Genomic DNA, 60,508 nt, shown 5'->3' with positions numbered 1-60,508 from the left:
TAAAAGCCCAAGGCTGTCACTGATATTCCGTGGGCCTCCCCAGAGCTCCTCCCCAGGGACAGGGTGCTCTAGCCCTTATTCAAAGTCCTCACCAGAAGCTGATGAAGTTTGCATGGCGGGCAAACACATCCAAGTTCTCACCAAGGACCAAGCTGCCCAGCTTTCTTTGAAGTTCATGGTTTGCAGGCAACAGGATTTGAATCTCTCATTTTCTCACCACAGGCTGTGGAGACCGAACCACAGGCAGATGTGCTCAGCGGCCGCCTCTGAAGGGAGAGAGGGGGAAAGGAGCTATTTGGGGACCTGGGACCTATCATTTCTTTGCAGAGACCCCCTGGGGAGAGAATAGAGGGACAGATTTGGCATCCCTCATCAAATCTCAGTTTAGGGATCTGGTTACCGGGTGAGTAATTCCGGCCCCGTGGGAGTGTGGTGCAGGGTCAGCCTGGGCTCTCCTGGAAGGCACAATATATCTAGGGATGACCGTGAACTCTAGACGTTCACACTTCAGCCTTCCAAGGGCTGGGAGGACAGTGAGGAACACACTGCCATGCTGGGTGTCGTGGATATTTCAGTTAGGGATGGTTGATCCCTCAGAGGTGGGATACAGGGTGGGGGGTGGGTGCCCACAAGCGAGCCCTTCTATTTGCATTGTTCAGCCAGTATTCTAGGACACGGAATAGTGACCAATGATGAGATTCAAAAGCTGCGGTGGTGCAAGCCTGTAATCCCAGCACTCTGAGAGGCAGAGGCAGGCGGATCACCATGAGTTCGAGGCCAGCCTGGACTACAAAGCGAGTCCAGGACAGCCAGGGCTACACAGAGAAACCCTGTCTCAAAAACAATAACAACAAACAAAAAAAGCAAAAAATAAAACAAAAGTTGTATTGAAATGTAAAGATTGTTTATCTCTGCAGTTTTTTTTTGGTTTGGTTGTTTTTGTTTGTTTGTCTGTTTGTTTTTTTAGTTTATTTTTGTGTCTGGACAGAGACACCCAGCGGATGTGAGCTCTCCTCTCCCAGCTGGGTCCCAGGGATTGAAGTCAGGTCATCAGGCTCCGTAGCAAGAACCGTTACCCACAGATCCATTGCCTGGCCCATCTGGAATGGCCACACATTTTTGGAATGTTATGGACCTCAGGTATCTGAAACAAAAAATTCTTTGTCTGGGAGACATCATTTTGTCCCTGTCAGCAGTCTCCCCCAGCCTTGCCCCAGCCCCCTGGCAGCTCCAGAGCATCTCCTGTCCCTGTGACTGACTAGGCAGCGGGCCTTTTATGCTTGGCTCCTGTCACTCAGTGGTGGGTGTGTGTGTGAGTGCATGTATGCATGTTTGCACACATGCCCACACGGAGGCCTGTAGTGCCTCTTCCACCACTGGGCTTTCCTTTTCTTTTACTGTTATTTTTATTTTGTGTGTGTGTGCATGAGGAGACCAGCAGAGGGCGTAAGATCCTCTGGAGCGGTTCAGGTGGTTATGAATCGGCTGACATGGGTGCTGGGAACTGAACTCAGGTCTTGTGGAAGAGCAGCGAGTGCTCCTAGCTGAGGGGCTTTCTCTCCAGCCCCTGCAGTTCATTTTCTCACGCAGGGTCTCGCTCCAATGCCAGAACTTACCCGTTCTAGCTGGCCAGCTTGTCCTGGACAGTCGCTGTCCCGTGTCACCGCCTCCTCTGTTCTGTGATTATGGACAGGAGTTTACAAGCAGTCTTGACATCTGCCTTTTACGTGGGTTTGGGGAATCCAAATACTGGTCCTCATATTTGCATAAAAGATCCTACTTTAATAACTGAGACAGACAGACAGACACACTGACACACAGACACAGAGACAGAGAAAAGAGTTCTTTACTCCTACCTTTGTGATAGGGCACACCAGTCATTGCAGCACTAGGAAGGCAGAAGCAGGAAGAGCTCTGTGAGTTCAAGGCCAACCTGGTCTACTGAGTGAACTTAGGGCAGGCAGCGAGACCAGTCTCAAAAAAAAAAAAAAAAAAAAAAAAAAGAAAAAAGAAAAAAGAAAAGAAAAGAAAAAGAGGAGGAGGCCCTTAGCTACATCCCTTCTTGGGTCTGACCAAGCACACAGTTCTGGGAGTCAGAGCTCTGAAACATGCATGTACTCTGCTGAATTTGGAAAACATCAAAGGGGTGCTTTCTTTTTCCCTTTAGACCTTCCAGAAATAGCCTACTGTTGGCTCAAAGGACCGAACATCACACACACTGCCATGCCTCGCCACAGCCCGGGGCCCTCTCGTGAAGGGGTTGGAATTTGGGCAGCCTGGACTGGGCACATTTTGTTTAATTACAAAATCAGAGATGGCTCAGCAGTTAAGAATGCTTATGCTTGCTGAGGACCTAGCTTCAACTCCCAGCATCCACCTGGTGGCTCACAAATATCTAGAACGCCAGTTGCAGGAAATCTGACGCCCTCTTCTGGCCTCTGCAGGCACCAGGCACGCATGTGGTGCACAGAAACATTTGCAGGCAAAACACCTACACACATAAATAAATCTAAAAAATAGTCCAAGCAGGGCGTGGTGGCACACACCTTTAATCCCAGCACTCGGGAGGCAGAGGCAGGTGGATTGCTGTGAGTTCCAGGCCAGCCTGGTCTACAGAGAGAGTCCGGAACAGCCAAGGCTACACAGAGAAAACCTGTCTCAAAAAAACAAAAAAATAAAAAATAGTCCAAAAAAAAAAAAAAATCCAGTGGCAAAGCCAGATGGTGTGGGTGTGAGTTGGGTATGTGGTCCTAGCACCAGTGCCACAGGCACAAGGCCAACCTGGACTCCACAGCAGGCCCTGCCTCAAGAAAACAAAAGCCCCAGGCTGAGAAGGTGGCTCTGCCAAAGAGCACTTGCTACATGAGGACCCAGGTTCAAACCCCCGGCACCCGTGTAAAAGCTGTGCTTTGCGGTGTGGTCTATAACTATAACCTCACATTGCAGGAAGCTGGGACAGAAGGCTGCTGGGTCTTGCTGGCAGCCAACCTACTACCTCCACGTTCAGTGACACTGTCAACAGGAACAAAGCAGGGAGCAGCGGAGGAGAACACCTCTGTGCACGCATGGGCACACATGAATACACATTGTCACACACAGAATGCCCCCTCACACCTACACACACTCCCAGACACAAAAGCCACAAACTCGACCTGGCAATCAGGTGTGATGGGGAACATCTGTCCCCAGGACTCAAGAAGAGTTCAAGGTCAGCCTGGGCTACATGAGACTCTACCTCAAAATACCAAAAATAAATAAAACAACAAAATAAATAAAAGGAGAAAGAGACAGAAAGAGAAGAGCTTTTAACCTCAAACCCAGGCATTGGCAGCCAGCACTGCAGGGCGCTGGCCATGCCTGGCATTCCACGGTGGCCTCCCTGGAGCCCCAGTGGCCACAGAAGTCCCCAAGCTGAGCCAAAAATAGTTTTGTCTTTTACTTGGGAAAAAAAAAATTACAGGGCCAACAGCCCGGGCAGAGCTTGCCGCTTGGAGCGGTATTTTTGAATTTGACCGCCAGTGCTCCCTTGCTCCCCGCCCAGCAGAAACCCGTCTGCAGCCAGCTCTGCCTCCACTGACGCCCGTCTGGCGTGGGCGCTCAACACAGGTTCTTTTTTGAAGGTTTATCCACTGTTTTCGGAGTAAAAACATTTCAAATCGTGCTGGCTCAAAGATCCCTGGAAGCTAGCTGCACCACTGTCCACTCCCTGCTCCCCTCTTCCCTGCTCCCCCCTACCCCGGCCCCTTACAGAGCTCAGGCTATGGGGTTAGCTGCCTGGATTTCTGCCTGCCTGGAGACTGGGAAGCTGGCTTGCAGGCACAACATCTACTTCATGAGTGTGAGGAACCGAGTTCAATTCCCAGTACCTACATAAAAATGAAACCTGATAGCTGGGCGTGGTGGCGCACGCCTTTAATCCCAGCACTCGGGAGGCAGAGGCAGACAGATCACTGTGAGTTCGAGGCCAGCCTGGTCTACAAAGTGAGTCCAGGACAGCCAAGGCTACACAGAGAAACCCTGTCTTGAAAAACCAAAAATGAAAAATGCTTGCCGGGTGGTGGTGGCGGCACATGCCTTTAATCTCAGCACTCGGGAGGCAGAGGCAGGTGGATCTCTGTGAGTTCGAGGACAGCCTGGTCTACAAAACGAGTCCAGGACAACCAAGGCTACACAGAGAGACTCTGTCTCAAAAAACAAAACAAACAAACAAAAAAATGCTTTAAAAAAGAGGCAAGCCGGGCATGGTGGCGCATGCCTTTAATCCCAGCACTCGGGAGGCAGAGGCAGGCAGATCGCTGTGAATTCGAGGCCAGCCTGGTCTACAAAGTGAGTCCAGGACAGTCAAGGCTACACAGAGAAACCCTGTCTCGAAAAACAAAACAAAACAAAACAAAACAAAAGGCAAAAACCATGGGCTGCTCTTCAGAGGGTTCCAGAGACACACATGCTGAGTCAGAATCATCTCTAACTCTGGTTCTCTGTCCTCTGTCCTCTTCTGCCTTCCAGGGCCATCAGCAATGCTCGCGGTGTGCAAGCAGAACACCCTTAAACATAAAATCATATAAATTAGTGTGTAAGGGGCTTGGGATATGGCAGAGCTTGTGCAAGCTTGAGGACTTGAGTTCGAATCCCAGCAACCATGCAAAACTCCTCAGGAGGTAACAGGTGTTGGCAATCTCAGTGCTGGGGAGGCAGAGGCAGGAGTGCTGAGGCTTACTGACCGGCCAGTCTAGCTGAGTCTGTGAGCTACTGGGTTCAGTGAGATTCCATCTCAAATAATAAGGTGGAGAGAGAGGCAGGGGGATCTCTGTGAGTTCCAGGCCACCCAGGACTACACAGTCTCAAAGCAAAACAAAAGTTGAAAAGCAATCAGGGAAGATACCCACAAACAAACTCTGGCTTCCATGTGTCTACACACACCCACACATGCACACTTGCACATACACCTGCACAAAGATACACACACACACATGCACAAACATGCACACACATACACACACATACAAGCACACATGCACACATAGCATGCGTGCACACACAAGCATGCACACAGACATGCACACCAGCAGGCATGCACACACAAGCATGCACACACAGACATGCACATGCTCGTGTGCACACATGAACACACGTGTACAGAGGATTCGTGAATATGAGCCTCCTACAAAAGGATGCAAAGGTTCCTGGTTTGAGAAGGTTGAATTGTGTTTCCACCTTTAAAGTGCTCTTCACAATTGGAATTTGGGGCTTTTTCCAGCATGTACTCAAACTGTCCTCCACGATTCTGGACAGTGCATGGAGGGCAGCTCTCAGACAGCCCCCTTCCCTCCTTCCCCCTCCCCCATCATCAGAGGGAGCATCCTGCCTCTGTGCACACTGCTGTGCAACCAAGTCCTGGTGCTTGACTGACAGGTGCCTCACTGCCTTGAGCAACAAAGGTGTAGCCAACACATTTGCTCTCTCTCTCTCTTTTTTTTTTTTTTTTTTTGGTTTTTCGAGACAGGGTTTCTCTGTGTAGCCTTGGCTGTCCTGGATTCACTTTTGTAGACCAGGCTGGCCTCAAACTCACAGCGATCTACCTGCCTCTGTCTCCCCAGTGCTGGGATTAAACGCGGGGGCCACCACTGGCCGGCTCACATTTGCTTTTTGAGACAGGGTCACTCTGTGTAGCCTTGGCTGTCCTGGATTCACTTTTGTAGACCAAGCTGGCCTCAAACTCACAGCGATCTGCCTGCCTCTACCTCCAGAGTGCTGGGATTAACGGCATGTGCCACCACGCCCAGCCCCACCACACTTTCAGTGTCTTTCTATTTTTTGTTTTTGTTTTTTGTTTTTCTAGACAGGGGTTCTCTGCGTAGCCCTGGCTGTCCTACACTTGCTTTGTAGACCAGGCTAGCCTAGAACTCACAGAGATCCACCTCCCTCTGCCTCTGGAGTGCTTTTTTTTTTTTTTTTTTAAGACAAGGGTGTCTCACTGAACCTGGAGTCTGGCTGGTCAGTGAGTCCCAGGACTATCCCGCCTCTTCTATCAGTGGGGTTACAGGCATTGGCTGCCACACCCATACACCTAACTTTGTCTGTAGGTGCTGGGGACATCAGGACAGCAACTCAAGCAGGAAACGGAGCAGAGGCCATGGAGGGATCCTACTTGCTGGCTTGCTCCTCATGGCTTGCTCACCCTTTCTTAAAAAGCCAAGGCCCCCAGCCCAGGGTCAGTACTACCTCCAGTGGGCTGGGCTCACCTGCACCAGTCATCAGAAAGAAAATGCCGCATCGGCTTGCCCAGAGGCCAGTCTGAGGAGGAATCCTCTCAGTTAAGACTGCATCTTCCCCAATATGTCTAGGTTTGTGTCAAACAAAACCAAACAGCACACACTGCAAGTACTAGCCGGTTTAGGCACCACCCGAGCCCTAGGGGTGGGCTTCTTTGGAGCATAGAATGCTCTGGAATACACGGAGATGAGTTTGCAGGAGATGATAAATGTACCAAACACCTCTGTACAAGTAAATAGCAAGCCAGTAAGAGAGCGGGGGATGGAATTTGTTTGTTTGTTTGTTTAAATCGTGAAAGTTTTGGACCCTTGAGATGGCACAGAGTGTGTAAAGGTGCTTACCACCAAACCTGGAGCCGCCGTGTGGGAGAGGACTGGCTCCCACATCTGTCCTCTGACCGCCACACATCCCCCCCATATAACATACACACTAAATAATATTTCTTACAAAATAAAATGGTGCAGCTGGAGAAAGGGATGTGCAGTTAAGTGCTCTGGTTGCTCTTCCAAAGGACTCGGGTTCAATTCCCAGCACCCACACGTCAGCTCACACCTGTCTGTAGCTCCAATTCCAGAGGACCCAGCACCCTCACACAGACCTGCGTGCAAGCGAAACACCAATGCACCTAAAATAAAAATTAATTATAAAAAACATTAAATGGTGGCTCACACCTTCAATGCCAGCACTTGGGAGGCAGAGGCAGGTGGATCTCTGTGAGTTCAAGGCCAGCCTGGTCTACAAAGCGAGTCCAGGACAGCCAAGGCTACATAGAGAAACCCTGTCTCGAAAAACAAAAACAAAAATTTAATTATATGAAATGTAGAGTATCTCCCCCCCCCCCCGCCCCACCCCTCCGCATTCAAAGAAACCTCACAAAAACCAGTAATCTTTCCCCCACGCCCCCACCGCGCCTCAGGGGGAGGAAGTGTCCAGGCACAGGTGGGCGAGGTTTCGAGGGATCAGCAGCAAAGTGGGCTGGGTTCCGTTGGCCTGATATGACTCAGCAGGTGGGCGGGGCCAACGGGAGACTTTCTGACGCGCGAACAGAGGTGCGCGGTCCAGGTAAGCTGCTGCGGTTTCTGTCCTGCGCATCCTGTCCAGACCACAGCAGAAGAGTTTGAATGAGATCCTGGCCAGGGGTGGGGTTTCAGGTCACAAGCGAGGCAGAAGCAGAAGGGTCGTGAATGCGAGGCTAGCCTGGGTTGCAGAAAGAGGCGCTCTTCTGCCACAATCAATCAACCAACAAACTAAGGGGGTGGGGGAGGGGCCGGCAGGGCCTTGCCTGTGTGCCTGCACCTTCCTGTGGGTCCACTTCTCACGTCTTCCTCAACCACTCTCCGTCTTACTTTTTGAGTTAGCGTCAATCTCAGCCTGGAGCTACCTGGTTCTGCTAGACCATCTGGCCAGCGAGCTCCCAGCATCCTCTCTGATCTCCCTACCCCAGCGCTGGGGTTATAGACGCGGACATCACAGCTGTCCTGCCTCCAGCTTATAGAGCAGAGACCCCCCCTCCACCGCCCCAGCTCTGCTGCTCACTGCTGTGTGACCTCAGACAAGACCCTAAACATCTCTGAGCCTCTCTCCTATGAAATAGCCATCACAGTGTGTACCCCCTTACTCCAGGTGCCTAGGAAGTGTTTTTGATTTGGGTGGGTTTATTTTGTTTTGTTTTTGTTTTCCCGAGACAGGGTTTCTCTGTGTAGCCTTGGCTGTCCTGGACTCGCTTTGTAGACCAGGCTGGCCTCGAACTTACAGCGATCCGCCTGCCTCTGCCTCCCGAGTGCTGGGGTTAAAGGTGTGCGCCACCACGCCTGGCTGATTTGGGTGTTCTTGCCTGTGTTCTACATCTGTCTGAGGTTCCACTGCTTTAAAAAGAAAAAAGCAAACTTAGTATTACATTTTCACGTATTTGGGGACTAGAGGGTTGTGCTTAGGTCACTAGGTCACTGTGTATATAGACATCAGGGGACATCTTGTGAGAGTCAGGTCCCTCCACCTACCATGTGGGTCCTCAGGTCCTCTTGCTCTTTGGCAAACATCCTTACCCACTGAGGCTTCTTGTCAGCCCAACTCCAATGCCTTTTAGTATATAATACAGAGGTAAATACTGTCCTGAAGACTTTATGGGACCCACATAACTAACTCCAGCTCCTATAAGTTATCCTTGGACTCCTGCCTCCCTGCACATTTATGCGCACATACAAAGAAATAAATGTAGTAAAAAAAAAATTTTTTTTAAATAGAAGAAGGCCTGCCGTCAGCCCTGGGCAGGTGCTGTGTGTCTCTGGTGTGAATCTCTCACCAACCCTGGGCCTCATCAGCCCTGGGCAGGTGCTGTGTGTCTCTGGTGTGAATCTCTCACCAGCCCTGGGCTTCATCAGCCCTGGGCAGGTGCTGTGTGTCTCTGGTGTGAATCTCTCACCAGCCCTGGGCTTCATCAGCCCTGGGCAGGTGCTGTGTGTCTCTGGTGTGAATCTCTCGTCAGCCCTGGGCCCTGCTGTCAGCCCTGGGCAGGCGCTGTGTGTCTCTGGTGTGAATCTCTCGTCAGCCCTGGGCCCTGCTGTCAGCCCTGGGCAGGTGCTGTGTGTCTCTGGTGTGAATCTCTCGTCAGCCCTGGGCCCTGCTGTCAGCCCTGGGCAGGCGCTGTGTGTCTCTGGTGTGAGTCTTTACTGTTGATCTCCTGTATTATCTGTGTTGGACACAGAGTCCTGTACCCAGAGACTCGAGCAACACTCCTTCCCTGCTGGACTCACATCACCCCGGCTCTGCGCTGGCTGGCCTTGGGGAAGTCCACTGTGAAGCAAGATGCTGGAAAGGGCACCTGGCAGCCTCCTCCCGTGTGGGCAGCCCTGGAGGGAAGTGGTTCAGAGGGGAAGTTGAGAAAGAAGAGGGCCCGGGACAGTGAGATGGCAGATAAGCACGGAGGGCACTGGAGGGTCCTGCCTTGCTTGACCTGGGCACCTGCATCTGGGGTCCTGGAGGCTAACCCATTTCCTGATGCTTTCTGAATATCAGAAGGCTTTGTTGATGCCACCTGTGTCTCCAGATTTACTCTTTCCTGTGTGTGTGTGTGTGTGTGTGCGCGCGCGCGCACATGTGGTAATTAGAGGTTGACACTGGCTTTCTCCTTCACACATTCTCAATATTGATTTTTTTAAAATTTCCTTTTCTTTGAGACAAGGTCTTACTGTGTAGACCAGGCTGGCCTCGAACTTATGGGGATCCTCCTGCCTCTGCCTCCAGAGTGCTGGCCCAAGCTCACTTTCCTGAGGGCTGAGGGTGGAGCCTGGGATCTTCGCCAGCTTGGCAGGGGTTCTCCCGATGAGCTGTGCCCACACCCCTCGAATCTGTTCTCTGGAGAATAACTTTAGATTTGCACAGGAAGTGTTCGTGTTCCCCTTCACAGGCTCGCAGTGGTGTCCCCCACTCTCTGACTCCCTGGCCTCCCTGTCACTGAGCCACATATGTTCACAGGACGTGAATAAAAGAAGGGGGCTTTTGCTGTGACAGGTCTCTGCCCTTCAGCAGAACAGCCAGAGCAGAGAGAGGACGTCAGGGCTGTGGGAGACTCAGGAGCCTCTATGGAAAGGCATTTAAGGTGTATTTTATTAGTTTATGTGTGTTTTGGCCATGCATGCCCGGTCCCTGCAGAGCTCAGAAGAGGCGTTGGATCCCCAGGAGCTAGAATTAGAGATGGTTTTCAGCTGCCATATAGATGCTGGGATTGGACCTGTGTCCTCTGATAGAGTGTCCAGTGCTCTTAACCACTGAGCCATCTCTCCAGCCCCAACATCATTGTTTTGGATGTGTGTGTGTGGTGTGTTCAAGTGTGTGTAGATATTGAGTGTGAGTGTGTTGCACATGTGCAGCCAGCTTGCTCGAGGGATCCTCCCTACCCCCCCATCCCACCCCCTTCTTTGAGACAGGGGTTCTCTGTGTAGCCCTGGCTGTCCTAGACTCACTTTGTAGACCAGGCCGGCCTTGAACTCACAGAGATCCGCCTCCCTCTGCCTCCCAAGTACTGGCATTACAGGTGTGTGCCACTGTGCCCAGCTGTGATTCTGTGTCTCTTTTCCCATGCACAAAGAGGACGGACTGGTTATACCAGGGCCCAGCATCTGGGTGTGGGTAGCGAGGATCTGAACTCAGTGCCTCATGTTTGTGTGGTACTGAGCCATCTCCCCAGGACCCAGGCAAGGCTTAGGGGAGGAGTAATGGGAGGGCTGTCTGAGCAGAGGGAGCTGTCTGTGCTGTGCTTCCCAGGGGCCCTGACCTAAGGCAGGTGGGGGAGCAGAAGGGAAGGTTGTATTGAGCGTGCCCCCACCCAGCAAATAAGTTAAGGTACTCCATTGGTAGAGTGCTCGCCTGGCACACGTGAGGCCGTGACCACCATCCCTAGCCCTACGTACACCAAGCAGCAACGTGGTGCACACCTGCCACCCCAGTGCTCAGGATGTGGAGGCAGGAAGACCAGGAGTTCAAAGTCATCTTCAGCTGCGAACCAAGTTGGAGGCCAGCCTGGGCTATGCGTCTCTGCCTCAGGACACAGAGGACAAACTAAAGGTCTAAGGAAGTTGGAGGCCAGCCTGGGCTATGAGTCTCTGCCTCAGGGCGCAGAGGACAAACTAAAGGTCTAAGGAAGGTGTTCTAGAGTGCAGTGTAGGGCTGGTCATGATTGTTCTAGAACCCATCAAGGTAGATGCCACACTGGTGCAGTGCATGTGTTACAAAAAGGTTTAGTGAACAAAGTCAGGGGGGTGACGCCCTCCTTTAATCCCAGCACTTTGGGAGGCAGAGGCAGGCGGTTAGCTGTGAGCTCCAGGACAGCCATGACTGAGACACCCTGTCTCAGAAAACAAATGAAAAACAAAAGAAAGTTTAGCAAACAAAACTAAAGCAAGTGATGACCTCCCTTCCTCCCTGCTTCCTCCCTCCTCCCTCCCTCCCCCTTCCCCTTCCTCCCCCCTCCCTCCCCTGGCATTCTGAGCTCCCTGGTAGGGGGCACTGTGGTGGCCATAGGAGTGAGGTACTGAGTTGCTAGTCATCCTGACAGGAGGTGACCCCAGGGGAACCCCCTCAGCCCTAGCTGGCAGCCAGGCAGGTGCTAGGAACTGCCCCTTAGATGTGGGATCAACCTGAGCCCCCTGCCCGCCCTGGGGTTTCCGACGCCTGTCTACCTGGAAAGCCACTTCCTGTCTGTCTGTCATTCTGCCGGCCTGGCACCTGGCATACCCCCTACCCTGCTTCCTTGCTGGCTGCTGGAGGGGGCACCCAGGAAGGATCCCTCTTGGAGCCACCAGGCCCCCAAGGGTCCCAGGTCACACCCTGGGCTTGCCTTTGGCCCCTCTTGGGATCTTCCAGGGACAGAGCGGGACTCAAAGTGCCCAGCCTGGGCAATCACTGCAGCCCAGGGCCTTGCAACAGAAGTTCCCTTTGGGGTCATTGTTCCAGAATTTTCCAGGAAGGGCCAATTCCTGCAAGAGACCTTCCCTGACTGCTCTACCCACAGGTGCATATGACTCTGTCTCAGAAACAAAGCAGGATGGAGGGCTAGGAAGATGGCTCAGTGGGTAAGAGTGTTTGCTGTGCACCGGTGAGGACCAGAGTTCAGCAGCCATGCAGAAAGCCAGGCTTGGCCATGCTCCAGTCCCAGGCCTGAGACAGGAGGATGGCTGCAGCTTGCCAGTCACCAGCCTACCTCTGGGCTCAGCGACAATTCTCCTGGTGGAGAGTGGCAGAGCAGGACGCCAGGTGCCCTGCCTGTGCCTGTGTGTGGGTGCAGCTGCACATGCAGGCTCCCATGGCACTCACAGACCACACAATGAAATAAATGGCTTCGTCACTGTTATTGACACTATTGTGTCAACTTTATAAAATGTTTTATTACCTTTTTTGTTTGGTTTGGTTTTTGGTTTTTTGAGACAGGGGTTCTCTGTGTAGCTTTGGCTGGCCTGTGCTGCAGTTAATATATCTCTGTGCGGCCAAAGAAACCAATAACTGACACAATGAGACTGAAATGTAATTTAAAGCTGCAAGCGCTACATGGGCAGAATCTAAACTGCTACTAATCTACCAGTAAACTAAACTAAACTACTCTAATCCTCATAACCTATGCATCCCAGCACTCAGCCAATCTGATCCTCTTTGGGCGGCTTCTCTGCACAGACTCCTGCTGTCAACTGTCCATCCACTCTTAACTGTCAACCCCAGCTCCTCCTCCTCTCCTGGAAGCCCCTCCTTCCACTTCCTGTCCGTCTGCCCAGCTGATTGGCTAAGCAGTCAGTTGTGGCCTCACTTTTGTAGACCAGGCAGCTCTCCGTGATCCACCTGCCTCTGCCTCCTGAGTGCTGGGAATTAAAGGCGTGCGCCACCACGCCCGGCCTTAATTACCTTTTTCGTTTAATTGGGGGAGGGGGTGAATGCCAGACTCTCAGGACAACTTGTAGGCGCTGGTTCTATCCTCCTGTCATGCGTTCCCAGGGTTAGGACTCAGGCCAGCAGGTCTGTAGTCCAGCCTGGCCTTGAACTCCCGACCGTCCACCCCCTGCCCTCCAAGTGCTGGAACCGCAGGTGTATGTCTCTATGCCCAGATGTTTTTGTTTTGACACAGGGTCTCGTTGGTGCTGCCCAGGCTGCCTTTGTGTTGGCAATCCTCCTGCCTCAGTTGCCCCAGGATGGCTGATGAGCACTCCAGCCGTCTCCTCAGCTTCAGCTCTGGCTCCAGAAGAGCCCTTGCCCCTTCTTTCCTTCCTTCGGTGCCTTCTGCAGAAGTTCCCTAGTCCCGGGCCCTTTGACTAAGGCATTGTGGGAAAAATTCTTCCAGTGACGTCACATAGGCCAGAGTCTGCTGCCTTCAAGCCTCTATGTAACCCGGCTGTGTGCGTCTGGATTTTTTTTTTCCAGCCACCCCACCATGTTGGCACAGGCTGGCACTTCTAAGAAGAGCTAGGCCCTCAGAGCACCTGTATCCTGCCCCATCTCTGCCTGCCGTCGATAGCAGATAAGAGCTTCGAGCTGTGGTTTACGAAGAACCCAAGTTATTGACACTGGGTCAGAGAGCAGATGGGGTGCGGCGGGATGGTGACGCCTTCTTTCACAAAGTCAGGGTACCCTGGAAGCACAGCTTGTTTGAGGTACCTGAGTTGAGGCTTGGTGCTGGTTGGACCCAGACAGGGACCCTGACTCCACCGGATACAGACAGAGCCTCAGGTTTCTGACGGCACCCAGAGGCCTGGAATTTCCAGCGCCCTGAAGCTCCTGAGGGGAAGGCTCTGAGGTGCCCAAGGCCCGACCCAGATCTTCTCCCAGCTCCCCTCTGGGTACATCATCCCCCATTCCCTCAGCCCCCCCTCCCTGCTGCCTCAGGACCACACCAGCTACAGCCCTTCACACTGGCGGTTCCCTTGGATTCTAAGTTTTTTTTGTTACCTGCTCAAATATGTTCTCCTTAACCTTGCTAGTTAAAATGCCCCCCACACTTGCCCACCTGCCTCCTCCATCTATTTTCCTACATTACAAAGATCCAGTCACAGAGATACAGAATGGCACCCTTGGTAGGGTTTTGGTTTTGTTTCACGTTTATTTATTTATTTGGTATGCATGTGGGGAAGTACTCTATGTGGTATGTGGGTGGGTGGGTACACATGAGCCGCAGTGTGCATGTGGAGGTCGGGGCAACTTGTGGGAGTTGGTTCTCTGCTTCCACCATGTGGGTCTCAGGGATTTAATTCAGATCAGCAGATTTGGCTGCAAGTACCTCTACCCGCTGAGCCCTCCTTCCAGCCCTCTAAATGTCTGTGTACACTTACTGTTTTTTTGTTTTGTTTTTCTGGACAGAGTTTCTTTGTGTCACCTTGGCTGTACTGGGCTTACTTTGTAGCCTAGGCTGGCCTCGAGTTCACAGTGATCCCCTTGCCTCTGCCTCCAGAGTGCTGGGATCACAGGTGTGCACCACCACCACCTAGAACACTTTTTTTATTTTTTATTTTATTTTTTGTCTGTGTAGCTAGATGCTGTTCCATCCCAGTGGTGAGCAGAGGTCGGGGGAGCCTGTCTGTGTGCTCCCGGTGCTGGTGTGGGGGAGGTCTCTGAGGTGACACACATGCTGGATGTACTTGCTCTGTGAACATGGCTTTCGTGCATACTTGCCATCCCAGCACTTGGGAGGCTGAGGCAGGAGGATGGAGAGTTCAGGAGCAGCCTGGGCTGCGTAGTAAGGCCTGAGTACATGAGTTTTGAGATGTGATGGTTGGAGCTCTAGTCTGTCTCTCACTGTTGCTCTGGCTCTGGGTCTATCGCTCTCTCTTTCTTCCAGTTAAGTTTCTGAATATGGAAATTTGTAGGGTTTTTTTTTTCTCTCTCTCTCTGACTTTTCCCTTTTTAAAAAAGATTTGTTAAAAAAAAAAAAAAGATGTATTAGCCAGGCGGTGGTGGCGCACGCCTGTGATCCCAGCACTCGGGAGGCAGAGGCAGGCAGATCGCTGTGAGTTCGAGGCCAGCCTGGTCTACAAAGTGAGTCCAGGACAGCCAGGGCTACACAGAGAAACCCTGTCTTGAAAACAAAAACAAAACCAGAATGATTTATTTATTTATCATGTACATAGTGTTCTGCCTACATATACTCCTATAAGCCAAAAGAGGAGAGCACTAGATCTCATTATAGATGGTTGTGAGCCACCATGTGGTTGCAGAGAATTGAACTCAACCTCTGAGCCACCTCTCCAGTCCCAACTTTCCCCTTTTTTAGCTAGTGTGTGTGTGTGCGTGTGGGCGTGCTGAACTCGAGGCTGTGGGGTTTTTTTTGGTTTTTGGTTTTTCGAGAAAGGGTCTCTCTGTGTAGCCTTGGCTGTCCTGGACTCACTTTGTAGACCAGGCTGGCCTCGAACTCACAGCGATCCACAAGCCTCTGCCTCCCAAGTGCTGGGATAAAAAGGCGTGCGCCACCACGCCCGGCGAGGCTGTAGCTTCTGTTCCACGTGTCCTTAGGGATCCGAACTCGGCCTCCTGCTCTTGCGGCAAGTGCTTCCCTGACTAAGCCTTCTTTCGGCCTCTAGAACTAGCAGTTAACTTTCAGTTTACCAGTCCCTCTTGGGGTCAGGTTAGACTTCCCTCAGAGCCAAGGGTCATCCCAGGAAGATCTGCAGCTGCCGCCTGTGGGAGTCTGAACCTCAAGGAGCTGGTGCTCCTTAAGTCTACGCCAAGTGCTCCGAGGTGTCAGACTTCATGCAAACATCACAGTTTCCCCTAAAAGGCAGCTCACCTTGCCAGGCCCCAGTGCAGGCTGGGGTGAGTTTCCCTACAGCAGGTGCGTGGCCTGTCGTGGGGGGAGTTTAATGAAGAACTGCTTGGATTTCTGGACAGCGTGCTCTAGGGGCCTCAAGACTGAAGAAAAACTGGATGGGCTTGAGCTCTCTGCCCACCCAGGCTTCCATCTCCAGTTTGAAAGAGTTTTGATGGTGGCGCATGCATTTAAGCCCAGCACTCAGGAGGCAGAGGCAGGCAGATCGCTGTGAGTTCAAGGCCAGCCTGGTCTACAGAGTGAGTCCAGGACAGCCAAGGCTACACAGAGAAACCCTGTCTCGAAAAACCAAAAGGAAAAAAAAAAGTTTTGTTTAATTGAAAATAAATTTGTTTGTTTCTGTGTGTGCTTGCTCATGGCATGCATGTGGAGTTCAGAAGACGCCCTGAGGCATCAGTTCTCCTTCTACCATGGTGGTCCAGGAATTGAAGCCAGGGCATCCAGGTGGGGGGCCAGCACCTTTCCCTGCTGAGCCATCTCGCTGGTCTTTGGTTGATTTTGCGTCAGGATCTCATGCGGTAGCCCAGGCTGGCCTTGAACTCATCTTCCTGGAGAATGTTCTACCACTTAGTGTGATCTCTCTTCCTCTGCCTTCCCGTATGAGGACCTGAGGCACCTGGGTTTGCGCATCTTCTCAGTTGGTGTCCACGTCCATAAATGCAGTGTGAACGGAGATGCAGCTACTATGTCAGCACTTGGAAAATTGAGGCAAGAGGATCTGGAGGTTACCTTGGGCCGCACAGAGAGCATCTACTACATGAAAAAGGATTCTGCAGACGTGACTCAGGGTGGAGCCTCTGCCTGGAACCCCCAGCGGGGGGCCGTGGGGCATCTGTCTCAGCTATAGAACGCTGGCATAGCACGTGTGAGGTCCTGGGTTCCATCTTTAGCACTTCAAAATAAAAGGACTGAAACGGCGACCTGGTAAGTGTTTTCCTGTAGCGGAATTTGTCAGGGTCTCAGGAGCCCCTGTCCCTGACTTCTCTGTACAGTCACTACCCGATCCCCCAGTGCTGTCATCTGCCTCCAAGCCGCCATTTGCTGGAAGCCAGCGCAGAGGTGGCAGCACAGGGGGTGAGCTCACAGGTGGTTATCACGAGCACATGGTAGCAAAGGGGAAATGGGGCTTTCGTGGTCTCTGTGTCCTCAATTTGCATGGCTACTTTTACATAGAAACCTTTCCAGGCTTTGCACAGCAGCCCTGCCGTGGGCCACCGGGTTAGGGCCCAGCGTCCATTTGTGCTTCCCATTTTGAGGGAACGTTATCATCAATGTCTTCTTAGAAAGAGGACAGTGGGAGCTGGGCGGTGGTGGCACACACCTTTAATCCCAGCACTCGGGAGGCAGAGCCAGGCAGATCTCTGTGAGTTCAAGGCCAACCTGGTCTACAAAGTGAGTCCAGGACAGCCAGGGCTACACAGAGAAACCCTGTCTCAAAAAAACAAACAAAAAGTTAAAAAAAAAAAAAAAAAAGAAAGGTGCAACCACGCCTGGCTTTTTTTTTAAACTGCATTTATTTTGTGTGTGTGTGTGTGTGTGTGTGTGTGTGTGTGTGTGTGTGTGTGTGTGTGCAACAGAGCACACATGTGGACAACTTGCAGGAGTTGTCTCTTTGCTTCCACTGTGTGGGTCCTGGGTTGTCAGCATGGTGACAAGTGTTTTTAACCACAGACACACTTAGCTAGCTCATGTTTTGGATTTTTACAGGCAGAGTCTCAGTCTGTAGTCCAGGCTGGCCATGAATTTGAGGCAATCCTTCTGCCTCAGTGTTCCGAGTGAGACATGACAGGCATGAGTCACCGTGCCCTGCTCTTTTCCTTTTGAAATGTCTGGGGGTTTTGTGTGTGTTTTTAAATTTTTTGACAGAGTCAGAGTGAGCTCTGTAGCCCAGACCTGTCTCCAACTTGGCAGTGATCTTCCTGCCTCTGTTTGTGAGTGCTGAGGTGACAGGCTCTGCCACCATGCTGCCATCCCAGAGCCTCCTTGGTGCAGACTGAGCCCCCACCCCCAGCCCCACCCCACCCCCACCACAGCCCCCTCCCCCACCCTCCCCCCACTCCACCCCACCCCCACCCCTCTACCTATCTGCTGTTCCCTCCTCAGAGCGCCTTTCTCAGAAAAGCCACCTCTGCCATCATCTGCAGCTTGTGAAACGTCCTCTCCACAGCCTGGCATCTGCGGTGCTCGCTGTGCAAACAAGTGGGGGACTTGCGGCTCAGTGTGGGGAGCTGCAGGGGGGGGCTGTCCAGGCCCTTCCTACCCGATGTCCCCCTGGGATGGGAGTCCATTGTGAGGTGTCACATGGACGCAGTGGTTGTGTCTTCCATCTGGGCGCAGATGAGAGGAAAGCACAGGCCGTGGGCAGTCAGCAAGGGCCCCTCTCATCCGGACAGTCTGGCTGTGCTGGACCTCAGTTGCCCTCTGGGAAATAGGAAGAGACATTTCTCCTCCACTTGGTTATGGACGTCACAATTCCAGGTGCTAGCAGGCCTTGAACATGCCCACTGCACCGTCACTGGTGTGATGGTGCACACATCCAGCCTCCACGCGGGGGGAGACAGGACCAGCGGCTGCCTGTGAGTTCCATTGTTGTTGTTTTTCGAGACAGGATCTCTCTGTGTAGCCTTGGCTGTCCTGGACTCACTTTGTAGACCAGGCTGGCCTCGAACTCACAGCGATCCACCTGCCTCTGCCTCCTGAGTGCTGGGGATAAAGGCGTGCACGACCACGCCCGGCCCTGCCCCCTATTTCAAAGTGACCGGGAACAGATACCTGCCTGCTGTGACCAGCCTCTGGGAAAGCTGAGGCAGGAGGATTGTAAGGTCTGTCAATCTGACTTACAGAGCAAGATCCTCCTGACTCAGAAACGTGGGGTATGTGTGTGGCTGTGGCACTGCGGGTAGAGTGCTTAGCTCACAAGGACCACGTCCAGGCCTGATCCCTAACACTGCGTCAGCTGGGGTGGCACACAGGCCTTTGATCCCAGCACAGAGTCAAGGTCAGGGCCGGTGCCATGGCTCAGTTTTGTGAAGGAGCTTGCTTGCTGCTAAGCTCAGTGAGCTGTTTAAGGCCCAGGAGCAGCTGGTAGAGGAGAATGAACCTTACAGGTTGTCCTCTGCCTGCCACACATGTCCACCCTTAACCAGTAAGTAAGCATACTATGTACATTAAACAAAAGCACCAGAGAGCTAGCTGCTCACGTGGCCACTCACAATTGTCTGTTAGCCCAGCTCCAGGGCCAGCAACATCACGGGCCTTTGCCTGCACACACACACGCACACAGAGAACTAAAACGCATTCTAGGAGGCTGAAGAGATGGCTCAGAGGTTAAAAGCACTAAGTTCGAGTCCCAACAACCACATGGTGGCTCACAACCATCTGTAATGAGATCTGGTGCCCTCTTCTGGCCCTCAGGTGCACATGCAGGCAGAGTGCTGTATATATGATAAATGTCTTTTAAAAAAATAAAACACATTTTATACTAATTAATTGATAATTAAATGAACAATTAAAGAAGAGGAGGGCTGAGAATAGGGGAAGGGAGGGGAGGGGAAGAGAGGGGAGAGGAGGGGAGGGGAGGGGAGGGGAGGGGAGGGGAGGGGAGGGGAGGGGCAGTAATTGGAAGCCTAGACTCCGAGGTAACTGAGGTGCAGTTGTCTAATGAGGCCGGAGATGTGGGTGGGTGCTGGAAGGGCAGCAGGCACCAGGGTTCACTAGGCATGAGCTAAGTACGGCCCTGGGGAAGGGCCCAGGAGGCAGAGGACATTTAACCGGAGGGCAGCCAAGATCCCAGCCTCCTGGGATGGGCTTGTGCACCGCTTTGACTGAGGCAGCAACTTTCACTAGCCTAAGTTTCAAAACTGTGCGACCTGCCCCCTGGGCGGTAGAGAGGCTCACCCCAGGACACAGAAGCCAGCCCTGATGAGGGAGCTTGGGCCTGCAGGCCGCAGACAAGAGAAGCCTTGACCCCCTATTCCGCACCAGGGCTTAAAGACTTCGAGGGACACGTGTTCTTGGAGTACGGAAACTGAGGCTTGGCACAGGATACTAACCCACCACGAGAAGTCTTTGGCCCAAAATGACTTTTCAGGCATAGGGGCTCAGAGCCGCGCTCTGGGTGGGGTCCGGCTGGTTATATCTGGCACAGCCGTTCCCTTTGGGTGGCTGCAGCTGCCCGGGCTGGGGCCGTCGTGCCTGCTTCAGCACCCATGCCGGCAGGTGCAGGCAGCCGCTTTACATAGCCACGCTTGGTGTCCCTCGCCTGCCTCTCCCCGGCTCTGTGCTGCACAGACCCAGAGAGCTCAGGGCTCTGTCTCACTTCTACTTTTCACTTTTACTAGCCTGAGGAGAAAAGCGCTCGTCAAAAGGCCCTGGTAGCTTGGATGTGTGCTCCACCTGGACGCTGCAGGGAAGGTGGAACAGGGTTCCAATCTCAGTCCTGCAGGGGCCAGGCTGGGCTACAGAACAAGTTCTGCAACGTCCTGGGCGACACAGAGAAACCCTGAAAAACCAACACAACAAAATGGTCTCTGGCTGAAGAGATGGCTCAGAGCTTAAGAGCACTGCCCGCTTTTCCAAAGGTCCTGAGTTCAATTCCCAGCAACCACATGATGGCTCACAAGCATTTATAATGAGATCTGGTGCCCTCTTCTGGTGTCCAGGCATACAGGCAGGCTGCACACTGTATACATAGTAAGTAAATAAATAAATCTTTTTTTTTTTTTAAAGGTCTCATTATGCAGCCCTGGCTGGCCTAGACCCACAGAGACCCCATGCTTCTGCCTCCTGAGTGCACAGAGATTAAAGGTGTGCAAGACCATTCCTAGATTTTTTTTTCTTTCCTCTTTTTAAAAAATATTTTTAAAACCACATTCATTTATTGGCTTTATTGCATTGTATTTGTATAGGTCAGTGGACAAATTGTAGATCCTGGGGGCCAAGGTGAGACATCAGTGGCAAGTGCCTTTATCCACCGAGCTGTTTTGCTGCCCGTTTTAGTTTTGGGGTGTGTTTGTTTTCCAAAATAGGGTTTCTCTCTACAGCCCAAGCTAGCCTGGATTTCACTATATGGCCAAAGCTGGTCTCAAACTTTTTGCAATCCTCCTACCTCAGCCTCCCAAATGTTGGGATAACAGATGTGAGCCAACACACCTGTTCGTTTTTTCCCTTTCGTGACACAGGGTCTCATGTAGCTCAGGCTAGCCCCAAACTCAATGTGTTACTAAAGCAAGCCTTGAACTTGGGGATCCTGATGTCTCCACATCTGGAATGCTGTGTCTATACTGGGGGTGGAATTCAGATTTTTCTCACCCTGGGTGAGGACTCCGCCAACTGAGGATGAACACGACGCCCCTAGCTATTATTTTATTCATTTATTTTTTAATGTTGATTGTGTCTTTGTGTTTATATGTGGGTTTGTGTACATGTCTTCAGAGGCCAGAGGTGTTTGTTAGCCCTTTGATGTGGGGGTGCTGGGAACTGAACTCCCGTCTCTGTACATGATCTTGATTACCCTTCCACACACCCCCTTTTTAAAAATTAATTAATTTATTTATTTATTCATTTTTGAGACACGGTTTTTCTGTGTAGCCTTGGCCAGGCTGGCCTCAAACTCACAGAGAGCCACCTGCCTCTGCCTCTCTGAGTGCTGGGATGAAAGACGTGTGCCTTCATGCCCGAATTTTTTTTTTCCGAGACAGACTTTCTCTATGTAGCCTTGGCTGTTCTGGAACTTGCTCTGTAGACCAGGCTGGCTTCATATTTTTAGAGATCCTCCTGCCTCTGCCTCCCAAGTGCTGGGATTAATGGCATGTGTCACCATGGGCCGGCACACACTTAGTTTTATTTATTTATTTAGATTATATTCGTGTGTTGTGTCTGTGTGTATGTGCCTGCATGGATGCGCACTGTATATGTCTTCTGCCTGCACAGCTCAAGGGGTGCAAGATCCTCTGGAGTTACAGATAACTGTGAGATACACTATGTGGGTGCTGGGAACTGAACCCGGGTCCTCTGCAAGAGCAGCAGGTGTTCCCAGCTGCTCAACTGTCTCTCCAGCCTCAGCCCTGTTTTCACTTGAACGTGGGCCTCTCTCACAAGCTGGTTTATTCTGGGAGTTCCAGACATGCCCTGGCCTCCCAGTTTGTTTTTCACCTAGGACAGAATCTGAGGAGGCCTGTGAAAGGGGAAAATGGGCCCAGAGAGGTGAAGCCACCGGCTTGGGTTGCGCAGCAGCCAGAGAGAAGGCCATACGCCTCTCAGGAAGGTTCTTGCGATCTGGTCCCTGTGGCCTCCAGCTTGTGAGGGACGTGGAGACGGAGCCTTTCCCCGGGAACAGTCCAGCTCAGAGTAGGAGCTGAGTCGGGCTTAAATAGTGGCTCCCAAAATATCAGGCCGAGGATAGGCCGAGCCCGGCGCGGGCGCAGTTGGCTCACTTCGTGGTTTCCTGCTTGCTAAGATGTTTCCTGCTGATAACGCACTGGCAGCCTTATCTGTGACCCAGGGACACTCAGGGGACAGGCTGTCCTGGCCCTGGCAGGGGCTGTGAGGACAGGGAGGGAGCACGGTCCAGGTGGCTGGGCAGCCCGCTTCGTATGTATTTTGGGAAAGAGCACTGTCTTCGGAGTCTTACTACTGTGGAGCTGCGTCTTGGCCAGCTGTTTCCCACTTTACAGCCCCCTGTGTCCCTTAAGGAGCTCCTAGTTGGCTGGTGGGGGCGGGGCGGGGTGATGTCCCTGGAGCCTCAGGGCTCTGCTGCATGCAAGGAGGGTGACCAGAGAGGGGACATTGCAGATGAGATTTGACAGTTCACGAGGAAGATAGGCTGGAAAGGATGGCCAGGCTGAGGGAACACATGTGCAAAGGCTTTGCCTCCGACCTCTACCGTCCCTACCTCCCAGAGGAGAAAATGGAGGGCACAAGTTGAATGTCTGATTCTACAAGGTTCTTTTTCATTATTTATTTATTTTTAAATATTTATTTATTATGTATACAGTGTTCTGTCTGCATGTACACCTGCACACCAGAAGAGGGCATTAGATCACATTATGGATGGTTGTGAAGCACCATGTGGTTGCTGGGAATTGAACTCAGGACCTTTGGAAGAACAGGAGGCGGCGCTCTTAACCACTGAGCCATCTCTCCAGCCCCTTTTTCATTATTTTTAAGATTTGTATGTGTATGTGCATGCATATGCCATGGGGTACAGAGCACACCATGGAGGTCAGTTCTCTTCCTCCATGTGGGCCCTGGGGATTGAACTTAACGCTTGGCAGCAAGCACCCTTACCCACTACGCCCTATAACAACCCCTGGAAATCTGATTCTTTCTCTGCCCTCACTGACCAAGACAGACTTCTGGAGAATTCTTTTGCTGTTTTTCGAGACAGAGTTTCTCTGTGTAGCTTTGGCTGTCCTGGACTCGATTTGTAGACCAGGCTGGCCTCGAACTCACAGTGATCTACCTGTCACTGCCTGGGATTAAAGGCGTGCGCCACCACGCCTGGCTTCTTTTGTTGTGGCTGTGGTTTTGATATAGGATCTTGTTCTGTGGCCCAAGCCAGCCTGGAGCTTATATCTCCTGCCTCAGCCTTCCCATGTCACATCACTTGGCTTGAAATATTATTCTTTTTGGTTTTTTGATACAGGGTTGAAATATTCTTTTATTTTAAATGTATGTTTTTGTTTTTTGAGACAGGGTTTCTTTGTGTAGCCTTGGCAATCCTGGACTCACTTTGTAGACCAGGCTGGCCTCGAACTCACAGCGATCTGCCTGCCTCTGCCTCCCAAGTGCTGGGATTAAAGGCATGCGCCACCACGCCCGGCTTGTATTTTTTGTTTTTGTTTAGTTGATTTGGTTTTTTGAGACAGGGTTTCCATGCGTAGTCTTGGCTGTCTTAGACTCACTTTGTGGACCAGGTTGGTCTTGAACTCACAGCGATCTGCCTGCCTCTGCCTCCTAAGTGCCACGCCTGGCTTTTGTTTTGATTTTTTGAGACAGGTTTCTCTGTATAGCCCTGGCTGTCCAGATCTTGATTTGTAGTTTAGGCTGGCCTTGAACTCAGAGAAACACCTGCTTCTGCCTCCCAAGTGCTGGAATTAAAGGCCTGTGCCACCATGCCTTGCCCTTAAAAAGTGTTTTTACAGCTGGACATGGGAGGTAGAGGCAGGCAGATCTCTGTGAGTTCGAGGCCAGCCTGGTCTACAGAATGAGTCCAGGACAGCCAAGGCTACACAGAGAAACCCTGTCTCGGGAAAAAAATCGTTCTAGCAAAAACATAAATGATACTCAGTACATAGGTCTGCCTGTACGTGTGTGCGTGTGTACATTTGCATGTGTGGCTGATGAGAAAGGAAGTTTATTGCTATGAATTCACCAAAACATTAAAGTCATAACATGAGTGATGTGTGGACTCTTCCATGTGGGGTGAGGACATTCCATGTTCACACTTCCCTACATCTCTTAAATTCCTGGTACCATATTGACTTCAAAATGGGCCAGGATGAAGATGATGAGATGGCTCACTGGGTAAAGGCCCCACAGGGAAGGAGGGAGGTGACCCCTGCAAGTCATCCTCCGGCTACACACACACACACACACACACACACACACACACACACACACACACACAGTGTAATTTGTAAAAATTAGTAAAGGCTGGGCAGTGGTGGTGAATGCCTGTAATTCCAGCACTCAGGAGGCAGAGACAGGTGGATCTCTGTGAGTTTGAGGCCAGCCTGGTCTATACAGAGAGTTCCAGGATAGCCAAGCCTACACAGAGAAACCCTGTCTCAAAAAAAGTAAAAAAAGAAAAAAGGTGTGTGTGTGTGTGTGTGTGTGTGTGTGTGTGTGTGTGTGTAGTGTGTAGCCTCATGACCAGCACTAGGGGACCCATTTGTACTGTGGAATATTACTTAGCCTTGAAAAGGAGCAGAGCTCTGACACACATTGCCACCAGGACAGACCCTGAGACCGAGACACTGAGTGACAGAGCCAGGCCCCATAGCAATCCCAGTACCATGCACTATCCAAGTCAGGCCAGTCGACTGACACAGGAAGCAGATCACAGGCTGCCGGGAGCTGAAGGAGGGACTGAGCTGGCGATAGGGTTTCCTTCTGGGTCAATGGAATGTTCTGGAACTCAATGGTAGTGATAGTCATAATACATTTACTGCTAAGTTGTACATTCTAAAAATGCATGCTGTGTGGATTTAAATTCAATTAAAATATTTTTAGGTGCTGGGGTTTTTAGCTAAGTTGTTAGGGTGCTCATAGCTCAGTTGGCAGAGTGCTTGCCTGGCATGTGCGATGCCCCAGGCTTATTCCCAGCACTTCATAAACTAGATGTGCTGGGTGAGGGCAGGGAGTTAAGGAGTTCACGCCAACGTCTACTGCTTGGCACTCAGGGGGCCAGCCTGACTGCATGAGACCCTTATTCAAAAAATAAAATAAAAATGAAAGCTGTGTGTGGTGATACACGCCTGTAACTCCAGCACTCAGGACACAGGCACAAGATCCACTCAAGTTTGTGGCCCACCTGAGTTACGTAGCTTGACTCCGTTCCCCAAAACTGCATATATTTATTGGCTTGTCTAACATTTCCATACTTGCGTGTGTACGTGTGAGTGGTGCACACACATGGATGCCACAGACCTGCTGTGTTGCTCTCCCTGACCCTGGGGCCAGCCTGGCAGCCAGCCAGGCCCAGGATCCTTCTATGTCCGCTCTCCGCAGGCTCGCAGCACGGCCAGGCCATCTTTTTACAAGGGCACTGGGATTTGAACTCAGGTCCTCATGCTTGTACGGAAAGCACTCTTCCCACGGCACAGTCCCAGCCCACTAAGTACAGACTTTTCCGGAGTGTGTCATGGAGAGGTTGTGGGATTACATTTTTATTGAGCTCTTGGCCATGATGCCTCTGGCTCTCTGCACGCACCCCTCAATCCCACCAGACTTTCTCTGAGAGTTCACGTCCTTTTGGGTCCATTTCCCAGACAGGGCATGGAGGCTCAGATGCTGGCAAGCAACTGAGTCCGGGTGGCAGTCAGGTTCGGAGGGCTCCAGCATCCTTGTGGCCAGCTGAGGTGGGCACCCTTGTGCCCTCCCTCCTGTGCAGCTGAGGTGCTGGGCATGGCCATGTGACCAAACACCTCCCACAAATCTCTCACGTGGGTTGGCTGCTGCCTGCAGGCTTTCTGGGAAGCTGTCCCAGGTGCAGCCTGTTTCTCTTGGAAGCCGCTTGGATGGGGAGGGGTGGGAAACAGCTGGCTGTGCAGAGGCACGGGGTGGAGCCTCTGCAGGAAGGGGCCTCGGACTCCGGGCCTCTGTCTCCGGCTCTGCTCTCTGGACACAGCGAGCTTCTGTGGAGAGTGCATCTTGAGGGACGTTGCCTGCTGGACTCAGTGTCTGTGTGTGGGTGTGTGAGTGTGCACACAGAGGCCACAGACGTGTGTTGGGCATCATTCTCTGTCGTCCTGTCTTCCTCCTTTGACAGTCTCGTCCTGATCCTAGTCTGACTTTTGGGGATGTTGTTAGGTGGGTGCTCAGTTCAGAACTCACACCTGCACAGCAAGTGTCATTCCTGCTGACCCATCTCACCTCTCTCGCCCTCAAGAAACATTTTCCTCAGTGGCATAGCCACTGGCAAGGAGCTCGTGTACCTCTGTACAAGTCTGCATGCTCCTGTAAGCAGCCATCCTGAAAGTCTGAGAGGAGGAGGAGGAGGAAAAAGAGGAGGAGGAGGAAAACTAGTTGGAAAGAGAGGGGGATCAGCGGGTGCAGGATCAAAAAATGTCAGATGCATGTATGAAAATATCAGAATGAAATTCAACACGCACAATTCATATATACACGTTAAGAACTCTAGGGCACAGAGGTAAGGGGGGCTCTCTCTCCTCGGTCTGGTCGGTTCCCACTGAGTTCCTCCTCTCAGCTCCAACAGTGGGTACAGAGCCTGGATTGCAAGGTGCTTGTAACCTCGTGAGCCAGAGTGATATCACTAAGTGTTGGCAAGGACACGGAGCAAGGGGATGCTCTCCCTCGCTGCTGTGGAAGAAAAGATTACTAGCTTGGAAAACTGCAGCAGCCATTCAGCTGAGCTCAGATTTCTCCTGTAATCCAGACATTCTCCCCCGGACACTAACCACACATCGGCCACAGTGAGCCAGGCATGCTTGGAACTGCTTGGTGCCCGCGAGCTCCTAATGGAATAGTATGCAGTAAGGACAAAGAGGGAAGAGGTCCGCTGCACACAGCGAAGTCGGAGAGCAATGGAAGGCAAGCACTGCACAGAAGCAGTACAGAACATCGACTGCCGACCAGGACAGGAGGCACAAGAGAACGTGGCAGAGCAGCTAAGGGTGCACACAGCTCCCACTGAGGACAGGTGAGCTGCTCAGCATCCACGTAGGACAGCCCAGCAGTGCCCGGAACTTCAGCTCCAGAAACCTGACACAAGTTCCTGGCCTCTGTGGGCTCTCATGTGCATACAAACATTTAAATAATAAAGCAAAATCTTAAGGCAACTCTTTTTTTGTTGTTGTTTTGTTTTTTCGAGACAGGGTCTCTCTGTGTTGCCTTGGCTGTCCTGGACTCACTTTGTAGACCACTTTGTGGCCTCGAACTCACTTTGTGGCCTCGAACTCACATCGATCCACCAGCCTCTGCCTCCCGACTGCTGGGATTAAAGGCATGCGCCACCATGCCCGGCTCTTAAGGCAACTCTTAACTAGCCAGTGGTTTCAACTGACAGATCAGTTTTTCTCCAGGAGAGAGGATGACCCCCATCAAGGGCACGTGAGAAGAGCCCCTGTGGCTCTGCACATGTGCACTGTCGAGCAACGCAATGTATCAGGGTGCATGGTTAAAGTATACATGAGCTGGAGTCTGGATAAAGCCCCTGCCCCTTGGTGAGGGCCTGGGAGACATTCTGGATTCCGCTCCCAAGTTAGTGGAGAAGGCATGTCGGGTGGTGCAGGGCAGTGCGCAAGGGAAGGAATGTGGACATCAAGTGTTAGGCAGGGCTACACCCATTGTGTAGAAGAGGCCCGTGTGCCTTGTGGGGAACTTGCAAGAAATTTCCAGGCACTACCTTCCTACCTTGCCGATAGAAAGGATCTTACCACGAAAATAGAATTCCTCGGGATCAAAACAGATCTCGTGTCCCAGAAATTCCATTACTGGGGAATCCACTTAAACCACCCAAAGACTGACGGGCAAACTGATCTTTGTGAATTGGATTAATGGTATGAGCGCAGCGTGCTGAAGGTAGAAATGACCCATGTGCCTGTCAACAGGTGAGCAGTGAGACATGTTCAGCAAAGGGATGAAGCAGTGACCTGTGCCACAGCCAGGACAGAATGAAAACATGCTGTTGAGTGACAGCAACCAGACACGGAAGGCCCCGTGGTGTGTGACCTCATCGGCACGAAGTGTCCAGACCAGGCCAATCCAAATGGTAGCAGATGAGTGGCTTGCCCGGCCTGAGGGAAGCGTGTGGGGCCTGCGATGATGCCACTGTGTGGAATGTCACTGAATTGTTCATATCCAAATCATCCACGAGCCTGGGGAGACTGTTGAGTGAATAAAGTGCTGTCATGTGAGAGACAACCTAAGCCTGGATCCCTGGGACCCACGCAACAGTAGCGCCTTCTCTCTGCTCCCAACACCTCTGGGGCCGCCAGATGGGAGCAGAGGCAGGAGAGTCATCAGAGAGGCCCTGTGTCAAAGGAGGCAGAAGGTGAGGGCCACGCCCGAGACTTCCCCTAGGCCCCCCAAATCAGTGGTCCTCAACCTGTGGCCACGACCCCTTTGACAAATCTCTAAAACTATTTAGGTTTCAATTCACAACAGTAGCAAAATTACAGTTATGGTGCAGCATCGGAGAGTTGGGGTCATCACATGAGGAGCTGTATTAAAGGGCCACAGCATTAGGAAGGCTGAGAACCACTGCCGCAAATAATGAAGATAAATTACCAGCTACATGGACCCGAGTTTCTCCTTCCTCCCTTGCTTGCTTCCTTTTTTTTTTTTTTAAAGACAGGGTTTCTCTGTAGCCCTGCCTGTTCTGGACTCACTTTGTAGACCAGACTGGCCTCCAACTCACATTGATCCGTCTGCCTCTGCTTCGGGAGATACCTGAATTTCAATTTAAAAAACGTAAGTCTGAGCTGGGCGTGGTGGCGCACGCCTTTAATCATAGCACTCAGGAGGCAGAGGCAGGCAGATCGCTGTGAGTTCAAGGCCAGCCTGGTCTACAAAGTGAGTCTACAGGGCTACACAGAGAAACCCTGTCTTGAAAAACACCAAGAACTAGGACAAATTCCTCACTCCGCAGGCGGTGGGGCCCCAGCCTGTCCTTCCTCCTTGTATGTGGACAGCTATTTATAACGCGCGTGTGCCCTCTCGTGGTCACAGCTGGGAGAGTGCCACGGACAAGTCTGCATTTCCCTTCTCCCTGGGGACAGAGCAGTGACAACCCAGGGGCAGACAGAAAGGCCTCGGGGACACACGACTGGAGTCAGGAGCAGCTGGACTGACATGAAAGGCTGAGCAGGATTACTGTCACACACGTCAAGAAGTGGCTGACAGCAGAGCAGGCTGTGTCCCAGTGGCGTGTGTGCGCACGGACACCAAGCCGTGCTTACTGACTTTATTTTTGTGGTGCTCAGGCTGCAGCCCGCAGTCGCCCTGCGCACGCTGGGCACATGCCCGCCACAGGGCTGCCCCATCTGAGGTCGCTGTCTGAGACCCTGCTGGCGGGCCCCAGCTTCAGGCTGGCTGGCTGGGTACATGTCTGTGTGTAACTGGGGCCGGGGCTTTCCCTGAGTTGGCTGGAAATGTCACTCAGTTCTCTCTCTCCTAATTCTTTGAAAAGCCAATCTGTCTGATTTTTGAAGGTCGTATGTATTTTTCTCTGGCTGCTGCTGTAAAAACCTCCACACCACCACCCCATACCTTGAAGTGTTTTTCTCACTTTGTGTTTTACCAAAGTGTAACTGTAGAGACGAGTGAGTAAACACATGTAATCGTTACTTACAGAAGGACCATGAGATGGCTCAGTTGCCAAAGGTTCAGTTCCCAGGACACACATGGCGGAAGGAGAGACTGACGCCTGCAGGTTGTCCTCTGACCTCCACACCAAATAAATGAATAAAAAGACAAACTCCAAACCAGAAAGTGAGCTGGGTGGTGGGGTACACCTTTAACCCCAGAACTCGGGTGGCTGAGGCAAGCATCTATGCATTACAGACTAGCTTGGCTACTTAGCAAAAGATCCCAAACAACCAACCCAGCCTGTTCCTCCCAGAGGCTGATGACCATACATTTACAAGTAAACCCTCCAAGTGGCCTGGCCCAGTCCAGGCTCCGCACTCCACGCTGGAGCACCGCTGGCAGGGTACTTTATAAAGAATCCAAGTACATCTCAGTGCCATGCCCTTTAAGCTCAGCACTCAGGAGGCAGAAGCAGGCTTGCTTAGTGAGTTCCAGGCCAGCCAGGGCTACATCTCAAAACAATCAAAAGCAGTCACAGAAGAATTGCTTTCCAGTTCTGGAGGCCACCATGTTTTCTGGTGCCTTCTTATGTCTTCCCAGGACAGGAGGGCAAAGTGACACAAACTTCCTCCACTGGAAACTTTTTTCTTTTTTTCCTTTTTCGAGACAGGGTTTCTCTGTGTAATCCTGGCTGTTCTGGACTCACTTTGTAGACCAGGCTGGCCTCAAACTCAGTGATCCCCCTGTCTCTGCCTCCCGAGTGCTGGGATAAAAGGTGTGTGCCACCACCACCCAGCATACAGTGATGTTTTGCTTGCATCATGTCTGTGGAAAGATGTAGATGCCCTGCAACTAGAGTTACAGTTGTGAGCCGCCATGTGGTTGCTGGGAACTGAACCTGGGTCCTCTGGAAAAGCAGCCTCTCAATCTCGGAGCCATCTCTCCAGCCCCCAGAGGGCAACGTTTTAATTGATTCTCTCTATCCAGCACAGGTGGGCTGGCAGAGTCTTCCGACTTCTGGGCCTCCTGGATTCTGTGAGACACCGGTGCTCAGCTTTGCTGCCTTCTTGGGGTTAAGTGTGGGCACCTTTGTGCCCGCGGATGACCTGGTCTGCTCCTCTGCTTTTTAGCTGCCATTTCTTCTTGCTGGTGTGCAGGCTCCACTCCTCTCACATGCTGCACAATGGTGGGTGAGCTTTGGGGGACTGGACTGAAAGGGGCTGTGTAGAGCTGCACAGTGGTGGGTGAGCTTTGGGGGACTGGACTGAAAAGGGCTGTGGAGAGCCACAGCCCACTGCAGACCTGGGGAGGGCGATGGGGTGGCAGGTCACAGCCTGGACTGACAGCCCTGGGGCCACTGGTGGCTAATGCAGGGCTGAGAGGCTGCTGGGGTGCTGGCAGGCTCTGCCCTGGGAAGTGAGCTGTGCACTGCACGCCCCACAGAGGAGTGTGGTGACAAGGAGGCGCAGGAGAGCACAGGCAACGAGCACAAGGGCAGCGGGAAGGCAGCGCCTACAGGCAGCCCATGTAGACACTTCAGAGCCCAAGCCCACAGTCCAGAGTTTGGGGGCCTAGCCCCCACCTGCACAGGTAGAAACCTGGGAGTCTATACCCTCAGACCACCAGAGAAGAGCCACCATGCACAGGTGGGACAGGCAGACTAGAGGTCCTGAGGGTATTCTATCATGTGCCCCTTTGGAAGGGCACTCCAGCTACCAGGGGTTGGAGCCACGTGGTCCCCTCGCTGCTGGGCCTCCTCTCCTGCAAGGGGAGTCAGTGGCCATCCAGGGTGCACAGAGACAGGACAGGCATTGAGTGTAACAAATGGACTTTAATGTAACTGTCACACACACAAGGTGGAGGGCAACGTGGCCCTCTGCTGTGAGGGTAGCCTGTGTCGCCCAGTGACCCTCAGGAGCAAAGGCTGAGGCCATGTCCCCTCTCGGGGAAACACTGATGTGGCCAAGGGCTAGCACGGGGGGCACAGCTGGCCCGGGCACAGCAACTCTCCTGGACATGGACCAGCATGGAGAGGACAGCTGCCCTCAAGTGCTGCATGGTGTGTGCACAGGACACACAGAGAAAAGGGTGGGACAGTAACAGACGACAGTGACAGTGATCAACAGGCTCAACACAATGGCAACAAAAGGAGGCCCTGGTGCTGGGTGAGGATGGCGTCCACAGGGCGCTAAGCGGCCAGGCATGTGGCACTGGGAGCCGAGGTTTGAGCTGGCTTGTCCCTAGGGGAGGCTGGCAGGCCCTTTCTTCCCACCCTGGATCAGAGTGGGACCAGGGAAGGAGTTCTGTGTGGGTCCACCAGGCTTGAGGGAGGGTGGCTGTGTGCCCAGGACCACCCTCCAGCTTCGGTTTTGGTGAGTGTGGCAGGTGTGCCCAAGGCTGGGTGGGCTGGGGTGGTAGCAGAGCCCCTCACTGGGTCCGGAGCTGGTAATCTAGAAACACGGGGTAACCACCCTCAGCTCTCAGCTCTCCACAGGGACACGGGGCACCCACCCTCAGCTCTCAGCTCTCCACAGGGACACGGGGCACCCACCCTCAGCTCCCAGCTCTCCACAGGGACACGGGGCACCCACCCTCAGCTCCCAGCTCTCCACAGGGACACGGGGCACCCACCCTCAGCTCTCAGCTCTCCACAGGGACACGGGGCACCCACCCTCAGCTCTCAGCTCTCCACAGGGACACGGGGCACCCACCCTCAGCTCCACACAGTAAGCCCCAGCCCTAGACCAGCTCTGCAGGTGCTGACAGCCGGGCAGCCACTCACCTCCGTTCTGTGTGATGTAGCGCACCCAGGGCAGGGCCTGGTAGCCGCTCTTCTCAATGATCTTCAGATAGCGCACCTGGACACAAGAGCTCTGAGTGTGCCGCACCCCCACCAGCACCCTTCATCCAAGGGGGCAGGCCTGGCATGGCACTGAGGGTCTATCAGAGGCATCCAGTAGCCAGGCTGTATGCTTTCTCCTTGGTGACCTTGGGCTTTTCAGGGGACAAGGACGTGTCCCTCACCCACACACGTTCTGAGGGTCCCCATGCCAGAACCAGGGTCTGGAGGGTCTGCTGTGCCTCGGGGCTTAAGTGTGGTCCCAGGAGGCTCGTCCTGACACATTCATACCTGGATGCCAGAGGTAGTGAAATAGGGGATTTCGAACTTGACGCTGATGGGAGGCTTGCCCTCCTTGTCTTCGGCTTCCACACTCGGGAGGCCAAAGTGGGCCCGCATCAGGTACTCCTTGCCACCCTGGGAGCCAAGGTAGGAGACAGTTAGGCAGCTCCCAGCCCACAACCAGTGTGCTGTCTCCCAGGCTAGCCCATGGCTCCCAGGAGCCGAAGCTGGTCAGGCTGTGAAATGGCTTCACCAACTCCGAGGAAGAACAGGGTGGGCCAGACAGGGAAAGGGAGCCTGGGATCACACTGGGGAGAGGGGTGCGTCCCACTACAAGGGCCCTCTGCTCAGTCTCAGAACAGTCTAAGGTAACAGTAAAAGGCTGCAGGGGACTATGAGAGAGACGGCACTGAGCTATGGTGGGCTCAGTTCCCAGGAGCCTAGCAATAACGTGGAGGTGGTTTGAGGGCAGGACCAGTCAGGACTGGCTGGGACCCTTGCCCTGCTCTGGCTCTGTAGCGCATCAGGCCTGTGCCAGGTACCCCAGCTCTAGCTATACCTGGGACAACATGGCCTTTGGATCCTGAGCTCAGACTGACGGGCAGCAGGAGTGGCTGTAACTAGAGCCCCACTTAGGAGCTGGGGAGCAGGTTCCTTGCATCAGCTCCCAGCCATAGAGGATACCATGAACCCTGCATGGGAGACGAGCGAGTAACACCCTGACACCTGAGCCGGGTGTGGTGGCGCACGCCTGTAATCCCAGCACCCAGGAGGCAGAGGCAGGAGGAGCTCTGTGAGTTCGAGGCCAGCCTGGTCTACAAAAGTGAGTCCAGGTCAGCCAAGGCTACACAGAGAAAACCTGTCTTGAAAGACTAAACCAACTAACCAACCAACTAGCAACAACAAAAGCCCCAAATCTCACAGAAACAAAAAATAAACAAAACCTCAAAAACAAACAAACCACCACCAAAAAAACCATTCTGACTCCTAGCACCTAACAAAATGAGGAGAAAATGTAGAGAGAAGATGCACTCACAGGAAACACAAGAAAAGCAAGTGTAAGCAAGGCCTGGCCATGCCAGGGTGAGGAGACAGAGGCAGGACGATGGTGGCAAGTTCAAGAACAGTCTAGAGTGAGTCTGAGACCAGAACACACAGTGAGTACAGACCACCGACACTACCCAGGCAGACTCTATTTCTTTCTTTCTTTTTTTGTGGCAGGGGGAGACCCTGTTTCAAACAAAGTCTCAACAAAACAAAAATATACACTCAGGAGGCAGTGGCAGGTAGATCTCTGTGAGTTCAAGACCAGCCTGGTCTACAAAGGACAGCCCAGGCTACACAGAGAAAGCCTGTCTTGAAAAACCAAAACAACAACAACAAAACCAGAAAATAAAACAAAAGAAAAACAACAACAGCAAACAAACCAAAAAAACAAAACCAAGCAACCAACCAACCAACCAAACAAACAAACCAAAAATACAGGCTGGGTACGGCCAGCCTGGCCAGCCTGGTCTACAAATCAAGTCCAGGACAGCCAACGGTACACAGAGAAACCCTGTCTCGAAAAACCAATAGCCAAAGAAACAAAAACAAAAAAGCTTCCATGTGAAAACAGAAGTTGTAGAAGTGGGATCCACACGCCTCAGGGCACCTTTCACGGGTAGTTAGAGTGGAGCTGAGAGAAATAGTCATGTGCATCAGCAGTAAACAAAAAGACCCTGAGTGAAGTGAACTGAAGTGAGGGAGAGCTGGCTGGGCTGGGAACTGGGTGCACACTCATAAATTAAGACTAAGGAAACATGGGAGAGATTGATCAGAATTAAGGGCACTGACTGCTCCTCCAGAGGTCCTGAGGTCAATTCCCAGCAACCACCTGGTGGCTCACAACCATCAATAATGAAATCTGATGCTCTCTTCTCGTGTGGAGGTGTGCATGCAGGCAGAGCACTGAGTACATAGTAATAAAAAATTTAAAACAAAACAAACCCCCAAACAACAGGAAGGACAGGAAGAAGCCAAAACTACTCAAAGCACCAAGGCAGATCCTCAAATAATTAAAGCTGCTTTTTGCAAACCATTCAGAAATCCTGCTTGTGGCCAGAAGGCAGGGCACAGAAACACCCATAATTCCCTGCAGCGGTAGCCTCAACTACAGTGCCGGTCGGGGGAAAAAGAAGGGACATGGTGTGCATTATCAGCAACATGCAGGACACATGAGCTGCGTCACTGTGCCATGTGGCGAAAAGCTGCACAGAAGGGCCCATACTGTATGACTCCGTGTACAGGTGGTCTCCTGCAGTCTCTAAAACCAGAGAGAACGTGAAACAGTGGCCACCAGGGCCAGGGCAAGTGAGTTGGTGTGTCACTAGGCGGCATCTACCTTGAGCCTGGCTGTCCTTCCCACCTATGCTCCCCAACTCCATGCAAGGCCCTTGGGCCAGCATGCAGTGTGGGAGTCTACATGCTTGAGGTGCCTTGGGGTCATCCCTAAAGCACAGAAAGGGTAAAAAGAAGCCTGCCTGCCTCGGGTCTCACTGTTTCATCTCTGAAACACTGCGGGGTGGCACAGGGGAGGGCGAGGATGAGGCCACAGGTGGCTGCAGGGCTCCCCTACTGTGTGTCCCCATTCGCCGCCGCCGTGTGGCTGTGTTGGAGCACCAAGAGGACGCCTCCTGGGATGTGCCTGTGGCCTGCCCTCCCTAGTCCCTTGAGGGTGCAGAGAAGGACCACACCTATGTTCCTGGGACCAGACTGCCACTCCGCAGCGCTGCCCCTCGCTCGCAGCCATCACCTTCCCAGAGGCGGCACACGGGTGGAAACTGGGATGTTTGGGGGCTCACCGGGAAGGACTTGATGGACCACACGATCTCACTGTTCTCGGGGACCCACTTGACACTTCCCACTGTAGTCTTGAACTTGGGGGAATCAGCATCGTTGGGGACTGGTATGTGGATCTCTACGTTGTTGGCTGTTGACCGACGCTTGAACTGGCTCTTGGCCTGCAAGGACGCCCCAGGCAGAGGCTCTGGATGCAGGGACGGGCGTCTACCCAACCCCTACCCCCAGCCACCTTAGCAGGGCCACACAGTCCCTGCCTGACAGTGGGACCACACTCTGCCCCGGGCTCTGACCTTGACCATGTACTCGATGCGGCTGTGGGAATGCTTCTCAATCACGGACTCGATCCAGATCAAAGGCTTCACCTGTGGGGTGAAGGAGGAAGGCACTCCCACCTGCTGCCCTCTCACCAGTCTCACGCTATTGAGGGAAAACAGGCCAGACAAGGCCCCATTCTTCCTAGAGACCAGTGTGTATGAGCAGGGGCTCATGACCACAGTGTGGCCAAGGCTTCTGCCCACCTAGGGGCGGGGAGGCACTCACATGGGTGTTGAGGCGGTAGGACATGAGTTCGAACTCTCCATCCGGGGGGATGAAGGAGATGGTGCGGTCGTTCTCAAACCGTGACAGCCGCACACACTGGTGGAATTTCACATCCTCCAGCTCCACCGACTTGCTCTTCCCTCCTGTGCAGGGCAGGGGTGAGGGTCGCAGGGGTCTAGCGTCCCTGCGCAAAAGCTCCCACTGCCAAGACCACCCTGGCAGACCAGTGCCTGTCCCATACCCAGAAGGCATCTCGGTTTGCATGCGGAAGCAGCCCATTCCTAGGCACCTCCTGTCATCCTCTACCCCACATCCCAGCCCGATGCTGGCGTGGAGCCCTGGGGCCCGGGCTGCCTGTGCCCTGCCATGTCTTCCACATAGGAAGCTGAGCGGCTGCAGGCTGCACCCACCCACTAGGAAGTCCAGGAGGCTGGCAGGGGGCAGGCGTCTGAAGAGAGCCTCGGTGATGTGCCCAATGAGGAGGCACTGGAAGCCCAGCCTTGGTGTGTGACCTCCCAACAGCCCACATGCAAAGAGAAGAGGCCAGAGGATGGGGCCAGGCTCTACAGCAGGCCTCTGACTGTAGGGTAGGCTGGGTCTCCCTGAGGACGTCTAAGGCTTAGGACCGTGACTCTCTAACTGTCACCCTCCCAACAGTCTCACACTGTAGCTCAGGATGTCCTCAACCTCATAGTCTTTGTGCCTCAGTGTCCTGAGTGATGGGATGACAGGTAGATGCGACATCAGACCTTCTTGGCTTTTGGGGGGCTGGTGGGTACTGAACCCAGGCCTGCTGGGTCCACACTGGCCATTTACTAAGCTGCAGCCCTAGCCTTTGAGGCCTTCTGAGCAATGTGAAACTCTGCTACATCTTATTTCTTGTGGATGGGAGGGTGGGTGTGTGCAGCACACATCTGACACTCAGAGAACAAAGAACTGGCTCTCTCCTTCTACCACGTGGGCTCTAGAGTTTCACACCAGGGCTGGCCGTGGTGGCGCACACCTTCAATCCTAGCACTCCAGGGGCAGAGGCACGTGAATCTCTGTGAGTTTGAGGCCAGCCTGGTCTATAAAGCAAGTCTAGGCCAGCCAGGACTACACAGAGAAACCTTGTCTCAGAGAAAGAGAGAGAGAGAGAGAGAGAGAGAGAGAGAGAGAGAGAGAGAGAGAGAGACACACAGACAGACAGACAGACAGACAGACAGACAGACACGGAGATAGATTGGTTCACACTAAGGTAACGGGGTGTGGCAGCAAACACCTTTACCTGATGAGCCACCTCAATGACCAAGACATTTTCTTAAGCCTGGCACTTGAAAGCAGCTGGCTGTCCAGTAGGTAAACATGCAATCAGGTCTAACCTGGGCTCAGCTGAAGCCACCTCCCAGCCTCTGCGCTGTGCTGTTACTCACGGCCTGTGTTGTCGAAGAGGACTTTGTCATTAAGGCCCAGACGCAACTCGGGCATGCCTGAGAGGAAGACCCGCATCTTGATGGAGCCCACAATCTCACTGCGCAGCACGTTGCCATTGGCACTGACCTGGAACAGCAGGGGCCATGTGAGGTGAGGCTCCAGCACGCTTGGCGCAACTGAAGCATGGCTCTCTCCCTAGCGACTGTCCTGGGGTGGACAAGTGACAGCCAGATGTGGGCAGAGGTTAAGCAGTACGGAGGACCTGTGATGCCTCACTTCCAGGAGAGCAGTAGAAACCATGACCGGCTGGGCCGCGGGGTTGGGTGATGTCGCCATGACAGCATCAGAGGGCCTACTGGAACCTAGGCCAGGCACGGGCTACCAGCAGGCACTAGCTCTGGGTGGCAGCAGGTGTATGAGGCAAACATGGCTGCTGCTTCACCTGCATGTTTTCCAATGTTGGCCCAATGTTGGAAGGTGGCACAGGAGCCATGTCACGGCAGCAGTGGTTGCAGGGCACCGCAGCACAGCCAGCAGCGCTCTCCACATGTTGTGCCAGCATCTGCTACACTGGGAAATGGCGGGAAGCCTTCCCAGGCCTCTGTGGTCCTCAGGAAAGCAGCATCATGGGTGTGAGCCACTGACTGCCAAAAGTCACTATGCAACACACACAGCTCTAGTGCTTTGCAGAAGCCGCTGAAATAACCACCATGACACAAGGGCAGAAGCACGCGGAAGGAATAATGGAACCCTGAAATGTCTCCATAGGGACAGCGGGGAGGAGACACAGAACAGGAAACAGAATAGAAAGCAAAACAGCAGCCCTTAGTCCAGAAACTCAGCAAGCAGGAGCCACGTGTGCGCGCACAAGCATGCACGCATGCTCATACACAGACACTTGTGCTCACGTACACACACACACACACATACAAAATGGATTTTCCTTTTGGGGGATGGGGGGTAAGTCACACCATGGAATTCAGACAGGCCTCAGAATTATGATTTTCTTGCTTCAGCCTTCCAAGTACTGGGACAATGGGTGGGTGCTACCAGGCCTGTTCTCAGGTTAGGTTTTAAAAATGGTTGCCTACCAGAACTCCCTTCCAATCAGATGTAGGCAGATTCAGAGTAGGCTGGGGTCTGACTAAGAAACCCCCAGAGCGTCAGGCTTTGGAGCGCACGCTCACTAGCTGGGCTGAGGCTGTGCAGCCCTGCGGGAGGATGGTGTCACTGGGGTGGGGGCTTTCACGCTTATGGTTGGAACTCTCAGCCCCAGCCCCCACACCTGCCACCTGCTGCCATGCTGGCCCTAGCCCTCTGGAAGCCATAAGCCCAAATTGACTTCCTAAGTTGCCTTGGTCAAGGTGTTTTACCATGGCAACAGAGAAGTACCTAACACGTGGGGGAAGATAAATTCAAAAGGTATGGCAGCTGCATTCCTGTCGCCTGGCATTTGGGAGGCTGAGGCAGGTGGATGTCTATCCTACTCGGTGTAGGTACAGTGACACCTTGTGCTAGGTGCTCTAAGCCTTTTACTGACTTACTGACGTCTCACATCCGCTTGGATCACTTAGCGGAGAAGAACGCTGTCAGCATCAATAGTTAAAGCATGCTCTGTTCTTTTGCTTTGAATAAGGAGGCTGAGCCACCTCAGTAGCCCCGAGACTTCTGTAGGTTCTAGGTTAGCCAGAGATAAGGAGACCTTGTCTGAAACAGAACAAAACAAAGCCCTGGGCCAGGTGTGGAGGTGCACACCTCTAACCCCAGCACTTTGGGGACGGAGGCAAGTGGTTCTCTGAGAATCCCAGGCCAGCCAGGGCTACGTAGTAAGACCCTCTTTCAACAAACAAAAACACACTGTTGGGCATGGTGGCGTACGCCTGTAATCCCAGCACTTTGGAGGCAGAGGCACGAGGGTCTCTGAGTTTGAGGCTAGCCTGGTCTACAAACATAAGGCTAGACAGAGAAACCCTGTCTCAGGAAAAAAAAAGAAAAAGAAAAACCAAAATGAGCTGGGTGTGGTGGCGCACACCTGTAATCCCAGCACTCAGGAGGCAAAGACAGGGGCATCTCTATGTCTTTGAGGCCAGCCTGGTCTACAAAGCAAATTTAGGACAGCCAAGGCTACAAGAGAACCCCTGTCTCGAAAAACAAGCAAACAAAAAAGAAAACCCCAAAACAAACAAACCATAAAAAACACAAACCACAACAAAGGAAGCAGGCTGTAAGAGCACACACTATGCAAAAATAAATAAACAAACAAAACTGGGTATATGGAACACACATATACACATACACACACAGTTACAAATTAACTGCTAACACAACAGGTTCTGCAGTTGCCCTGGAACAGGCCTTGTCTGGGCTCACTAAGGCATGAAGACCAGCAGCATGTGAGGTGGGCTCTGCAGGAGTGAAGGGAGAAGCATCAGAAGAGCTGCCTCCTCTCCCTTCCTGACTGTGGGCACGAGGCGACAGCTGCCCACAGCCCTGCGGCCGTGACGTCTGCACATGATGGGCTGTGATTTACAACCAGCCCTTCCTCCTTTAAGCTGCATCTGTCAGGTAGTCTGTGACGGCTGCACACTAACTGACACACCCGTGTATACAGGTCCTGCACCCAGGACCACAGAAGCCAAACACTCAAGCCAACCATGGCGCTAGCATCCTAGAAAAGTAGCACAGTTTTGGGGTGTGTGGTTTTGTGGGGTGGCAACAGGATTCCAGAGTGGGGTCTGCACACAGTTACAGCCATGAGCGCACCCTCCCGTGCCCACGCTCAGTGATGGGTTCCAGCGCACACCACCACTCCCAGCTTCCACACGTGTTAGTTCCTCAAGCTTGTACACAAGTGCTCTGTGGGTCCATCTACTTTCACTTTAAAACATTATTACTGTATGTGGGTATGTACAATGTACGTGTCGGGGTGCCACCACCTCTGTGTGGAGATCAGAGGACAACTTTGTGGTACTCTCTCCTTTCGCATTTCTGAGGGCTCTGGGGATGGAGCTCAGCGGTCACTAGGCTTGAGCTGTGGCAACCTGGCTCACCAAGCCATCTCCTCAGCCCTGTATTTTTTTTTAAACTAAATTGTATTTATTTAATTATTGTGGTCTCTGTGTGTGTGTGTGTGTGTGTGTGTGTGTGTGTGTGTGTGTGTGTGTGCGCGCGCACGCGCACAAGGTCAGAGTAAGCTCTGAGAAGTCAGTTCTTCTCCATCATTGGTCCCAGGTTGGAGCTCAGACGGTCAGGCTTTGTGGGCCTGAGCCATCTTGTCCACCTTGTTGCCACTTCTAGTTTTGTCTGTCTGTCTGTCTTTCTTTCTTTCCGTTTTCGAGACAGGGTTTCTCTGTGTAACAGCTTTAACTGTCCTGTAGACCAGGCTGGCCTCGAACTCACAGCCTCCTAAGTGCTGGGATTAAAGGTGTGCGCCACCACTGCCTGGCTTATTTTTGTTTCCCTGAGATAGTGTGATCCTGGATGGTCTGGAACTGGAAGTTCCCCTACCTCAGTCTCCTGAATGCCACCAAAATGTTGTTCCTACAGTGAGAGAGAGAGGCTGGTGCAGGGAGAGCAAGGTGTCTGTGGGGCTGAGCTGAGCCCTGCCATCGGCTGCCATGGTCCCGGCTTACACTGCTGGTTTTCAGTTCTGTCCCTGACTTCCACCCTGGAAAAGACGGCATGCCAGGGAAGAAGAGCAAAGGCATCCTACCAAGAGGTTAACGGCCTCAATGACATCCAGGAACACTTCGTTCTTCCGGTATTTGATGCCCTCCGAGCGCCAGGACACAGCGTTGGTGACGGTGGCCGGGGGCCGAGGGGCCCCTGTTTCTAGCTTGTGGCCTTCCTGAGTGATGTACCTGTAGGGCCAACCGCTCAGTTACAGAGGTGACACACAATGCTGGGCCCTGACCTTGGGATGGAGCTAGGGAGCAGGCAGGCTCGTGGAGGGGTGACCTCTGACCTGGCAGTGTGCATGCTCTAGTGCCTGACCGCACACACTTAGTTTCAGAGGCAAGACACTGGTGCGGGGTGGTCAGCATTGTGGGCTCCTGGAAGGGACTGAGCCCTGGGCCACCCAGTGACCCCACCCCGCCGGGACAGCAGAGTGGAGCTTTCCTTGGGCTCCCAGTCAGGTGGGAAGCTGGCACTGCAGGTTGTATTGAGCGGATGGAAAGTGCAGCAGTGGAAACCCAAGACCAGCCCTGGGCTCAGCAGCAAGTATCTGCAGGGTCGAATCCCAGCACCAAACAACCCAGACTTAGGACCCCACGTCCAGTGTATAGTGTGAACAGGACATGTGACCTCCTCCTGCCAGCTGAACACTCCAGAGACAGGCAGGAGGAGCAGGGCGCGACCTCAAAGTAACTAAGAAACAGTAGGGCGTAGGGCGGGAGGAACAAGCTGGCAACTCAGGCCCTGCGGGGCTGGGGAGCGCGCGTGCACTCACTCCTGCAGGATCTTGCTGTCCGTGGTCTGCGGGTAGCCAAAGTCCATGAGCTCGTCCAGCAGCTCATAGATGATAACAAAGTTGTCTCGGATGCTCTCCTCCTCCAGCTCCTTAAAGTACTCAGAGAAGACCTGGGCGGGGTCAAGGGAGCAGGGCTCAGCTGAGACTCGAGGGCCTCCCCAGTCAGGCCCTATGGCTGCCGGGACCTCTGCAGTCACTCCTGACTGTGCCTGCCCCCCTGCCTCTGACTTGAGGCTGCTGCCTACCTCCCTACAGTGCTGGTCGTCCCTAGGGTAGCTGGTTGTAGGAGGCTAAGGAGGGGATCCTGCCTTTATACTAATACCAAAGCAAGCAGGTCATTAGAACAAGTGGGAAAGGCCAGTTCTGGGGAGAAACAGGCCCATAGCCCCCTGCATCCCTGCTCACCCTAGCACTCCAACCATATCCTGCCCACCATAGGTGGCAAAACCAGGCTGTTCACATCCCCTTGCCCCAGGACATCTGCACAGCAATGATGTCTCCCCATTTTGGGTCCTTTCTTTCCTCCCTATGGTGGGGATGCACTGAGGGTCAGAGACTCTCAACTACAAGGAGATGAAGTCAGTCTCCTGGCCCAGCATCCCCGGTACCCAAGGCTACAATCCCAGAGCCATCCCAGGAGGGAGGTCCACAGCTGGGCCTTACCTGCACCACCTTGTAGAGGAAGGAGAACACCAGTGACACACAAGCATTCTTCTTGGAGGTGGCGACCACTGCATGGTGGCAGTCAAGGAGCCTTCTGAGACTGGGGTACCACAGCACAGGCGCCTAGCCCCATGTCTCCCTGCCCGAGCAGTACTCCAGGTGTCTACTGGGTCAAAAATTACAACTAAGGCCCAGTCTGAGGCAGGCCAGGGACATGTGGTAAGCAGCCAGCGGGCCTGGCTTGTGGGACAAAGGAAATGGAGGGCATAAGCGGAAGCTTCTGGATGCTGCATTTAGGAGCAGGACTGGGAGAGTCCAGCTGCACGGGGAATCATCCAGGGCCAGATCTGTCTCTGTCTTTCTGTTGTGCGACAGAACTTTTCTGGGGGGATGCTATATACATATCTATGCACCCCAGATAGAGAGCTCACAGCAAACCAAAGTATGAGCCATTTCCTTTCAGGTACCTTGGAAGCTGCCTACTGGGTCCATATAAAGTCCACAGGAAAGCCAATATAAGTTGGAAAGTAGCTATGACTGCTGGCATTCCTGTGAAATGTTCTGCTACCCAGCATGCTCTCCAAACAAGAGGCCTGTTCCTGACGAGGCCTAACAAACGGACGGGAGCCATGCACAAGCCACCTGTCTGGGAGACGCTGGCAGGTACATTTCCTAAGGCCTATGCTTGTCAGTGTCCGTGACAGATGCACAGTTTCTCACCATACAGCCACAGACCTTTTTGTGCAAGTGAGCAACAGGAGAAGCCACCATTAAGGGTCCCACCAACCAGGCACTAAGTATGGTGTCCATGAAGAACTGATAGCCACTAACACTGATCAACAGAACTTGGCTGAAGACAACCAGGTGTAATGGTCCTTCCACCTACCTTATAACCTAACTGAGGTTGGATAATTGAAAGAAAAATGAAGGGCAGGAGAGATGGCTTAGTGGTTAGGTTGCTCTTCCAGATGACCTGAGTTCAATTCCTAGCCCCCACATGGTGGCTCACTACTGGCTGTAACTGTACTTCTGGAGGGATCCAATGCCCTCTTCTGGCCTGCATAGACATGGTGCACAGACATGCATGCAGGCAAAATATCCTTATAAGGAAAATATTTTAAAAATAGAAATTAAAAAAATAAAAATAAAAAGGAAAAATGAGTTGCTAAAACAGGTATAGGGCGTCCAGGCAGTGGTGGTGCACACCTTTAATCCCAGCACTTGGGAGGCAGAGGCAGGTGGATTGCTGTGAGTTTGAGGCCAGCCTGGTCTACAAAGTAAGTCCAGGACAGCCAAGGCTACACAGAGAAACCCTGTCTCAAACAACAACAGAAACAAAAACAACAGGTATAGGGTACCAAATGGGTACAAAGAGAAATCCCTTCTGGAAAAACAAACAAACAAAACAAAACAAAAGGATACAAGAGGTAGGGGAAGAGGAGGAGTGGTGGAGTGCTGGCCACACACTCTCAAGCACTCTGCCCTGCAGGAAAGCTCCTTAAGCAGGAAGGTAAACAACTCCAAATAGTTTCACAAGTCCCGGAAACTGAGCAGATTCTCTAGGCCCCTTCTTCCCAAGAGTAAACAGCAAAGCTGCAAAGACTACTCTGAGAGCAGACCAGCTGCCCACAAGAAGCAGGGGTCAGTCGAGCTACCTGGCAGCAGTTTAGACCAGTGTCACTTGGACATTCTCTAACCTGTTGAACTGCTTGCCTGCAGGCTGTGCAGTGAGCCCCAGGTTCCCAGCTTTCTGGAACATGCTGGGCTAGGCTTTGGTGATGCGGTTGCCTTTGAGTCATTTTGGCTCCTGTAAGTAACCCCTCACCCATAGTCCTATATGTAGCTCCAGGAAAACTCATTGGTTCGCCAAGTTGGCCTTCAGTGGTATTCATACTTTGGTCTGTCTTGAGCTCCCTAACTGGGATGAGTAGATGTGTGTGTAGTGTCTCAGAGGCAGAAGTTTTATCACACAATACCTTCCTAGCCTTGCTGACTGCACTAGGCCAATCTTTTTTTTGGGGGGGGGGGCGGTGTTCACAACACAGGGTTTCTCTGTGTAGTCCTGGACTAGTTTTGTACACCAGGCTGGTCTCAAACTCACAGAGATCACCTGCCTCTGTCTCCTTGAGTGCTAGGATTACAGGTGTTACCACGCCCAGCTTCCAATCACCTTTTCTACAGAAGCTTCCAGATCTCCCCAACTGTCTGAGGCTGCTAGACTTGCAATGGCTGTGCTGGCACAACCTGCTCTCCAGCCCCCAGGAGCTTCCTGCTTCCTTTTCCTCAGCCCAAACTCCAAGGGAGGCCTATGATCAACCCCCTAAGTTCCTGTTAATGTCACACCCATGCCCCTGGCCCAGGTAATTGGCAGGAAGGCCTGGGAAGGAGGGAGGCCATGTCCACCTGAGCCTTGACCCAGCTATAGCGTGGGGGCCTAGCCACAAGCTGGGAACTCATGAGACCACAGCATGATGGTGGAGGATGCCCCAATGCAGGCAGCGCCCTCCCATGCCCCTGTGGCCACACTGTAGTACCATGGTGGCAGGGACTCAGACCACACGTGCCCTGCCTATTCCTGCAGCTGGGCAGCCACAGCCTAAAGTGTGGCTTCAAGTGACAGGCATCTCTCTAGGGGTCCCAGGCCATCTATACCCTCTCCAAAGCCATGCTCGGGCTTCCAGATGGGGATCTTCCCTGAGATACACCCTGCGGGGGGTGGGGGGGGGCTACCTATCATTGCTTGCCTGGGTGGGAGGGCAAGAACATGTCCATGGGAAGAGGCAGCCACACGCACCCTTTTACTTACTGACCCTGAGGGACCTGCAGCTGCACAGCTGGCGCATCCCACTGCTTGCTGCACAGACAGATCCTGAGAGGTCTGTCCAAAGCCGCAAGTGGTGGGTGCAGTCATGGTGGGTTTCCATCCGGCACCATGCTCGGTGGAAGGCTCAGGTGGGGCCGGGGGGGTGCAGGGCACACGAGAACTTCCTTACTCCTGCTCTGCTCCCGCTCTTTCCACTCCTGCTGCTGACAGTCTGCTCACACTTGGCAGACAGCCCCACCCATGCAAAGACCTACCCCCTGTAACAGACACATCTCAAAGGCTAACCCCAGGCCCAGCTGGCCCCCACTCCTGCCATGTGCCCCTCCTGACCCACGCTGCAGCTTCTGGAATCCTTAGCATGCGGTGGCCTGTCACTGCCAAGCCCCCGCTCCACAGCACAGGGATACAGTACAGGTTGTTGTGCTTAATCCACATGAAGCGAACGCCACCGTGGGCCAAGATGGGTGACAGCATGCCCTCCTCCTCCTTCTCCATCAGGATGGGCATGAAGTGCTCCACCTCTGACATGTCCACGTCCCCACGGTAGTTCCTGCAGATGAGCACCTGCATCAGGAAGAAAGAAAGGGTGGTCTGGGGTACACGTGGGGACCATCTGTGAAGGGACAGGCCTTGAGGCCAGTCTGACTTCCACCTTAGGGAAGTCCCACCACAAGGCAGTAGCCAGAGGGCAGGAGAGAGGTGGAAGTGAAACCCTCAGACACCGGCAAGCCTTGCCCTCACTCCACGCAGGCAGGCGCGCTGGTGCACTTGGCTCTCCTGACAGGTCAGGGTGCCTGATCCCTGAGGAACCCAAGTTCATGGGATCCCCCGAGGCCTGCACATGGAAAGATAGCCCTTGCCTGGTCTTCCTCCTCATACAGAGCATCTGAACCGCTGCCCATGAGCAGGGGGACTGTGGGATGGGGCAACCATACTGCAAAGTTAGTGATTACTCAGAAAGTGACACCAGAGTTAAGCATGACCCAGTGGCTCCTCCTGGAGGACAAGCTGTGAGTCCATGGATTCTGAGGAGAATGGAGCAGGAGTGGACATGGGCCCGTGGAGCCCAGGCAGATCCCAGATCCACTGTGTGGCCAAGGATGTTCCTCCTGCTGCCTCCTCCTGAGTGCTGGGATGGCGCCCAGCCTAATAAACGAATACTTCAATGGCTGAATCTTAAATTAAGCCAGAGCAGAGACAAGGCCTTGTCTTTCAACAGATGCATGGAGAACCTGGGTCTGAATCTTCTCAAAGCACGCCACAGCTACGTCCAGAATCTGAGGGCCCGCCAATCCTTCCAGTCTCCGCATAGTTGCTGTGGTGTCTGGGGAGAGCCTGCTCTGACAAGAAAGATGCCTGCAGCTTTTGCTTTATTGAGATCATTTCACCATGTAGCCCAGGATATCCTTACACTCACGACCATCCTTCTACCTCTGGAATGCTGGCTGGGACTATTGGCATGAGATACCAAACCCAGCTCAATACAACTTTCTCTGTGTGTGTGAGTCTGACTGGACAGGCCAGGGGACAACATGGAGTATCCTTTTCAACCTTACATTTTAAGGCAGGGTCTCTCACTTGAGCGCAGAGCTAGCCAAGATGCTCCTGGAATCCTGGGCCTCTATGCCGTCCTGGCATTATGTAAGTTCTGGGGATCTGAAACAGGTCTACACACTTATACAGCAAGTATGCTCCCTGCTGGAAATATTCTGCCAAGCACCGTGATGCACACCTTCATCCTTAGCACCTGGGAGGCAGAAGCATGGGGTTTACAGAGTACATTTCAGACCAGACATAGTGAGACTCTGTCTTTAAGAAAGAAACAACAAGAAGAACAAAAACCACAAAACCCCAGGGTTGCTGAGCATGGTGGCGCACGCCTTTAATCCCAACCCTCGTGAGGCAGCGGCAGGTGGATCTCTGAGTTCCAGGCCAACCTGGTCTACAGAAAGAGTTCCAGGACAGCCAGGGCTACACAGAGAAACCATGTCTCAAAAAACAAACAAACAAGGCTGGAGAGATGGCTAAGAGGTAAAAAGCACTGTCTGCTCTTCATAAGGTCCTGAGTTCAATTCCCAACAACCATATGGTTGTTCACAACTACCAATAATGAGACCTGGTGCCCTCTTCTGGTGTTCAGTCATATATGCAGGCAGAATATTGTATACATAATAAATAAAACTTAAAAAACAAACAAACAGCCAACATAGTGGCACATGCCTTTGATCCCAGCACTCGGGGGCAGAAAGAAGTAGGCAGATCTTTGTGAGTCAAGGCCAGGTTGGTTTACAAAGCAAGTTCCAGGACAGCCAGGGCTACACAGAGAAACTGCCTCAAAAAACAAACCAACTAGCTGGGCGCAGGGCGTATTCCTGTAATCCCAGCATTTTTGGATGTAGATCTCTGTGAGTTCGAGGCCAGCCTGGTCTACAAATCAAGTCTGGGACAGCCAGGGCTGCACAGAGAAACCCTGTCTCGATAAAAACAAAAAAAAAAGAAAAACGAAACAAAAACCAACCAAACAAACAAATCCCCAGGGGTTGAAAAACTGTCTCATTGCTTAAGTGCCTTGCTGTTCTTCCAGAGGACCCAGGCTTAGTTCCCAGCACCCACATCAGGAAGCTCACAGCTGCCTGTGACACAGCTTTGGGGGATCTCGTGTCTTCTGACCTCCTGTGGGCACCTGCACTCCTGTGTACATACCCAGACTCTCTACCACACATAAACATTTTTTTAAAAATCACTATTTCCCACGGGGTCTGCTAAGTGCGTATACACAACGTGAATGCAGGACATGAGACTCTTGAGATACAGGCCACAAGGATGCCCAGGGCAGGCTCTACCCTCAGAGTTGCTGTGCATTGTGAAAGAAAACAGCCAGGAAGTGCGCCCTGGATGACCCTGAGAAAACGGGATGGCAACATGGGTGACTGTAGGGGAAGACCCACGTGGGAACTGTGGCTGAGGAGGGTCCTGGTCACTCAGGGTAACAGTGCCTATTTGGTCACACTGCCTGCTGTCAGCATGGCTGCTTGGCCATGTGGCGGTGCTGCAGCTCTCCTCAGCTGCCATGTTGTACTGGCATCACCTACCTCAGATCCTTTCACTTCAGAAAAAACTGTCTCTGTTACTTCTAGCTGGGAGAGTGCAGCGAGGGTGGTTCCTTTCCTAAGTCCTTTTTGGGCCTTGCAGGGACATAGCACCCACCAGGCAAGCTTCTGGGTGTGAGGCCCTGGTGAGGGACTCCCACTGCCTGCTGTTGTTCCTCTTGCTGTCTCTTACATGGTAGGCTTCTTAGTTCTAAAGACGGACTGCAAGCCAGAAAGGTGGCGCTGCCTGCCTGAGGTAACACAGCAGAGAGCAGAGCCAGGATCTGAGGGGCATTCTTGCTCTCACTTCCACTCACGTGTGGCTGCCTGTGCTCTTTGGGACCTGGTGTCCTGGCAGCTTTAAGCCCACTCTCTTCCCTGGATGACTATGAGCACCTGACTTTTTACCTCAACAGGGCTGTCCGGGTGAGCAAATGTGCATCATGCGCCTATATGGCGGCTACCACTATGGCAGCCAAGGCAGACATGGTTCCTGCACTGTCACAGCCACCTGGGGAATAGATGGGGACCCTTTCTTTCTTTCTTTCTTTTTTTTTTTTTTTTTTTTTTTTTTTTTTGGTTTTTCGAGACAGGGTTTCTCTGTGTAGCCTTGGCCATCCTGGACTCACTTTGTAGATCAGGCTGGCCTCGAACTCACAGCGATCCGCCTGCCTCTGCCTCCCGAGTGCTGGGATTAAAGGCGTGCGCCACCACGCCCGGCTCTTTCTTTCTTTCTTTCTTAATTTCTTTTTCAAGACAGGGTTTCTCTGTGTAGCCTCGGCTGTCCTGGACTCGCTTTGTAGACCAGGCTGGCCTCGAACTCACAGTGATCTGTCTGCCTCTGCCTCCCAAGTGCTGGGATTAAAGGCGTGCGCCACCACTGCCTAGTTTGAAGGGGATCTTTTCAACAGTCTCTTCTTCAAGAAAGGCTTGAGGAATGGGAAGGAGTGTCAGGAGACTCAAGGTGGTAGGCCGATTCTGAGCTGGGGTGGCAGCAGATGGAGACGGGTGAGACCCTGAGGGCACAGCCCATCTCTCTGCCTTCCTTTCACCCCATGCTTCTTCCCCTGAAATGGAAGAGGATTCAGCTTCAAGAGAAACTACACAGAGCAGCCTGTCCTTGCTCAACCTGTGAGAGGGTGCCCGGGCGACAGCGGGCCTCCAGGACACTCCTATTTCCTGTCCTACAGCAGCACTGTCCACCTCTGAGACCCAGGCCTCCAGGGTGCCCTATAGTCACCCTGGACACTTCCAGGTGCACCCTGTCGCTCGCAGACCTTCTCCACCAGAGCATGTGGCAGGCTGGCCTTCTCATGGCTCCCTGGCCTCATCCCCCCCTCCCATCAAGTCCACACGCGCGCGCGCGCGCACACACACACACACACACACACACAGCTCTGTTCCTCAGACCTAGGGTCACCTGGGCTGCTCTACCAAGCGGAGAGGCTACTGTGGTGTCTGGGGAAGCAATAGGCAGCAGGTAAGTGCCCTCCAGAGGCAGGCCTGTCCACAGCCCATCCTAGGGACTCCATGCCCTGGAACTTCAGTGGCCCTGGAGCCTCCTTCCATTGAATCCCTAAGGTGCCACTGCCAGTGGGCTGCCCTACACCCAACCTGCCGACCGTGACATCTGTTACCTTCTCAGAGCCACCTCAGCTGCCCAGCTCTGCCTGGAAGTCTTTTGTAACTTTCTCTGATTGCCAAACACCAGCCAAGCAACCCTTTGGCTGCTGGTCCACTTGTTTCCTGCTAGGCCGAGAGGCCTGTGGAGCCTAATACCATATACTCTGTGGGCCTAGCGTAGGGCCAGGCCTGTCTCATACCTGTACTCAATAACCCAGATAAGGCTCTTCAGACCAGCTAGGACAGCAAGGCCCAGAGAGGTCAAGGTGCTGTCTATGGTCACACACGTCAGCTGCAGAGATGGACAGAGTCCACTTGGGAGTCTAGTTCCACAGCTTTAGCCCAGGATGGGGCACTTGCTAGCACCAATGACATGCTGAAGGAACAAGCAAGCCACAACAGGCAGCCTGCTGCACCTCTAGGCCAGGGCAGAACACGCGCCACAAGACCTAGGGAACACCGCCCCTACCCTGCTTTCCAGAAGGCTGTGGAGGAAGCGCAGGTCTGGGACTCACCAGCTGTTGACTTTGGGTGGCATCCAAGGCAGGCACACACTCAAGGGACTAAGGAAAATGCTGTGGGTGGGGCACTCTACCTTTTTACTTCTGAACAACTCTAGCTCTTCCCTGCAGCCTGGACGACACTGCTCTGTCACTGATGAATGTCGCACTTGTTTACTGTGGCTGGACCTGTTCTGGTAGCTTCTGAATATAAGAGGCTGGCCACTTGCCTTCCACCCTGACGGGCTGACAGCCCATCTCTGAAGGCTGAGAATGCCTTCCTGTAGAGGATTTTGCACTGAGCACACTGTGGCTCCCTGGCAGAGAGCTCGTTAGACATACTGGAGGTACTGGGATCCATCCCGGGCATCACAACACCAAACACTACACTAGGGAGACAGCTCGGTTTGTAAAGTGTTTTCCAAACTGACCTGAGTTCCATTCCCAGATCCTCTATAAAAGCCGGGTGCTTGCACAGGCCTTTAATCCTAACACTCCTGATGCAGAGGCAGGTCCATCTCTGCATTCAAGGCTAGCTGGTCTAGAGTGAGTTCCAGGACAAGCCAGGGCTACAGAGAAACCTTGTCTCATAAAAGCAGTAGGGGGGAAAACAGTCAGGTGCTGGAGGTAAGTACTGACAGGTGATCCATGTGGTTAAAGGCCAGGCAGCCTAGCTTAGTCAGTCTAGTGACCCGAGTTTGATAACAAGAGCCCATGTAAGGGTGGCAGGGTCTCCTTCCGCACACGTGCACACCCGCAAGAACACAAAACAAACCAAGTTTTCTCTTTCAGACACTCCTGTTTCTGTCCAGGGCCTTCCTGTCTCAGCAATCTTTGTTATTCCCCAGTCAAGAAAGCTCTCCCTGACCCTGCAGCTGGAGCTGCCAGTCCGTTACGAACACGTGGCCTCCAAAGGCATTCGTTTATTTGTGCTTTTCCAAATGACTGAGCTTAGCTGTGACAGATTCTGCCCACCCACGATGGCCCAGGGCTTAGCACCCTGCCCAGCGAAGATGCTTGGGGTGGGACTCCCAGACGGCTACGTCCCAGTAACCAGTGTGACTCTGGGCAGCCTGTTTCCCCCTCGGAAAAAACCGCACGTCTATCTCTTCTCTCAACTCAATGTCACAGGAAGCACACAGCTGCTCTAGGGAGCGCGGAAGCCTGCACGCTGCGGAGGGAGAACCTAAGGCCCTAGTCCCCGCCACGCCTCTGGCCAAGGGTCGCCGGGTCCGGGGAGCAGGGTCCCGCCTCAGGAGGCAGCATCCGGCCCGCGGCAGAGGATAGAGCCCTGTCCCCAGGCACTGGAGGCGGGAAAGGGGCAATGTGAGCAGTTCCATAGCAAGCGCAGCCCACCAAGTTGGCTAGCAGTGGGGCGGGACTCGAGGAGGGAAGACCACCTCCCGTTTCCTAGCAACAGGGCGGGGCCGGCAAGTGAGGCTGCCCCGCCTGCCCGACGCCCTGGCAGAGCTGGTCAGCCAGTTACCTAGCAACAGGGTGGGTCCCGACAGGGCGAGGGCCCCGCTGGTTGCCTGGCAACGCGGAGGGTGGGGACCCCTTCAGTACCTTGCCCTTCAGGTCCAGTACATAGACGGCGCTGGCGGACATGGCGGCTTTGGAAGTCCTCGGCAGTAGCCGAGGGCGGCGGCAACGGCAGGAACTGCCGGCGTTCAGCAAGGCCCGGCGCGCCCCGCGACACTTCCCCTTCACTTCCGGTCCATGAAGCGGCGCGTGAACCGTTATGTCCGGTCTGGGGGTGGGGAGAAGCCGCAAATGCGCAGGCGCGCAACGGAATAGGTGCAGGCGCAGTACGAACTTTTTGGGCAGTATTTTACACCCAGCCTTAACGGGCCGGAAGTAAGTCCCAGTGGGCGGGACCTGGAGGGGCGGGGCAACTGCATCACGGATCCTGTGTTGGCTGACTAGTGGACGCTTCCAAGCCCCCTGCTGTGGCGGGGGCGGGGGGCGGGGGACGACGACGCTGAAAGCGGAACCGATTTGGGGCTTAACCTTGCTTTCGGCAGAAGTCTAGTAACCTAATATCCATCCAGTCACTCACTGGCTGTGATTCGCTGTAAAGAAGTCAGTCTCTGAATGACAGTCAAGCCTTATCAGCAATCTGTCAGTGTCAACCTGCCAACGCCTGAGCGACTGCCCCACCCCAGTCTTGCCCCAATGAACCAGGAGAGCACGTGTGTAACTTAGCCACTGTGCCTTAGTGTGGCTGATTACTGCATTTTCTTTTAATTCTGTCATTCTTAACCGTCCCTCCTCCATGGAGAGAACAAGCCAGTACCTCAGCACCCGCACCCCCTCTGGATTTTGTGTGTGTGTGTGTTCCTGTACATACGCAGAAGCACCTCGCAGGGGTCGTCAGTTCTCTTTCATCTTATGGATCCCAGAGATCAATCTCAGTTTCCGTAGCTTGTATGTCCTTCCCCCTTTTCAGTTTTTTAGGATTGCATCAGTATTCACTCTTAACCACTAAGATCTCTCCAAATTGTTCCCAATACCGACATCTGGTGCCTCACAACTACCTGTCTTGGACTCTGTGGAACACCTGCACTCACGTATATACACCTACACGTAGACACACAAAATAGTAAGTTTTTAAAAAAAGTAATGTTTTAACAAGATATAGTGTATGCTTTTAATCCTAGAACTTGGAAGGCAGATCTCTGTGTGTTCCAGGCCAGCCAGGGCTACCTTCTAAGACCCAGGCTAAAAAAATTCATTTGCAAATTTCAAAATGTAATTTTATATTTCAGTCATATTAGCCCATTTCCCTCTCAATATCTACTTCTGTTCTTGCTTACCTTAAAAAATAAAAACATTTGTATGTATGTGGAATTCAGAGGACTTGTGGGAATTAGTTCGCTCCTTCCACCATGTGGACCCTGGAACTTGAACTTAGGTCTTCAGACCTGGTGGCAAGCGCCTTTGCCTGCTGAGACCCTGCCAACCTACTGGGAGAACTGCAGTTCTGCCTGGGCTACAGAGCCTACAGAAGTGAAAAAGGGCACGGTGTGCACACCTTCAACCCCAGCTCTCCAGAAGCAGGAGCAGAGGCAGATCTCACAGCCTGGTCTACATGGAGTGTTTCCGGCCAGCTAGGGTTGCACAGTGAGACCCTGTCTCAAGCCTTCCCTACCAACCTCAACCCTCCCCAAGCAACTAAACCTCACACAACTGTATCATGCACAGAATTCTTCAAAAGATTGAGTATTTTGTATACTATGTTCAATGACAGAAAAAAATTCACATAAAACTTCAGGCTAAGTGCACAGTGCCAAACAGAAATGAAACGTTTGCAAACTTCTGACAGTCACTGCAACATCTCATTACGTATTACAAAGCCAGTGTGGTCCCCAAATCTGGAAAGTCTCAAATCCAAAACGGTCCTAAACACCACTCATGCACACTTCACACGCCATCTTCCTCAGGCGTGAGCACAGATGGAATAAACCCGGCATCTGGACTGTGAGACAGCTCAGGGTGTAAAGGCGCTTGCAGCCAAGCCCACAGCCTGAGTTGCATCTGATCCCCAGGATCTACATGGTGGAATGAGCGATCTGTTCGGCCAAGCTGGGCTCTACACATGCACACACAATACATTATTACATAGTATATACATTCATGTATACATATGTGCACACACCCCTTTAAACAAGAGCATCTCATTCTTCCCACACTGAGAAACAGTTTTGCACTCTGGATTCTTCCTTCTCCAGGGACACAGGCAGAACGGGAAGGTGTCCCTGTACAGACCACACTCAGAAGCTACTTCATGACTGGCATTTGCTTTATTCTCTACATGACAGCTCCTTGGATTTCTGTCATTCAGTATCCATGGCAACAGAAGCTGCTTCTCTCAATAGTGGTCCACGTAAACACCCAGATGCCACAGCTCTGCAGCATCTGCACAAAAGAGGGCCCTCCCATCACTACGCCATCATGTCTGCTAGCACCTTGCCCTGGCCATGCCTGGCACTTGGTGTCCTTAGACCAGGAATGGCAAGCAGGCTCGTGACACATGCCATATGGTTAGAGCCTTAGGTGTCTGTCATCACTGAGAACTGAGAACTGTCCATGGCAGCAGGACAGGCTATGTGCTGGAGACCCGTGTTCCATCCTTGCTTCAGGTGGCTGTTGCGGATGTGATCTGATGTCCAGGTGGCCCAGAACATAGCAGCACTGGGCAGGAGCTTCCTGTCTGGCATTGCAGTACAGGTGAAGACAGAGGCTGCTATAGGGGTGGAGAGGGGACCTTCCTTCCATGGCCTTGACCCAGAAATGACCTCACCTTGTAAAGCCACAATGTTGCAGTCCGAATGGGAACGGGCACTACCCTGACACCAAAACTCAGTGAGAGAAGAGCCTGACTTTAATCAAGTTTCAGAAGCCTGGTCTCAGCACCAGGCAGTTGTAGAACACTCAAGAAAACATGGAGGGGACCAACAGTCAACTGGCCTCCTGCCTTTCGCACCAGGGGCAGGTTACTTGGTCCAGCTGACTTTGGGAATGTCATAGTGCTCAGTGAGTGTGTCCAGGTGTCGGTTGAAGTCCTGTGGAAGAGAGGCCACATCAGTGTGAAGCAGTGTGTGCCCAGCCCATCTCACGTACTCCAGCACAGGTCTCACCCCGCCCGAGGGTGTGCCCAGCAGCCCGAGGCTAATGCTCACCTCCACTCTCTGCTTGTGGGTTTTAGACGCCTTCTTCAGGATTCTTTCCATTTGCTGGTGGGAGAGGAAAGCAGCGTGAGACCCCACGCCTGGCACGGCCCAGCCTGCAGCTCCACACGCGGGTGCCGGGAGCAGCTGCCCCGCGTGGGAGGTGCCTGCTTAGCCTCCTGCAACCCCAGCAGTTCCTGCCAGAAGCTGGACACTGGCTTCTGCTGCCTTGAGCCCAGGGCAGAGTCTGCAGAGTAAGAGGCTCCAGGGCGAAGGGCTGAGGGGATAGGACTGAATGTCCAGTGTCCTAGCTCTCATGACAAAATACCCAGGGAAGAAAGCACTTGGGGGAGAAAGGGGCACCTGGTTGCTATTTCAGGTTACAGTCCTTCAAGGGGGTAAAGTAGAGACAGGAACTTAGGGTTAGAACTCAGCTGAAACAGAGAAATGGATGGGAGCTTGCTTCATGTTCTTACAGTTAAGAGTTGGGGCTGGAGAGATGGCTCAGACGTTAAGAGCACTGGCTGTTCTTCCAAAGGTCCTGAGTTCAATTCCCAGCAACCACATGGTGGCTCACAACCATCTATAATGTGATTTGGTGCCTTCTTCTGGTGTGCAGGCATACATGAGGCCTAATACTATATTATTAATAAATAAATAAACAAACATTAAACTTCAGAATTTTAAACAAACAAACAAAAGAACCCTCAGTTGAAAGCCGAGAAATGGATGGGCGCTTGCTTCATGCTTTCACAGTTAAGAACCCAAACCCTGGGGCTAGAGATCTTCAGCTCAGCGGCTAAGAGCTCTGCTGTTCCGTCAGAGCCAGCACCAAGAATGGTGCCCACAATTTTCTCTAACTCCAGGTTCAGGAATTCCCTCTGCCAGCCTCCTCTGGCAGCACGGCACCATGTATGTACACACAGACAACACATTCATACACATAAATAAAATGTCCAAAGTCTCACACCCAGAGACTAGTGCTGCCGGAAACAGGCAAGGGCGGCAGATCCCCCTCATTGGCCCCCAGGGCAATTGAGTCAACCCTCATTGACACTCTTTTCCGAGGGGAGTCTCACTTGTGTCAAGTTGTCAGTCAGGGTGCTCAGGGGGCCACCAGACCACAGCCAACCAGCCCCAACTTATTCAGTTACAGATTTATTTAAAAAAAAAAAAAAGGGAGGGGGGCTGGAGAGATGGCTCAGAGATTAAGAGCACTGACTGTTCCTCCAGAGGTCCTAAGTTCAATTCCCAGCAACCACATGGTGGCTCACAACCATCTATAATGAGATCTGACGCCCTCTTCTGGCCTGCAGGTGTACATGCAGGCAGAACACTGTATACATAATAAATAAATAAATATTAAAAAAAAAAGACTCTAGTGGAGTGCAGGCTAGAGCAGAGAACACTACTGGCTACGAGAGCCAGAGAAGATGGGACTAGCGAGACAGCAAGGGCGCAGTGCACTCCCCATCTCACAGCCCAGGAGGTGACCAGAACCCGCAGACTGCTGCACACCCCAGAAACCCAGAGGGCCAGATGGAGATGGCGGCCGTGGGGGCTGGATCGGCACAGGGGTCGTGTTCTAACACTGCACTCCAGAAGTTCAAATACTACAGTTCTATGCCGGGCGTGGTGGCGCACACCTGTAATCCCAGCACTCGGGAGGCAGAGGCAGGCCGATCTCTGTGAGTTCGAGGCCAGCCTGGTCTACAAAGTGAGTCCAGGGCAGCCAAGGCTACACAGAGAAACCCTATCTCAAAAATCAAAACAAAAAAGAAAGAAGGGAAAAGGTCTCGTCCTATAGCCCAGGCTGTCCTAGAACTCACGTACCCAGCACTTCCGGCTCAGAGATGCTTTTCCAGTCCTCATCTCCACCTGTCTGCCCTACGTGGGGTCTAGCCAGCCGTGGTTCCTCCTAAGCCAACTTCTGGCATTACCATCACCCTTGGTTGCTCACCCTGAGTGGTGGCTGAATGCTGGCCGTACCTTTGAGGGTGACTTCAGACTTGGACACTGGCTATCCCAGGGCTCCCCCTCTAAGAAATGGCAGCACCAGACCCGCCCAGGCTGCCCTGCCACAGCCCACACACACCAGCAAATCAGACCCAAGTGACTTGTGCACATGTTGCCCAGGGGGTTGGCCAGGGGGGCGGCTCAGCCTGATATTCAGGACAGGCACTTCTTTCTCTGCAAAGTGTAGCAGTAGCACTGGCCTCTTCCCATTAGATGCTAGTGGCTCTCTTCCGAGGCCTAGGAAGTCCACACACCTCTAGCTCCTCATCTGGGGGGAGAGGGATTGCCTTGAGAGGAGGCAGGCCTGGGCAGGGGGGCGACTCAGACGAGGCCTGCACAGGGTCATGGTGGCAATCCTTCTGCATTGCAAAGAGTGAGTCACACCTCTGGTCCACCCACAGCCTAGCAGGCTGAGAGTCTGTCTTATTCTGACCTCTCCTCTCCCTCACTTTTAACACCAAGAGAAATAACTTAAGGAGGCATTAAAACCCACTTAAAGCAGCCGCGGTACAGAGTGCCTCTCATTCCCAGCAAGCAGGAAGATTACAAGGTCACCTTTGACTACAGAGTGAGTTTGAGGCCAATTTGGGCTACACAGACAAAGGGTACCTCAAAACTAAAAATAAGCTCACGGTGGTGCATACCTTTCGTCCCAGCAGGCAGGAGGCAAAGGCAGGCTGATCTCTGTGAGTTCCAGGCCAGCCTGGTCTATAGAGAGTGCTAGGACAGCCAAGGCTACACAATGAAACCCGTCTCGAAAAGTCAACAACAACAAACAACAACAACAAAGTAACTAGCATGGCTTGTGGGGTTGACCAATCATCGCAGGTACTCGGAAGCTGAGGTAGGAGTTCCAAAACACACCCACCCCCCACCTCCAAACTACAACGAAACACATTTGAAGGTTTGAAAGGGAGCTGTCACGTAAACAGACCTGGTGGTATCTTAAAAGCAACGAGTTTCCCAAGGCTACACAGAGAAACCCTGTCTCAAAACAACAAAACAAACAAAAGCCAGACCAAACCAAAAAACCCCAAAACAAAACAAAACAAAAAACCAATGAACTTCACAGTTATCAACTGTTGGCGGAAAGTGGGGACCCCCATCTGCCATCCCAGGATACGGGATGGCTACGTTAGGCAGGGCTAAGGAGTTGGGGTGAGAGCCCGGGCTCCGCCCCGCCGCCCGCCTCACCCGCTTCTCCTGCATCTTCTCGAAGGCCGCCTGCGCCGGCGTGCGCTTGTCCAGGCAGCGCCTCTTCTCCTCCTCGCTCTTTTTGCTCGTCCCCATGGCCTCCAGCATCTTGGCCTTGTCTTTGTCCTTCTTCTTCTTCTTCCTGAGGGAAGAGGGGGCCGGTAAGCGGGGCCGGAGCACGGGGCCGGCCCTCGGGGACACACCGCGGGCTCCCAGACCTCACCGCTTCGTCACGCCGAGCTCCGCGACGCCTTTCAGCTTCAGCGGGCCCTTCTGGACCTGCTCGTAGGCCTCCATGGCGCCGGCCGCGGGAACTCCGCTACGCTTATGTTTGCAAACGGTACTTCCGCCCGACGCCCTCCTCACTTCTGATTGGCCAGCTAGGCAAGACGCACGCGCCTTCCGGTCTCAGAGATCCGGCACACTTCCGGTTTTTGGCACCATGGGAACCCGCCCACAACATAGCCAACCTGAAGCTGCGCTTCAGTTTGCTCCTCCGTTTCCGCGACCGCTTGAGCTTTGTGGCGTTCGCAGTCTTACTCCAGTTTAGAAGATTACACTTGCCGGGCGTGGTGGTGCACGCCTTTAATCCTATCACTTGGGAGGCTGAGGCAGGGGGATCACTGTTAGTTCAAGGCCACCCTGGTCTACAAAGTGAGTCCAGGACAGCCAAGGCTACACAGAGAAACCCTGTCTCGAAAAACAGAAAGAAAGACCTTGTTTCGAAATTAATAAAGAATATAGTTTAAATCTTAAAAATTACATTAAAGCTGGGCGTGGTGGTGCGTGTCTTTAATCCCAGCACTTGGGAGGCCAAGTGTCTTGAAATAAGTAAATAATAAAGATTAAATCTTTTAGCCAGGCGGTGGTGCCACACGCCTTTAATCCCAGCACTCGGGAGGCAGAGGCAGATGGATTTCTGTGAGTTCAAGGCCAGGCCGGTCTCGAACGCACAGTAATCCACCTGCCTCTGCCTCTGGAGTGCTAGGATTACAGGCATGCGCCGCCAGGCCTTGCTCTAAAGATGAAATCTTTAGAGGTATTTGCCTGTATGTGTGTATGTAAGTGTGCATACACACGTGGGGAAGTCAGAGGACACCTTGCAGGAATCGGAATCACCTTTCACCCTGGGGAATCAAAGCGATGTGGTCAGAATTGTGGACTCATCATCTTACAGGCCACAACTCCTATTTTTTGTGTGGGTTTGAGGGCAGAGGGTCATGTTAAATGGGTCTGATTAACCTGGAATTTGCTGTCTACACTGGTCTGGCCTCCTGGCTTGCTGCAGCTCTGCCTCTCAGCATCCAGAAATCCGGGACTGCAGTTGCGTGCCACCTCCCTAGCTTGTTTTCTTGGTGATGTTGCGGAGTCCGCTTAAATCTAACATAATGCAAACGTCAGGTCAGTTCAGACAACAAAAATTCATTGTAGTCCAGCTCGTTGATCAGGGCTGCAGCGCAGACTGGGGAGCTGAAGTAGACAAAGCGACGTTATACAGCATATATAAATGATAAAATCACAAAGCGAAGGGCAGCAGGAAGGGCTACGGGGCTGCCCAGTCATAACCCCTTTTGACATAGGGGTTGGGCAGGGGAGTTTCCATCAGTCAGGTTAGGAGTGTGTCCTGGGCCTGGAAACATGAACTTAGCTGACCCTGCCAGCAAGATTGCTGTACTCAGACAATTGTTTCTTTATAAGTTGTGCCTAAGATGGCTGGTCTCAGACAGCTGTCTCCTTACAACAGAAACTATTCAGCTGTTGGGAAGTCCCCAGATCCTAGGGTCTGGGAACTTGAATTTAATTTATCCCAGTCGTTAAATGGAGTCTGAAAACAAAATGAAATGGTAGTTATTATTGTTGTTTTGGTTTTTTCGAGACAGGGTTTCTTGGTGTAGCCTTGGCTGTCCCGGATTTGCTTTGTAGACCAGGCTGGCCTCGAACTCCCAGTGATCCACCTGCCTCTGCCTCCCAAGTGCT

The 60,508-nt window shown here is 52.8% G+C and overlaps 2 protein-coding genes across 2 annotated transcripts; both read right to left on the bottom strand.

Annotated features, from left to right (window-relative positions):
* Positions 1-31,374: 31,374 nt before the first annotated feature.
* Positions 31,375-52,386, bottom strand: AP1M1 (adaptor related protein complex 1 subunit mu 1). The gene is made up of 12 exons (XM_084759190.1): positions 52,218-52,386; positions 45,847-46,003; positions 42,616-42,683; positions 41,932-42,062; positions 41,194-41,341; positions 37,481-37,607; positions 36,069-36,211; positions 35,819-35,890; positions 35,528-35,686; positions 32,694-32,819; positions 32,346-32,421; positions 31,375-32,013 (listed from the first exon to the last, which is right to left on the bottom strand). Exons 1-12 carry the CDS (start codon positions 52,257-52,259, stop codon positions 31,991-31,993), a joined length of 1,272 nt encoding a protein of 423 aa, XP_084615316.1. The 5' UTR covers positions 52,260-52,386; the 3' UTR covers positions 31,375-31,990.
* Positions 52,387-54,435: 2,049 nt separating this feature from the next.
* Positions 54,436-58,919, bottom strand: FAM32A (family with sequence similarity 32 member A). The gene is made up of 4 exons (XM_084759244.1): positions 58,755-58,919; positions 58,532-58,673; positions 55,334-55,387; positions 54,436-55,216 (listed from the first exon to the last, which is right to left on the bottom strand). The coding sequence occupies exons 1-4, from the start codon at positions 58,826-58,828 to the stop codon at positions 55,148-55,150; spliced, it is 339 nt and encodes a 112-aa protein (XP_084615370.1). The 5' UTR covers positions 58,829-58,919; the 3' UTR covers positions 54,436-55,147.
* Between the last annotated feature and the right edge of the window lie 1,589 nt (positions 58,920-60,508).

Source organism: Acomys minous (assembly GCF_964271855.1).
Source record: "Acomys minous genome assembly, chromosome: 15".
In the NCBI taxonomy this organism is placed as follows: Eukaryota; Metazoa; Chordata; class Mammalia; order Rodentia; family Muridae; genus Acomys; species Acomys minous.
The sequence above is the reverse complement of the archived record's forward strand: the minus strand, read 5'-3'. Positions and strand labels throughout refer to the sequence as shown.

What these genes read in the sequence shown, in the direction of transcription:
- AP1M1 (XM_084759190.1), bottom strand. Translation starts at nt 52,259, where the DNA reads ATGTCCGCCAGCGCCGTCTATGTACTGGACCTGAAGGGCAAG. An exon ending in TCCTCTACAAGGTGGTGCAG is followed by an intron (nt 42,063 to 42,615) that starts GTAAGGCCCAGC and finishes GACCCCGCCCAG; the next exon opens with GTCTTCTCTGAGTACTTTAA. An exon ending in GGTCCATCAAGTCCTTCCCG is followed by an intron (nt 32,820 to 35,527) that starts GTGAGCCCCCAA and finishes CTTGGCTCCCAG; the next exon opens with GGTGGCAAGGAGTACCTGAT.
- FAM32A (XM_084759244.1), bottom strand. Translation starts at nt 58,828, where the DNA reads ATGGAGGCCTACGAGCAGGTCCAGAAGGGCCCGCTGAAGCTGAAAGGC. An exon ending in GAGCTCGGCGTGACGAAGCG is followed by an intron (nt 58,674 to 58,754) that starts GTGAGGTCTGGG and finishes CTCTTCCCTCAG; the next exon opens with GAAGAAGAAGAAGAAGGACA. An exon ending in CCCACAAGCAGAGAGTGGAG is followed by an intron (nt 55,217 to 55,333) that starts GTGAGCATTAGC and finishes TCTCTTCCACAG; the next exon opens with GACTTCAACCGACACCTGGA.